We start from the raw sequence: 72,089 nt of genomic DNA on the forward strand, positions 1-72,089 counted from the left end.
TGTGCATCACTTATATAAAGTATGCCCAAAAAGTATACAAATATGATTTTCATTTTAGCCAAGTACACATCTAAACATAAATAAAGAAACCATGTGAATAGAACATAATAGTATGTTATTGAGTATATATTTTCAACAAAAAATATTTTGTTTACAAAGAAATGTAAAATTACTAGTAAAAATTAAAATGGTACTAAATAGAAATACTGAAGTCAATCCATTTGATAAATTAACAATCATAAATTTTAAAAAAGAAATATGTTATTAACCAAATATATTCAAAAATTTTACGACTAAAATATCTATAATATAAAAAGTAGAATAACTAAGTACTAAGAAAATAGATAACTTTACAGCCGTAATAGACCGGCCTAATCCATGAAATAATTACTTGATATGCATTACCTATATAAATTATGCGCAAAATCTATGCAAAATGTATGCTTTCTATTTGGCCAAGGTATGCATCCAAATATAGTAAAAAAATGGCATGCATTACCTATATAAATTGTATACAACTCTATAAAAGATATTATTTTTATTTAGCCAAGTTATGTATCCAAATCTAATAAAAAAGAGGTATGTATTATCTATGTAAATTATACGTAAAGACAATGCAAAAATGTATGCTTTAATTTTTGGCAAGGTATGCATTAAAACTTAGTAAGAAACAACACATATTATTATATACAAGACAATGCAAAATATACGTTTTAGAGAAAAATAAATAGTTCATAGTAATCATAATACTAATTACTTAAAACTACCAAAGGATTTGCCTTGTGACTTTACCGAGGAGCCATAAGATAATCAAAAATGGTGAAAAACGGTGAATAAGAGAATAAGAGAATAATTATTGATCAAGAAAGAGTTGGATACATGCATTAAAGTTTGATGCGTGACAATGGAAGAACAATGTTGATGAAGAAGAGAAAGAAGAGGAAGAATGGCTCAATGCGTGAGAGAGAAGTTGAGGTTGACAATAAGGAGAGAAAAATAAACTAAAAGAAGAAGAAGAAGGGGGTTTTGAGCAGTTAGAAATTTAATTAAATTGTTGGGTTTGGTTAGGGAAAGGATAAATTAGGTATTATGAGTCAGAAATACCTAAAAATGCAATTTGAAAATAGAGAGCCCATATCTACCTATAATGAAAACTAAGAGGCTTTTTTGATGCAAATTGCTCGAAAAAAATACTTTGATGTTGAAATTTAATTAATGAAATATCAATTTAGAATTGTTGCATAATTTGAGATTAGACGTGATCATTGGGCAGGTCGGGCTTTTCGAGCCAACCGAGCTTACATATTTGTTCATGGCTCGACCCACCAATCACTTGAGCCAGGCCGATTTTGAGCCAGGCTAAAATATTCTAGCCCATTACTGTCCACTAGCCTGTTAGATATTGAACTTGTATTGGGTATAATAGGTTAAATATAAAAATTATTATATCTTATTAGGCCAAGTTTAATGAGCTTATATGAAGAAAATTTTAGTTATCTTTCATTAGAACATATTTATATATTGATATATAGTTTACTAAATATCTAATGTGGGACTAAAAAAATTATAGGAATATGTATGTATTATGGGTTGGGCCATATATAAGAGTAGTGGATCGAGCTTTCAAGTCGGGCTGTGCAAGCAAAGGCTTAGCCCATGCCACCCACTACCATCTCGGGATTGGGTTCGAGCCGAGCCTAAATTGGGTTCCGGCCGAGCTTAGCCCGATCAAAACCGGGCAGGTTTGGGCCAGGTTTGGGAGGGTCAAGCTTAATGATCTTGTCTACTTGAGATCAAATTGAATTTTATTTACACACGAGATCAAAACAAGTACAAAATCAGCATCCCTATAGAATCAATTTGAATTGACTAGCTTTGGTTCAAACAATGATACAAGTTTTGCAAAGGAAACAAAAGAAATTTAAGCCCGGTGCAATCGGTTCGAATCAATCATGTAGAATGGCGAAAGAAAGTTCAAAAACCTATTCAAACTTGGTGTTTCCTAAGGTGATTCTCCTAATATAAATTGTAGAGGTTCCTCCATACTTATGAAAGAGATCTAAAGGGAAAACAAAGTATCCACCCAATCCAAGGATCTTTTACCTAAAAAAGCTTCATCTTCCAATCATTGTGTGAGGAGTTTCTTGAATGGTAGTCAAACACCGAATACATCTTGTAGCACTTCAGAGGAGGAAGAAGGATCTATATAGAGGGAACTCGAGGGGCTTCAAGTTTTATCACCTATGATTTTCTAGTGCTCTCATGGAACATATTTTCTACTAAGTGTGAAGATAGATACTACATATGTCGATTATTGAGCACCGAAGATGCTAAACCGACGTCGTCTACATTGACATCTATACCGACATGGGGAATTCGAGTGTTTGATCCATGTCCTCAACTAATCCTTAACTTAGTTAAGGACAATCAAATGATGATTCAATCTGCAATCATCAAGTAGTTTATCGAAGTGAGAAGTTCGAGTAAAAGAAGGACTTCAATCAAAGGCCATCTAGAATAAGAAATAAGTTATTATAAATAAATCTTGTATCTACATTTAAGTGTGAAATAATTGATCAAGAGGCTGATCCAATCCGTAGTTTTTTTCCTCTATGGGAGAGATTTTTTTCACATTAAAAAAATTGTGTCGAGAGTTTTTAGCATATTTCCTATTCTATTTTGGATAAGGTTTTTAATATTCCTTACTAAGTTTCGATTTTTTAAATTCGATTCTTATTTGGTTTCTCTTGACCTAGTAGGATTCAATTTTACTAAACAAATTAGATTTGGATTTTAACTTTTGACTTTGACTTGGGGTTGACTTTTCATATCTTCTACAACTAGTCGTTCTAGGTTTCTTATATCTCCTCCCAAACTTTCAAAAACAATCTAAGAAAATCGTTGGTTTAGAATTCACCTAAGTCCATGACTTGGAATTGTGAAATTGTATAAAGTACTTTACTCACCTAGGCATAGCCTATCAACTAAAATACAACACAATGAATCAATAGGTATATAGAATATCTCACTGATAATAAAGCAAAAATAACTTAATATATGAATATCTAATTCTTAGGCATAGGTTATTCCTAGAATAGGAATTTCTAAAGGTATAACCTATCTTGAATTCAATCAAGCATAACATTATATTATGGTAAAAAGCATGAAATCATTCATAAAAAATTAAACATTAACATAGCCATTCAAATTAGGCTTTATTTTCTCCAAGAAAGAGATTTAGACACTCATTGTCATCACAACTATAACACAAATAATATAGGATAATGACAATACCAATATTCTCATTAAAAATAATTCAAGAGTTTCTACAATGGTGCTTGAAGAAGAGAGAAAAAGAAAATAAAACTAAAATTCTTCAAAGAGAAAATCAGCCAATGATTCTTTTCAGTGGAAAACTGACCTCTTTTATAAACTTTGATTTATCCTCTCTCCTTTGGTAATAGCAATGTAAGTGCAAATTATATAATTACAAATTTGTCGATACAAAATACTTTAAAATATAATATACAATCTAGTTTCAATGTTAGGTCAAACGCATATAACTTGTGAAAGAATGTTCATGTGAAAAAGATTGAAGATGGAAACTTCAACACTTAGATGATAAACTATCTTAGGAGTTGTAAGTAATTTTTATTTCTATAAACAATATGATATAGATTAATCCAGTTCAGGCAAAGCCATAGTTTTTTTTTTCCTCTTGACACATTGAAAGGTTTTCCACGCTAAAAATATTATATCACTGGGTTTGCTATGCTTTTACTTTTTCTACTATTACTTGGCTTTCCATCTTCTATTTTTACTCAGATTTTCTCTCACCAACTTAAGTTTGGGTTTCATAGTTAAAATTGTATTCAGATTTTCATTCTACTTGATTTCAATTTTTAGGTTCATTTTTTCTCAACCTAATAGGATTCGCTTTTACTAAATCAATTCAGATTTAGTTATTGACTTTAGATTTTGATCCTCGACTTGGATTTTACTTTCCATCTCCTTTTCTCCTAGTCAATTTAGATTTCTATATCTCCATGGAAACTTCAAGCAGCAATCAAGGGCTTTAAAAGAAGGCTAATTTTGCAAAATATGTCATATTTACCTTATCTTCGAGCCTATTTCTGGCCATAGACTCCGAATACTGAAATATCTATTAGCAATCAAACTCGTACATGTGTCAATAGGATTCGAATTAGGTGCCAATTAAATCGTCAATCTCTATCCATATTAGCTCTGGTCACAATTTTATTCCATTTTCTTCGGTCATCATAGATATTTTAAAAAGGTTTCATCAAGCTCCTCTATTCTACAAAATTGAATGAAATCCCACTAAATCAATTGTTATAATTAGAATCTACTTATTTCTTTTTACATATTTATCCATGTAACCGAAATTTAATAAGGAATTGACAAATTAGATGAATAATTTATTAATTTAGCATGAAACTCTAGTATACAAAATATATGAGTTATCACTCCTTTTGGCAATTAATAACAATGAAATATAAGCTACACCTAACTTTGGCAGGAATTACGGTTATACTTAGCACGTGCAACAAGTTTTTTTAAACCCCTAGGTTACCCTAGTGGATGAGTTTAGTCTCATAAGAGTTTGCAGTGATGCTACCCACAAACATCAATGTATACACATTTGCTTTATTCAAATAAGAATACGTAGTCGAAGCAAGTAACACTCAATCAACGAATTAGTAGAATGAATCATCAAGGTATTACTCCCATTTACTAGCATAACAGAACACAAATATTTTCATAAGGTAATTAGCATCCACTTTTCATGTTTTTTCCTCAATCCTACCACAAGCTAAACCATAGTGTCACTGTCATTTATTATTATTTTGTTACTCTGCAATGTCTATCTACGAGGCTTTCTAGTTGATCCATATAGCGAGTGTTGGGCTAGTGATTCCCAAGCCAGAAGACTTTAAGGCACTAGGTGTAGAACACACCTCGAGCTTACTTACTCGAATAAAAAAAAAGGATGTAAATCAAGCCTAGACTAAGATGCAGTGCTCCTTCCAACTTTCATCATTTGATGTAAACACGCAATTAATGCTTGTTTAGGCAAAGAGGTCCAGTTATTAAGTGAAAAGTAGTAAAACGTGCTTTACTCTCTTTTTCTTCTATATTTTTTAGAATTTGTGATGAGCGGATGACACTGATAACAAGGACAAGAGAAAGTTATTTACTATAATGTACTAGTAAAATATGCTAATTAAATCAGGACTTTTTGTGTTCTAATTTTAATCTTCTATGAATTTAACTTAATGAATTTAACTTAAGGATAGATACAACAATATAGATGAAGCTCAAAATGCTATAGCACCCCTAGTAGCACACGGGAAACGAAACCTTTATGGTGAAGTTTGGATATAATATTAGATAGTGAAAGGCGCACAAACTTGTAGTAGTTCACGCTGAATTAATTTTGACGACAAATAAACGAACTTTTCAAGGAAACAAAATTAGCTCAAAATTTACCCAGATGGTCTCTCACTTGTAATGATTAATGGTGAAGTTTGGATGAAAAATAAGAAAAGTGAAATGGTGCACGAATTAATAGGAGTTCACGCTGAACACACTTCTTATAGACATGGGTAAATGTTAATAACATTTTATTTTTTTTGGGCTTAGTTCGAGCAGAAAATAAAAATTTGGCATTTACTTTTGTGAAGGTTATAATGGGGTTAGCTCTTCAGTTCTTCTGCAGCTATATTACCTTTCCTCTCTATTTACCAGTGACACAAGTAAGTTGAAAGTTTAGAGACTTCAGAATGTCAATATTATTATATCACAATCCACTAAATGCTAATGTTCTTTTGTAGATGGGATCACACATGAAGAAGGCAATGTTTGAAGAATAGACAACAAAAGCTCTTATGAAGTGGCAACAAGCAGCAAAAGAGAAGAAAAGGCTTAGAGATGCAGGGATTGACCTCACTTCGGGGTACAAAAGTGGGGAGACAACACCAAGTCGAGCGTCATCTTTTATGCATTTGCTTCACAAGTACAAATTAAACTCAGCGGATCCAGAAAGCACTTTAAGCTCGCCAAGGTCTTACAGAGGTGATAGTGACTTTCCTTACGTTGATGCCCCTAAACTTTTCAAACTCAAAGCCACTAAGGAGATAGGGAAACAAAACATCGAAACCCTTGGATGTTGATGTTGCCAATGGTGATTTTTCCTTCAGTATACAATAAAGAATAAGTACTTAGTTTATATCCATGATCTTGCTTTTGGAGCTGCAAGAAACATGTCACTTGTAAATTAAAAACACAAGTATTAGGGTTCAGTGGCAAACTTGGAACATGCAAATAACTTTGCCTTGCCAACTTAGTAAAATTACTGCCATAGGTGTCGTAGATTGGCCATTCCTACAAGGAAGATTTTGACTTGGCATCAAATCAAAATGGCATAGTAGTACCAATGGTTTGGAATGATCTAAAGCATTAAGCGCATCTCTCGTGACAATGAAGAGCAAGGAATCTTTACCTGCCATGATCTCTCCCAATCAAGTGGCATAGGTTAAGCACCAAGAGATGCCCTAATTATAGCTACACAGGCCTATACAGAGATCATCCAGTCAACAGCATCGGCTAGGCTATGACATGAAATGCAGCGTCCAACAATCTTTCTCAATTAGGATTGCATAAAGAAATGAAAATAACTATAACAGCCACCACCAAATACATATGCCCCTCGAGTGAGTGGAACTTATGTGATGTCCACGTGACCAGTTGGTCAATATTTCGACACAATAAATAAAAGGAAAACTCATATTTCTACAAAAAATACAAACAAAAATTTAAGCCTATAATACTAAAGGCCATAACAACTCCCAAATTATATATTCGAAAAAAAAGATCATAATGCCCATGCCCACAAACTATCTAGCTTACTTTTACAAGAATAAAAAAAATAAAAAGAACTAAAACTAGTCTTAGCCAGATCTTTCACGGGCTAAGAGTCATCTACCAATCTAAAAATATTTCTACTAGGAGGTGGTAAGTATAGAAGTCCAACAAGTATCTACTTTTACAGTCTACAAATAGTATAAACAAGGATGCAATAATAGGTAAATATGAATATGTGCATCATGATCAAATAAAATACATCAGTACCACATACTCATCATGCTCATCTAGTGCGCACATGCATTAGCAAACAGTAACATAACATGTGCTAATCTAGCCTAACATATTCTTAAACCCAAGCTCACACTAAGCTTCGCCCATAGGCCATGCCAACACTATACCACATGATATATCATCTCAGACTACCAAGTTTATAACTTAGGCTCAAGTAAAGCTAAACCCGTAGGCTACACCAACACTCACATTAGACCACAAAAAGCCACACGAGGGTAGATCCTAGTGGTAACTCGCTAGCGTGTCACCTGACAAACAACATGACCAATTATTTGCCATCGTAAACTAAAGACCTTAATCGCAAGCCCATTAGATAGGGTAGTATCGCACGTTGATACTACCATCTAAATTCTCGGCTTCACATCATCGTAACACTGTGTGGAAATCATAAGTCATCGCTTATATGACGCTCTCACCCTATGTTATCGAGTACAGCTAGGTCTACGTCATCCTACCCTTCTGCTACGAACTAGATCTGGAACGATCCGTCCATATGATGATCTTGAGATTTTAAGGAATAGTAACCTCAGAAGTCTCGGATCTAATGGCTTTGGAATAAAGTTAATCAGAGATTCGGTTGAAAAGTTATGATTACAGTGGAGCAAAGTTAAGTAAGGCAGAATAGTAAATAACCAACGTTACGGGGATCGTCGGAGGGTGATGGACAGCTAAAGGTGGAGGTGGACGGCCGTAAGGTAGGGTGGTTGCTAGAGGAGGAAGGTGGCTAGGGTTTAGAAGGTTGGGATGCTTATATGGCTATAATCTACTCCTAGAAAAATAAAGACAATCTAACGGCTAAAGTAAAAGATAAGGACAATCTAACGACTAAAGTAAAAATAAAGACGATAAGGAATAATTGGCTAAACTTAAATTCATTCTATGATGGTTATCAACACATGTTCACTCCTATTTATAGGAGTAAAAATCCCTAGCGAATCGGATCCACTTGCTCCGATTTATTTGAAATTTAAAATAATAAGATAAAGTTAAGTAATTAACTTGACTCGATTTAACCCATGTGGTTAGATCATAACAATCCACCATGCTTTCGACATATTATCCTCAATGTGACTAGTCTTTCACGTCCTTGTACTCGTATAACTTGCCGTGCCAATCAGTGGATTCAAGTTCGTCTTCCTCGAGTCTGCCTAGGAACATGACATAAGCTGGCTAGTGCTTGTATTTATAACCAGGGATAAATCGGTCATCATAGTAAAAATACAAGTCTTTTCTTCGACACTCTTTCAAGTCATTAGGTACAAAGTGGCATGATATCATATGTCAGTTAGGCTAAGCCGTCTCTAGTGGGTCGTGGGTTTCAAAGCCTTGACTTCTTACAAGGCCTTCATTAGGGTTTACAAGGCCTTGTCAGAAGTAGTGGGTTTCAAAGCCTTGATTTCAACCTGAATGTCAGGTCTGAGCCCACTAATGAAGGTACTCTTCGGGACTGAGTCAAATCAGTTAGTGACTCGGTTGCATACCTGCTTAAACTCCTCCCAATAAGCTCGAATTGTTGTTGATTGAAACAGCTTAGTGGTGGGGACACCACCTTTTATCACGTTTATTCTCGTAAGCACAAAAGGACTGCACCCGTGGCCCTTTGGCTTAACGAGGGTTGTGACTAGTCACCTTCTAGGGCTATTTTTTATCTTTTATCTTTTAGTCACCTTCTAGGGCTATTTTCGTCTTTTATCTTTTACTTTATTTGGCCTATATAAAGGCTTGTAATCATCTTTTATGGGTTAATGAATATTTTGAGAGCTTTTGCCTATTGAGTGTTTGTCGGTGGATTCCGACACCCCGATTGGTGGATTCCTCTGGTTTGATTATTTCTCCCTACTTTTTCTTCTCAACTCTACAATCAAGACGTTGTTCTGCATCAGCTTTGGTATCAGAGTGAATCGTTTCCTAGTTTATGGACACTCTACTGCCTGGATTCTATGCAACGCCTCATCTTTTCTTCATCACATCAATCGCTCCATGAACACCAGATCGCTACGAGATCCGTCGCCCGATAACATTAGGATCCGGATCCGAGTTACGCGAGAAGATCACTCTCAAGGAGAAAAACAATAAACCATTACCATCACAAGGAGATAATCACAAGTAAGCTTTACTCAATAGATTTTCTTTCCCCGTTTTAGATTAAAAAAAAGAGAAGAAAGAGCTCTCAAAAAAAAAAGAAGAGAAAAAAAAAAGAAAAGAAAGAAAGAACTATCTGGAAAAAAAAAATAGAGAGAAAAAAATCTGAAATTTAGTTTATTCATCTTTATCTTTAATTTTGAATTTCGAAAATTTTGAAATTAATTTCAGAAGATTTTTTTTTCTTCCTTTTTTATTTACCTTTCCTTAATTTTAGGAAATTAGTTTCTATAATTTTGGGATTAATTTCCATAATTTTGGGAATTAGTTTCCAAAATTTTTAGGGATTAGTTTCCATATTTTTTAAATATTAGTTCCCTCATTTTAGGATAAATACATATCTTATCTACTTCCCTAACTTAATCCCAACCAACCCCAAACCTAAACCCATTAACCCACTAGCCTAAACCTCTCCTCATTCCAAAACCCAAAGACCACTAACCAACTAAGCCCACCAGCCTAACCTAGCCCATCTTTTAGCCTTAGTGAATCGATAGAAACCTACCCAAAAATCGACATGTTTACCCACAACCCATTCCAAACCCATCATCATCTTCCTCCTCTTTAGCCCCAACCACCACTCACATCCATCATCCATTCTTTCTCGGTTCGCCGACGCTGCCGCCGACCTCCACGAACGACATCACCATCGATTTCCACGGCCCTTGCTCCGCCGTGCCACCATCTTCACCACCACCGCTGCCCCTGCAGCCCTTGCCGCAGCCGCCGCTACCACAGCCACCCATTGCCGCAGTTTCCAGCCGCAGTCGCCCATCCGTAGCCATCTTTGCTGCTACGACCACTGCTGCCACTTCCACCGCCCCTGCCACAGCCCATTTTCACCGCTACCGCCGCTCTACTATTGCCGTCGCTACAGCCCCTACGCGGGCCTGCCACTGCTTCGTCGCAGTCGTCACTACCATTCTTGCAGCTCGCTGCCACCGCAGCTGCCGCCGCTGTCCCTACCATAGCAGTCGTCGCCACCGTCGTTGTCGGATTCCGGCCACCGTTATCACAACCACCATCTATAGTGGACGTGCGACATTCGGTAACATCCGTCCTTTCTTTACTGTTATTTGTTAGTCTTAAAATAGCAACTGTCTTTCTGTTGGTGTGGATCATAGCCATATTGAGCCTGTTATTGCCTGCTATTGCCTATCTATTTACATTGCTTAATTCATTTGTTTTATTTCAACAAGCGCTTGAGCCTAATATTGCCCTTATTGTTTGTTGTGATCTCTTAGCTTGCATATCATCATTCATTTATTGCATTTATTTTTTTTAATGGTAGAGACACTTTATATGAACCTTCGTAGTGGTAGGAGAGTCTCTCACCCTTCATCCCAGTCTGTTATGGAACCCAATACCATGGAAGATTTTCATCGATTTTTACAAGAGTCCATTGAAACCATTACTACCAGATTGGACGACTTCAATGCTTGTCTTGAGGCTATTGAGATGGGTCATGACCAACATGAGACTAGGAGTGACATCGGTGCGTCCAACACGGGTGCCACGCATGCCGCTCCTAATGTCGAGACCCATCAACAGGCTCCATACTACCCTCACCATGAGAGAGGTCCTGAGAGAGAACCTCATAGGCAAAATTATCGTGAAGATACATTTGATATTCAAAATAACAGGGGGTTTAGAGGCAATGTTGCCTTTAGAGAATCTCAAAACCATAACAATCAAATTATAAAAAATATTAGAGTGGATGCCCCAACTTTTGACGGTCGCTTAGATCTTGTTGTATTTACTGACTGGCTCCTTGAGATGGATCATTTCTTTGAGTGGTATGATCTACTAGAAAACCGACGCGTTAGATTTGCCCAAATGAAACTAGTCTGTCGGGCCAAACTATTTTGGCAAAGTATAGAACAACTATTAGTGCGATAAAACCAACCTCCCATAATTCATTGGCATGAAATGAAAGAAAAATTAAAAGAAAAATATTTGCCACATTCTTATCTTGGTGACCTTTTGGATTAATGGAATAATTTTAAACAAGGAAATAGGTCTGTGAGCGATTATGTCTCCCAATTTGAGGAATATATGCTGAGGTGTAATGTTGTGGAGAATGAGAGGATGACACTGAGTCATTTTAGGCGTGGCCTTAATGACGACATTCGAAAAGAGTTAGTTTTTCGGGAGGTTACCTCCTTGGACCAAGCTTACACTCTTGCGTTGAACTACGAGATGGTTAATAGGCAACAATTGCCTAGGTGACCAATTGGGCGTACCCCTCCTAGTTACACACCTGCTGGCGTAAAAGCTCCACCACCATCGGTACCTACCAGAACTACCCAAACTACTGCACCTGCCCAACCTGACAAAGGGAAGGGGCCCCTCCATGAAACTGCACCTGTTAATGACCCCCGTCGATGTTACAAATGTAGACAAGTTGGTCATGTAGCCTCAAACTGTCCTCAAAAGGCCCTTTATCTTGGGGAACAGGATGACATTATCGGGGAAAATGAGCTCGATGAATAAGTTTATGAACCTGACCCTAATGATGTCCAAGATAGTGATGAAGATCGTGATTATGGAGACCATACTATTGGTGTCGTTCATTGCGCTTTGACGCAACCCCGGGAGATCGATAATTGGCAAAGAAATGCAATATTCCACACTTACATTAAATGTAGGACTAAAGATTGCAAAGTCATCATCGACAGTGGGAGTTGTATTAACGCCGTCTCTTCTAACGTTATATCTCGCCTAGCGTTAATGTCTACACCTCATTCGAATCCTTGTAAGGTATCTTGGGTAAATGATTCTTCCATTGCTATAAATGAGAGATGCCTCGTTCCTATCACTTTCCTTTCTTATAAGGAATATGTGTTGTGTGACATTGTGCCGATGGATGTAGGGCATATCATTTTAGGTCGCCCTTGGTTATTTGATCATGATGTAACTATTTTTGGGCGTTCCAACTCATGCTCTTTCAATTTTGAAGGCAAAAAGATTAAGATAAATCCTATGCGCCCTAAAATAATTAATAAAGATAACAAGAAAAATGCTCCAAGTAAAAAGGGTTTGCACATAATAAATTCTAAAGAATTTGAAAAGGAAGCAAACCAGGGCTCTATTGTGTTTGCCTTGGTGGCTCGTGAAGTTGGGAGCACTACCCTCACTCCATCATCCGACGAATCTGCTCCTATACTAAATGAGTTTCAAGATGTGTTTCCGGATGATTTGCCGGACCAATTGCCTCCTTTACGCGATATCCAACATGCAATTGACTTTGTCCCTAGAGCGTCCCTCCCAAACTTGTCACACTATCAAATGAGCCCCAAAGAACATGCTGAACTGCAACATCAGGTAAATGAACTTCTTATGAAGGGTTTCATCCGCGAGAGCCTAAGTCCTTGTGCTGTGCCTACCTTGCTCACACCAAAGAAGGATGGGTCCTAGCGTATGTGTGTCGATAGTTGGGCCATCAATAGAATAACAATCAAATATCATTTTTCCATTCCACGACTTGATGACATGCTTGATATGATGGCGGGAGCTTCAATTTTCTCTAAGATCGATCTTAAAAGTGGTTATCACCAAATCCGAATTCGCCCGGGCAATGAATGGAAAACTGCTTTTAAGATGAAAGACGGGTTGTATGAATGGTTGGTAATGCCTTTCGGTTTATCAAATGCCCCAAGCACTTTCATGCATGTTATGACACAAGTGCTTCGCCCATTCATGGGCAAATTTCTTGTGGTGTATTTTCATGACATTTTGATTTATAGTCAATCAAAAGAGCTTCATTTGGACCATTTGCGTCAAGTGCTTCGTGCTGCTCAACTCTATGGCAATAGGAAGAAATGTTCTTTTCTTGTTGATCAAGTCATCTTCTTAGGATTTGTGGTTACTTCAGAAGGAGTTCGCGCTGACCCTGAGAAGGTCAAGGCAATTGTTGATTGGCCGGAACCACGAAATATTCATGATGTGCGTAGCTTTCATGGCCTTGCTACTTTTTATCGTCGCTTCATTCGAGGGTTTAGTACTATCATGTCGCCGATCACTGCTTGCTCGAAGAAAGGAAATTTTCATTGGAGTAAGGCAGCAAATAAGGCTTTTGAAGAGATTAAGAAAAAAATGACAATAACGCCTGTAATGCGTCTTCCTGACTTTTCTAAAGCTTTCGAGGTGGAATGTGATGCCTCAGGCATCGCTTCTCTAAGATGGCCCATTTTATTCCTTGTGCTAAGACCTCTAATGTGTCACAAGTGGCCAAATTATACTTTGCCCATATCGTTAAGTTATATGGTCTTCCAAAAACTATTGTTTCCAACCGGGATGTTCGTTTTATGAGCTATTTTTGGAAAACCTTATGGCACATGGTTGGCACAAAATTAAAATTTTCTACTGCCTATCATCCTCAAACCGATGGTCAGACCAAGGTTGTTAATCATAGTCTTGGAAATCTTTTACGCTGTCTCATGGGTAATCATAACAAAAACTGGGATGCCATTCTTCCTATAGCCCAATTTGCATATAATAACTCCATAAATAGGTCTATTGGCATGAGCCCATTTGAAGTTGTTCATGGTTTTAAAGCACACAAACCTCTAGATCTGTTGCCTATGTCATCTCATTCTAGAGTCTCTGAGTCTGCTGAAACATTTGCACATCATGTTCATTCTTTGCATCAAGAGATCACTAAGCGAATTGAGGTGAGTAATCACCAATATAATATACATGTCGACTTGCACAAACGTGCCAAGGAGTTTGATGTTGGAGATTATGTTATGATTCGTCTCAGACCCGAACGATTCCCTTCGGGAGCTGTTCGGAAGTTGTATGCCCGTAGTGCAGGACCTTTCCAAGTTCTGAAACGTGTCGGTGCTAATGCTTATGTCATTGATATTCCCCCTGATTATGGCATTAGTTGTACTTTTAATATTGAGGATCTAGCAGCCTACCATCTACCTATGCACATCCCCACCGAACCCTATGCTACATCTACTACCCTTCTAGACATCCCTGCAGTGCCACCTATCACTTCTCCTTTCCCATCCACATTACAAGAAAAGATAGACGCTATTTTAGATGATCAAATAACATCTACTGCAGAAGGAGGGGTTCATCGTTTTCTCGTTCGATAGCATGGGCGACCAGAGTCTGATTGTACGTGGATCACTCGCAAGGAGTTACATCAGCTTGACCCTGACATTTTGGAGTACTATCAGAGCCACTCGATTGGGTCGAGTTTCTTCCACCCCGGGAGAGTTGGTGGGGACACCACCTTTTATCACGTTTATTGTAAGTACAAAAGGGCTGCACCCATGGCCCTTTGGCTTAACGAGGGTTGTGACTAGTCACCTTCTAGGGCTATTTTTCATCTTTTGTTTTTTAGTCACCTTCTAGGGCTATTTTTGTCTTTTATCTTTTACTTTATTTGGCCTATATAAAGGCTTGTAATAATCTTTTATGGGTTAATGAATATTTTGAGAGCTTTTGCCATTGAGTGTTTGTTGGTGGATTCCAACGTCGGTGGATTCCGACACCTCGATTGGTGGATTCCTCGGGTTTGATTATTTCTCCATACTTTTTCTTCTCAACTCTACAATCAAGACGTTGCTCTGTATCACTTAGTCCACATGGCTTGAAAGTCCACGTACTAGGTCGGACCGAACCGAGCACAAATCGCATCTGTAAAGTTCTGCCAAGACTCAAATTGTAATAACCCCAAAAAAAAAAGAAAAAAAAAGAAAAAAAAAGAATAATAATAATAATATATAAATTGAAAAAAAAATAATAATAAAAATAAATAAAAGAGACAAAAAGAAAGAAATAAAATAAAATAAAAAATATTGGCGTTGCATGGCACGAGCTCGTGCCATGCAACGTGGGCGCGTGTTGGGGGCGCCACGTGCACCCACAACCGCCGGCCCGGCCAACCGGGCCGGACCAGCTAGCTGCGGCGAGCCCCGCCGCCGCCGCAGCCGCCGCCTTTCCCCCTCCTCCACCGCCTTCCCTCTCTCTCTTTATATATCTCTCTCTCTTTCTCTCTCACATATTCTCTCTCTCTCCCTCTCTCTCTCTCTCTTTTCTCACATATTTTCTTGTCGACGCCGGTCTACCACCGCCGTCGCTGCCGTCGCCGCCGCAGCACCACCCTCACCGCCTCTCTCTCTCTCTTTTGATCTCTCTCTCTCTCTCGAACCCTCTCTTTCTCTCCTTCCCTTGCCGACGCCAGCCTACCGCCGCCGTCGCCGTCGTCGCCGCCGCACCACCTTCTCCTTCTCTAACTCCCTCATTCTCTCTCTACCCTTCTCTCTTTCTCTCTCTCTAGCACCGCTCTCTTTCTCTCCTCGCCGACGGCTTCTCGTTGTCGCCGTCGTCGCCGCCGCACCACCTTCTCTCTCTCTTACCCTCTCTCTCTCTCTCTCTCTCTCTCTCTCTCTCTTGAGCTCTCTCCCTTCTCTTATCAACGCCAGCCGCCGCTGTCGCTGTCGCCGTCGCCGTCGCCACCGCCGCAGCCTAGGTGAGCCTCCCTTCCTTCTCCTTCTCTTCTTCTTCTTCTTTCTTCTTTCTTCTTTCTTTCTTTCTCTTCTCCTTCCTCTCTTCTTCTTCTCCATTCTTGGCCTCCTCCTCCTCTTGTTGTGTAGCAGACAGTGTTGGAAGAGGACTATTATTATTATTTTTTTATATAATTACTTCCTAATGATAAGTAACATAGTCTATTTAGATAATTAATTATTTTGATAATTTATAACTAATATAATTTTACTAAGCATTTTAGTATAATAATTTATTAATTACAATTATAAATATTGCCTATAAATTTATTTAGAGTTTTAGTTATTATTTATTAGTGAATATATGTAGTCTTATATTTATATTTAACTTATATTATATATGTCTATTTTTAGTATATTAGTATTGTCTAATAGTTTGTATAAAATGGAATACTAGAATTGCAGATTATTTTTGTATAATAGGATAATGATTATTTTATGTATAATCTAGGATTACTTAAATAAGAGTAAGTATTACAAAATAACTAGTAATAATATTATTCTATAATTATTTTTTTATTAAATCATATATATAGACGTCTTGGTTATTTATAAAAAGGAGATAAATTACTATATACTTATTTTCTATAATTACCAAATTAGGATTTTATTAAATAAATATAAATAGCATATTAATATTGCCATAATTAAATTTATCCTATAAATCTAATCAATATTAAACCTAATAAAATATCATATTTTACTCGAACGAATTATAATTAGATAAACAACTAACTTTATGTTACTTAAACATTTTCAGATCCCGAACCCCTTATTTGAGACCCCGTTGTCCTTGCTAGCGAGAAGTGTCACACGGTTGATGGGCGGATGTAAGGGATACGTGGTTTATATCTTCTGATCAGTGTGAGTAGTCTTATCCCCTAGATCCCTTTCTCAAATTAGGATTTATTATATATTATGTACATGCATGTTTTGGCCTCCAGCATGATTATATGACTTTATATAGAGATGATTTCAGTCGAGCATATATTTTATCATGCATTTGATTAGACTGATCTGGGATATGAGTACATTAGTGATATATAGAGATGATTGAAGATGATTATGCTATTATGGTTTTATGTCGGGATGATCTCTATCATGAGTATGTATGTGATAGATTAGCATGAGTATGCATGTGTTAGATACATGGTTGGAGTTTGCATTTGTAACGCCCCCGCCCGGCACGGACACGTGCACGCCCACGCGCCCACACGGCACGCGCAACACATGCGACAGGTCAGGCGGGGCCCGTCACGCACAGATACACTCCTGTGCACATACAATCAAGACATCATCAAATAACACCTGCTAACATATCCATGATCACATAATCCATCACCAAATAAATCATACTCTTAACCAAATAAACCTGTTAACATATGAATATCAAAATACACAATAATACACACTAGACCGCTACATAATCTGGCAGGACCCACACAGGCCACAACAAACCATCAAGATACAACTAAACAACTGATTCAAGAGTACACTATGATTCGACCTGTATTATACAAATCATCGTCTAATACAAAAGAGTACAAATATCAAATACTGATACAACTCAATTTCTATATAAACTATCATCTATGCCATCTCGCATCTATAGCTCACCTCATCATCACTCTAAAATATCTTCTCAAGTCGCTATCACGTACCACATATCTGAGGGGTTAGAAAAGAAATAAAGAGAGTCATGAGCAAAAGGCTCAGTGAATAGACCTTACCCCGAATCAGTGATGCCAAACAGAGAGTAAATCATGTACTGGATAATATGAATCAGAAAGAGTATCATGTCATGAATGAGTATATGAATGTATCCTCAATAATATATAAATGAAAAGTAGATAACACGTCATAACTGATAAAAGTATATAATCCTCGACCATGAGTAAACAAATCTCCATGTCATCTATCATCATAACTCTCTCTCAAATATGACACATGATGCATGCCGATCATGACTATGTTATGATATCAAATGCAACCATATATGATGCATATTGACCACTCGATAATCAGGTAACCGAATGATAATGAAATCATATGCATTTCTCAACATCACGATCATCACCGACATCTCGGTATAATATCATCATACTAGACCACTGTGCACAGTCAACACCCGGTACCCGGTCTCAACATCATGCCCGAAGGCTCAGAGCATACTCTGCCATCCGCAAGGAGTATCTCAAATATAACCATACCCTGCCATCCGCTAGGGTATCAACATCCATCCAGATCGGGCACCCTTCTAGCTGATAGAAATCTCGTGAGGATAACTCGCCACATATGCCCTGGCGAACGGCATGTGTCCGAATGTCTGCTGCGCACACAGACTAACGACCTCGGACGTAAGGCCAACAGGATCGCGACCATGTCGAGCGATCAATCATCCACCAAGCGCGTCCTAACCCTCGCGCCCACTCGGGTATCCTCACGCTTTCTATCAACTATCCTATCAATCACATTTCATGCTTTCCTTTTTAAATGACAAATCATATGCATATATCCAGTACAATAACAAGTCAATGCATAACTGGAATTTAGGTGGAATAGGAATCAAGAGCAAAATGATGTAATGCAAACTCCAACCATGTATCTAACACATGCATACTCATGCTAATCTACCACATGCATACTCATGATAGAAATCATCCCGACATAAAATCATAATAGCATAATCATCTCCAATCATCTCTATATATCACCAATGTACTCATATCCCAGATTAGTCTAATTAAATGCATGATAAAATATGCTTGACTGAAATCATCTCTATATATAGTCATATAATCATGCTGGAGGCCAAAACATGCATGTACATAATATACAATATATCCTAATTTGAGAAAGGGATCTAGGGGATAAGACTACTCACCGACTGATCAGAAGATACAAACCACGCATCTCTCACGTCTGTCAGGTAACCGAGTGACACTCATCGCTAGCAAGGTCCACGGGGTCTCAAATAAGGGGGTTCGGGATCTGAAAATGTTTAAGTAACATAAAGTTAGTTGTTTATCCCATTATAATCCGTTCGAGTAAAATATGATGATTTATTAGATTTTAGAATTTCTACTTGTTTTTATGATTGGCTAGATTTTAATTATAAATAAAATATAGATAAAAATCTAATTATAATTAAATTATATCTTGATTAATTTGGGACTATGTAGTCATTATCTTATTTGTTACAAAATAATAATGTATAATAAATTATTAGAATTATTTAAAATGTATCTCATGAAAATATTGGTATATAAATTTGATAATTATAATTTACAAATCTATATATTAATCTAATAGAGATATAAATAAATAATCATGAGTATTACTTATATTTATACCTAATTAATCATTGATTATACAAATTACAATTAATACTAATCATATTGAAGAATATATTATTATTAAAATAATTAATGTCTAAATAATCTATTTGCATTAATTAAGAAGGAAAAACCTAAATAAATAACATCAAATAAATAAAGAGATAAATAATTAAGACACTGCTACAGTGCTGGGCTCGGCCCAGCACTGTGCAGAAAAAGAAAAGAAGGGTGGAAGCTGAGGAGGGAAAAGAAAAAGAAAGAAAGAAAGAAAGAAGAAGAAGAAGAAGAAGAAGAAGAAGAACAGAAGAGAAAGAGAAGAAAGGAGGTGAGGGAGGTGTGGACCCGGGCCGGCGGGGAGGGCACCGGCAGCTGGTGGCCAGCCAGCTGCCGGCCTCTCGCCGGCGGCTCGGCTGCGACGGGCCCGAGCCCAAGGTAAGAAAAAGAGAAAGAGAGAGAGAGATAGAGAGAGAGAGAGAGAGAAGAAGAGAGAAGAAGAGAGAGGAGGAGAAAGAGCTCACCGGCGCTCGTGGAGGTGGCGGCGGTGGCAATAGTCCGGCCTCGGCGAGAGAGAGAGAGAGGTTTAGAGAGAGACGAACCGGGAGAGAGAGAGAGAGATTTAAAGAGAGAGAGGGAAGGCGGTGAGAGGGGGGGCGGTTTGCGGCGGCGCCGGGGCCCGCCGCGGCCAGCTAGTCGCAGCCCATTGGCTGCGGCAACGGCAGCGGGCACGTGGCGCCCCCACCACGCAAGCTGCATGCGCAGCTTGCATGGGCACGAGGCCGGCCACAGTGTGGCCGGTCGCGTCGTGCCCATAATTTTTTTTTTTTTTTTTTTTTTTTTGAGATTGGGTTGTTACAGCATTACATCATTTTTCTCTCGGCTTCTTTACCACCTAAATTCTTGAGTTGTATGATCTGTTGTCGTACTGGATATATGCATATGATTTATCATGTATAGGAAATCATAAAAGTACATGTGTATGTGTGATGTGATGTGATGTGATGTGATGTGATGGCTGGAATGGTATCTGGTCCGGACTGGTACTGGACATACTCTTAGCATATGGCAGAGTATGGTGATGGCTGATAGTTGTACTCTTAGCGTATGACAGGGTACAACTATCATTGATATACCCTTAGCGTATGGCAGGGTATAATTACTTTCTTCAGAGATACCCTTAGCGTATGGCAGGGTATGATTTATCTACAGAGATACTCTTAGCGTATGACAGGGTATGCTCTGAGCTTGTGATATGATGTGTATCGAGTTTGGTGCCGGGTACCGTAGTCCAGCATGGTGGATGATATTCAGAGTTGAGACGGATGATTATGATAGTGAGAGATATGTGAATTATATCTGGCTCTGACATATATGATTATCTAGTAGTTGGCATGCATCATGCATCATCATTGTTGTAACTAATATCATTGGATCATAATTGTTATACATGATATGGTGTTATATTCGGTGATGTTATATAATTTCGGTTGAGGATATAATATGGTCATTCATGAGAACTGATTTCATTCATATATATGTCATTGAGGATACATATATATATGTTCATACATGACATCATACTGCTTTCTGATTCATATTATCCAGTACATGATTTACTCTCTGTTTGGCTTCACTGATTCGGGGTAAGGTCTATTCACTGAGCCTTTTGCTCATGACTCTCTTTATTTCTTTTCTAACCCCTCAGATATGTGGTACGTGATAGCGACTTGAGAAGATATTTTAGAGTGATGATGAGGTGAGCTATAGATGCGAGATGGCATAGATGATAGTTTATATAGAAATTGAGTTGTACCAGTATTTGATATTTGTACTCTTGTATCAGTTGTTTAGTTGTATCTTGATGGTTTGTTGTGGCCTGTGTGGGTCCTGCCAGATTATGTAGCGGTCTAGTGTGTATTATTGTGTATTTTGATATTCATATGTTAACAGGTTTATTTGGTTAAGAGTATGATTTATTTGGTGATGGATTATGTGATCATGGATATGTTAGCAGGTGTTATTTGATGATGTCATGATTGTATGTGCACAGGAGTGTATCTGTGCGTGACGGGCCCCGCCTGACCTGTCGCGTGCGTCGCGCGTGCCGTGTGAGCGCGTGGGCGTGCACGTGTCCGTGCCGGGCGGGGGCGTTACACAAATGGTCGAGTCTACTCAGCCAACTAATATCACCTAATCTTCATGCCCTCTAAGTGGAACGAGACTAGCTGGACCTTGTGGTGGTTAGGCATGCCATGGTAGGTGAAAAACTGCTTCGCTAGATAGATCCAATCTAGCGGGTCTTCTCTAGAAAATTTTGGAAAATAAAGCTTGACGGTCCGAGCTTGGATCCCAAAATATGGTCTGTCATTGCTGGCGAAGTGACCTCATGGTCAAGGTTGGTCACGTTGGTTTTAGGCTTACGGGTTCGTCTCATGACCCACCTGGGCTACATGCGGGTTCAGCTCAATCTGATGACGCGGGCCCACTGGGTCATTCCACCATTCATCCTCGGGCTCATACTCATGCTCGGGGTCATGTTCTTGGGTCACAAATAGGTCCATACGAGGTGGTCAAACCAGTTGGCAAAAATTTAGCCTACCTCAAAAATCGTGCACTTCATCACCTTCATTCAAATAACTAACCCTAACCCTAGGGATGAATTTGGAATTCGGCTTAGGGGCGCCGCCACAAATTGCATGGGGGTTGGCACAGCTAGGTTTGATCATGGGTCGCCGATGGTAGTCGACCCCTGATTGGTCCTCGCGATGGTGGAACGATGGTGGAAGGCCGAACTCGAGCTCGGGCTCGAGTTGGTGCAGCGGCGGCCATGGTGCATTGCCGACAGGTCCATCGGCTCCCGATGGCTATGGAAGGTACCATCGACCCCACTATAGGGGAGCGGTAGTGGCAAGAAGCCGTGGTAGAGCCACCCCAACATAGGGACAATTTCCCACGGTGGTGGCTATCAGGTTCGGCCACCCGATGATTGCCGGCGGCTGCAGCGACTACCACGGGTTAACAATCGGCTCGAGGAAGCTAGCCTGGCCGCTGGTGGTTGTGGAAGCACCGGACCAGCGACCACCAGCCGTAGGTTTGCTGCAGCATAAATCCCCATCGTTGGCAATCTTCTAGCTAGTGCCGGTGCAAATGACGGCGTGGGCTCGAGTGCAGGGGTCCCTTAGAAGAGATCAGACATGGCGGTGGGGGTTGGGATCGACCAAATGGCCGCTGACTCAAGGGCCATCTCTAGCAGTTGTTCCAACGTGGCAGTGGCGGCTATAAGGATCTACGGTGGTGGAGGGGTTGAGGCTGTTGTTTTGGCCGGTTCGTCCCCTCCCTCTTGGCTTGAGTTTTCTTGTCCTGGGTGGCCGAATTCCATCGTGGCCAATGGTGGTGGCGATGTGGCGTGACCGTGCTAGGCTAGGAGAACGGCTGTCAAGGCTTGGATTGCCTTCTCGACCCTCTCGGAGCTTTCTGTGGCTCTCTTCAATAATTCTCGCAATGAGTCCATGGACTCTACTCATGCCTTCTCCCACGTCGATGGCTCATCGTTGATGGTTGCTAGGGGTGGAGGGGTGCCAAAGATGAGTTCGGGGTCCTCTATGGTCACTCCTTCGTCGTTCCTTGGATTGTGTGATAACCATTGTCCAAAGAATGTCGGCTTTGATACCAATGTTACGAACTAGATCTAGAACAATCCGTCCTTAGGATGATCTTGAGATTTTGAGGGGTAGTAACCTCAAAAGTCTCAAATCTAATAGTTTTGGAATAAAATTAATCAGAGATCCGGATGAAAAGTTATGGTTAAAATAGTAGAGCAAGGTCAAGTAGGGCAGAACTGTAAATAACCGACATTGTGGCGGTCAACGGAGGGTGGTGGACGGCTAAGGGTGGTGGTGGACGGCCGTAAGGTAGGGGGGCTGTCGGAGGAGGAAGGTGGCTAGGATTTAGAAGGTTGGGATGCTTTTACAATAATGATCTACTCCTAGAAAGATAAAGGCACTAAGGTAAAAAATAAAAACGATAAGAAATAATTGGCTAAACTCAGATTCATTCCATGATGATTATCAACACATGTCCACTCCTATTTATAGAAGTAAAAATCCCTAGCGGATCGAATCCATTTATAGATTATTCGATTTATTTGAAATTTAAAATAATAAGATAAAGCTAAGTAACTAACTTGACTCAACTTAACCTATGTGGTCGGATTGTAACACCTTCTCTCTCTATCTTAAATACCATAAAAGGTGTGACTCTCGTCGATCGACAGTAAATCATCTATCACCCAGCGAAATAGCTGCCTGATTATCTATGATCAACAGACTGAGAACTAAGACGAAGCCCTAATATATATAAGTATAATAATATCTCCCGCCCCTAGCTGGGGAGGTATTGGGTACTGTCAAGACACAACAATCATTCTCTTTATTATCATGCACTTGTACAAGTGGCATGATATTATATAACACAACAGGTATAATGGAACACACATCATTATTATTTATTATGGTGCTAATACATATGATCACGCCCAATAAATATGTGTAAAAATTATGATACGTGAAATCTTACCGAACAACAAAATAAAATTAACATGCACGACGTGTTATAATAATAGTAAGAAAAACATATGCACATGTATGATATAAATGTGATAATGTCATAACGTAGTTATTTCATTTTCTACACTACTATATTATGAAAATTTTACTTGCCTGACATCGCTTTTCTAATACTAGGTGCAATAGTGACACCGATCATCCTCACATGTTATGGAGTCTACCTCGATAATGAAAGTAGTAAAAATTATAAGCACCATATTCCTTATAACGATTAATTTAAATACTTCTCTTGACGTTTGCTATAGGCTTACGTAGGTCCATCCACGAATTCCTATATTTATTAATTAGGTTGAGCTAGCATAGTTGTACTAGTGCCTAACACGTTATTAAAAGTAATTTTAAAATAATTTGCCTCGAATTCTCATTCCACTAATTATTATCAATTTAAAGTAAATCACGTATGCAATATTTATTAGTTCGCTTTGTTAAATAAGACAACCTGCTTAATACAAATTCCTTACAGTAATCTGTATTAACTCCGACAAGAGCAATTAATACAAATACACCTAGATCAACGACTCATTTATTAAAATTAATTTTAACCAAAATATAATCGACCACAGTAAATTCCTAAGATAGCTAATCCCCTATTATGAGTTACTTGTAACGGCACTCTCATGCCACAGTTTGGTTCATTAAAAAAATGATCTACAATACTAATATGATTAGCAAATGAAACCTATAAAATAACCAAATATATTCCCGTTGACATTAAACAAAGGATTTGAAAAAAACATTAAAATATATGAAAAACAATTAATCAATTTGGGTCAGCCCAAAGCCTAAAGAAATGGGCTGGGCTACAACCAACCAAAGACTGCCAACGTGGCCTACTAAGTTCAAACCCAAAGCGCAATCCAATAAAGTCACTTGGGCTAGGCTGTCTACTGCCCAAACCCACCACTTGGGTTGGGCCACCTGCAGCCTAAGCCCACCACCTGGGTTGGGCCACCCGCGGCCTAAGCCCACCACTTGGCTTGGGCTGCCCACAGCCCAACCGAGCCCAAGTATGGCTAGGTAGCCTATCCACAACCCACACCTCACCACCTCCTTCCTCTCAGCTGACAAAAGACCAACAAAGTGAAGGAGGTGGTTCTTGGCATGCCCCATCGTCGGTAGCCAAGACCGGTGCACCAATCAACATCCATGGCAGGTACAACACCCGAGGTGCAATAGTGGCCAATCTCACCCTCGAAAGTCGACGGGAAGACACCACTTGGTGTGGCCTCTCCTAAAGGCGAGAAGAGCCCACGAAGGGTCGCAATCATGAGAGCTTCACGAGGTGAAGCTCCTAGGACCGGCGTGATGGCTACCCAAGGTCGTCGACCGACCAATCGACAGACGAGACCAAAATCAATAAGAAGAGAAAGGAAAACGACGGCTAGGCATTTATATTAAAATTAATTAATGAGGGGGGAGGACTCACCCACAAGTCGATTAGCGACATCAACGTGCTCGGCGACGCTCCGGTGTGGCGATAAGAGACCAGGGGCAAAAGACCACTAGCGGGGAGAAGAAAGAAGAAAAAGAAAAGAAGAAAAGAGAGAAGAAAGAGTAACAGGGGGAGAAAGAAAGAGGTGCACGTGCCAAGCACGTGTCCGCCCTTTTTTTTTTCCTTTTTGATGTTACAAAATAAAAGTCTTAAAAGCTAACATCTCGAGTTAAAGGTCTTAACCAACTTACCAAGATTAATCATCGATTAGGAGGAACATTGACGACAAAACTAAATATACTAAGAACTTACTCTTATACTACAAGAGACTACAAATATACACCACATACTAAAACTCCTCAAAAAAGGACCAAAACTCAAATTTACCCCAATTAATCATTATAATATGCACCCTAGCTTAGGATACTACACCATTAATCCTTAGACTAACTTTAGATACTAGATCCAACACGAACTTTGCTAATGAAGCATACCTTATCATTGACTAAGGATAAAAATCTAAGGATCTAAGATACCAAACCAACTAAACACCATAAGGAATCGCAGTCACTCGGTATCAACCAAAACTAAAGGTTATCAAACTCATCCTAACAAGATCAAAATATCCACCTCTCCTAGATTGAAGTGATCTAATAATTTGCAAACCTTTATTTCCACTCTCTAGCTTGTTTTTATCCATCTGTCTACCAACACATTAATTTACTAACAAGTCATCAATAATTTGAATCTTTTAAATAACTATTTGCTAAACTTTCTACAAAAGGTAGATTTATATCACAACTAATGAATTAAGATAGAGTGCACACGCTAATAATCAAAAGACAAACTTACATTATGATAAGACCGACAACGAACACTTAGCTCACAGAGTCTCACTTCACCCAAGGTAAGGGCTTGCATAAATCATCCTTTGTATTATTCCTAAATTCTCATTGTTCTACCTGATAATACTCCAATAAGTTTTTTAAAATTAGCAATCTAAATGAAACGATTTTCTAATAAGATCTTCTTGTCAACTACCATAAGTCATTAGCCACACCAAAATTGTAAGGTAACTCTTTTCATCACTAACAAACTAGATATTCAGTAGCAACTACATAACTCCCGGATAACTAAACCTTTAAAAGGAAGATCACACTCCTAATATCGTTCCTTATTCACCCCATGACTAATTTTACTAATTTACACTCCTAATATCATTCCAATCATGACTAGTCATTAGTCATCCACTAATAGAGATTCGAACCTCACTAATCAATAACTTTCCTATTAATAATTATCATAACTACCGACTCAGAAATGACATTAGATAATACCCATATCACGCTACTTTAAATTATTAAATAACTCTATGATCATCAAATCCAAATGTAGACGGAAGATTAGTCCACAACGTAAGCCAAACCCCCTTTAATTAACCAAGGAGAAAGCAACAAGAAGCAATCTCCTATCCTTATTAGCTAGTAGCACAAACATAATTTTAGTTAAGAAAAGACATTAACTATAATTTTGAATTGAGCTCCCTCATAATTTATTTTGCAGAAGTTCTAACATCTCAAATATTTAAATAGAACAAATACCAACTAATGGTTGAACTACCCCTATAACCAATCAATATTTTTACTTCTATTTCATCGAAGCCTCCTAATTCCTATATTAGCAGTATAAAAGTACCCAACCTCAAGATGCAATACCTAAAAATTCACTTAAGGCAACATCAAGAGTTCAGATACTCAATAACAAGAGAGCTAATATCATCCACAAGTCTGAATTAATTGTAAGTCAACTTCCACTTATGGGTAGAATTTATGCAATCCTACTTTAATACTAGACATCTTAAGCTAACTACTCTAACATTCTTATCAGTGAACAACGACAGGTAAAAGAAACTTAATTAATGTCTAGACATTAATCATCACGTGACTAAACCTTTTGACAACTAAAGTAATGAACACACACTCATTAATGGATAGGTGACAGGTAGCCAATGCAATATCCACTAAATATTGATAACTCACTCATAGCCAACTTCTAAGCTGTTTCAGTAAGCCTGATGCACACACTTAGTCACTTGTCATAAAAGCCAATCCATGAGAATATACTATTTTTTTAAATAAAAACGAAAGGAAATAACATAAAAGCAAATAACTTTAAAAAAAAAGCATTGCCAAAACAAATATGGTGCACCATAAAATATCCGATAGGTGACAATCATGCAGGCAGTCAGTCTACCAGCTAATTTTAGCTCCGACCAACTCGTCTCACAACGGATGACATGCACAACTCAACTATTGAGATACTGACTAAACCTCCAAATTAAAGAACTAAATGCATTAAGGTATAATAAAGGTCAATTACCAATGCTGACCAGAACAATTAACATCTCTAACATCAAAACTCAAAAATTTGAGTGCTAAACTACTCATTAAACTACAATTACTTAACACGCTAACTCAAGGTAATTTAGATTTGCTTAAATATTAGAATACACTCAAAATAGAATAGGGTCTACACCCTATCGAGGAACCCTTAATAACGATAGATACGAAGTTTTGTAAATGAAACATTGTTAATTCCTTTTTTTTAACTACAATTAGATCTCAACAAGAAGTTTTACGTCATTTCCTACATGACCAAAGAGTTCAACGGTTTTAAAGTAAATCACATAAGCAACATTTAATTAATCTGCTTTGTTAAATAGACAACCTGCTTAATGCAATTTTCCTACAGTAATTTGTATTAATTCTTCGATAGAAGCAATTAATATAGATATACCTAAACTACTCCTTTGCTAAAATTAATTTTAACCAAGATGTAATTGGCCACGCTAAATCCCAACTAGAACTAATCACATATTATGACTTGTAATGACACTCTGAGGTCGCAGTCTGATTCAATTAAAAAATTACTTACAACACTGATATGACTAGCAAGCAACCTTCTAAAATAACTAAATATAATTTCCATTGATATTAAATAAAGGATTTAAAAATATATTAGAACAGATAAAAAAATAATTAATCAATTCCGGTTAGCCCAAAGCCCAAAGAAATGGGCTGGCTATCCAAAGACCACCAACTTGACCCACTAAGTTTGGACTCAAAGCCCAAATTATCCAATAAAGCCACCTAGGCCGAGCTACATCCACAACTTGGGCTAAACTACCTGTAGCCCACACACACCACTTGGGTTGGGCTGCCCACAACCCAAGCCCACCATTTGGCTTGGGCTACTCACAATCCAACCAAGCGGCTAAGCAACCCACCCATACACCACACCTTGCCACCTTCTTCTCACACAATAGATGACCAACAAGGGGAAGGAGGTGGCTGCCAACGTGCCCCATCGTTGGTAGCCAAGGCCAGTGCACTAGCTGACACCCACGACAAGTATGACACCCGAGGTGCGACTCGGTTGGAGGCCGAGCAAGGAGTCGTAAGCAAGAAGGGCTCCACAACGGGGAAAGAGGTCATCGACGATCTTGGCCACCGACACAACCACCCATAGGACCAAACTCACCCACACGAGACACACACTCCACACGAGGGGGCGCAGGGCCGAGCTAGGCAGCCAATAGTGATCAAGCCCCCACGCCATAGTCAACGGCTAGAGGGATGAGTCATCCGATGAATCCGACCATAAGAGCACCAAAGGATGGCACCGAGAGCTTCATCTCGAAAAGGAAAGCTTTCGACTAGATGAGGAGAGAACATGGCACCGATAGTGACCAATCTCACCCCCAGAAGAGGCCACTTGGTATGGCATATCCCAAAGGCAAGAAGAGCCCAGGAAGGGCCGTAATCATGATAGCTTCACAAGGTGAAGCTCCTAGGAAATACGCTATGGCGACCCAAGGTCGCCATGCGGCTAATCAACGAATGAGATTGAAATCAATAAGAAGAGAAAGTAAAATGATAGCTAGGCGCTTATATCAAAATCAATTAACAAAGGATGAGAAAGACTTGGCGACGTCAATGTGCCTCGGCAACACTCCAATGCAATGAGAAGAGAAAAGGGGCAAAAAATTACTAGCGGGGAGAAAGGAGAGTTTTGGGGGGGGGGGGGGGGGGGGGGGGAGGAGAGAAAGAAAGAGAAGAGAAAACGTGCCCCGACGCGCCCCTTTTGTTGGATGTTACAGTAACTCCCAGGGTAACGAAATAAAGAGATTTTATATGTCAATTAAAATAGAGCAAACTCTAGATGAACAACCACAAACCATCTCTAGAGATCTTGAAAAAGCACATGGAGAAGCAAAACCATGAATAAGCATCTATGTTACGATCGCCCTCAAGGAAGATGATCGTCTATCCGATTTATTAATCTAGACAAAACTTAACACGGAACTTGCGAAGGCAATGGGGATCGATCTAATTGTTGGAAAAATCTGAGATTCATATATGTGGTTCCTCTAGAAGTTAAGAATCCAAACAATCTAAATCTCGTCCATCAAGCTAGTAGATCGAAAGTTATGAGAGAAATAATAATCAAAGATCAGGAGGTGACGGGATGAACGTGGATTATGTGGATAAGGTTATGAGAGATAATGAAGGATATGGTGGATGGATTAGTGCTTTGAACAAGATGAAATAGGAGAAGAGAGCTTCCAAATATGGCTGGTCGCTAGAATTAGAGGGGAGAAGCGACAGAGGATTAACTCGAACCGTAGACGAGAGCTCGAGTTGGATCCCGAGGAGGAGGAAGGACGAGGGAGAAGTTGGCTCAAGCTTAGATACAAAATAAATTTCGGTAATCAATAATCCAAAGAGGCTGCTTTTTCACATATTTGGAGGCTAGCTAATCATCTAAAAACTATAAACAAATCCTAATACGAAACAACTTATCTAATATGCATTTGAATGCTCCTCGATTGCATTTAAACGTCTAAAAATAGGGCTTTAGATGTGCGAACACGAATCAAGCATTCCAACGATAAAAAATCGTGCTCTGTATGTGCGAACGTAAATCAGGCGTTTAAACGCCCTCCTTTACTTTTGTTCAAACACACCTGCCAAAAGGCATCTTGTCTTTCTAAAATATAAACAGAAAACTATACAATTTGAAACAGTTTAATCATGTCTAATTTGTATCTAAATCAAAAATCGCAATAATCTACTTAGAAAGAACTAAAATATACTGCCAAGCCATTCTAGAAGGGCCAAAGGCACAAGCTACTGAGAGTAAAATGTGAAAAGAATATTTAGCTTAGTTGTCCAAATAATTGCAAATAAAATATGTATATAAGCTCGTAAACTATAATTCTATATTTTTTAATTTGAAGTAAAAATACCATGTGTGAAAAAGCAACACTTCTATAGTCCCTATGCTTTTCAATTGATTGCCTTAGTAATTGAATAATTGCAATAAATGCATATAAGGATCTATAAAATAATACCTAGATGTGTTTAAATATAATATGCCCCCCTGCGTCAATTTCATGTATTGTCAAGTTGCAAATGATAATAACATAGCAAGCACAAGGTTACTCACATTAAACAACGACATGAGAAACGACCAATAGATTGTTGCTGGCCAATACCTGCACCCATTGCAATAATATTAAGGCCTTACAAATTAAGGGATCTTTCATATTGCACGCCTTGTTTTACACGTATAATTTCTCAAACAAACTATTAATATAAAATTCAGCAAACTCTTTGGAGCCCACAAAGTATGTAAGTTATTGTATATTAATCTTGCATAACTAAAAGTCAAAAACTTGAAAAGTTGCAAGAATGGCTCATGCAAATGTTTGTACAACATTGAACTTACTTGATGTCAACCGATGCACCCAAGACTATTGCTCCAAATGCATTTATGAAAGCTCCTAAAAAAGAAATAACACGATATTAGGGAAAACCTTAAGTCGTAATATGTATAGATTGGATTAAGGAAAGACCACTCCTCGACTCCTAATCCAACCGGCAAAATGCTAACAGTTGGCCCAAAGCCAAAATACAGAATCCACAACATTGCATAATAAGTTCTAATTCACAAAATGTTATTGATGTATATGAATGTATTGCTGAAAGGGCACTTACTAATTGCAAATAGAAAACCTATACTTAGAGTTAAAAAAAAAACCTGTACTACATTTCTAATACTTTACTTTTTGATAACTGATATACCAAGTGATCTAGAGACTGGAGATGCCATGTATTCTTTATGCGTTATATCTAAAACAACCGAGACTATCAAAATAAATATTATTGTTGGACCTTGACAAAATCCAACATAGATGTTACTCTTCAGCATCATTTGGTAAGATAAACATACTTGCCACTACTAAGAAGTTAGGTAGATACTTGAGACCTTGAAAGAATCGAGAAGTTAAGCAAGGCCGGTCAACTCCACTCTTTCTTACATTACCAATGTAAAATAAAAGTAAAGGCATCGAAACAAAGAGGAGTAGGGAGAGAACGACAACATATGAGATGTGGAACTCTATCGCATTCAAGACTTCCCTATTGGAAGACCCACTAGTCCTTGTCCAACAAGCATCAAGAACTGCCAAATACCAAAAAAGCAAAGGCAATGCAACAAACACGGTGGGCATTACCGAATAATGATCTTGGTCTTGTCGAAGCCAACTATATACTACAATAATGATAGGCGCTTCAAAGACCTTTATCAAAAGCTAATTTAGATACTAAAATGACCTCCAAGATGTGAAATTTCCTTTGAATGAAGCGATGATGTGGGAATTGGTTACTAGAAGAAGACGAAAGGTTTGAGCTGGGTGGGTAACGAGACTTGACGAATAGATGTCTCTTGCAACCATATAACCTGCGGCGAGGATTAGAATGCAAAGCGAATGCAGCGCCATAGCCTTGGAGGCATTGATCTAGGTAGTCCCTATTGCGTCGATCAAGAAGGAAGAGGAGACATGTGCGAGACTTTACTCAAAATTTAGAAAACTTCACATGTAACAACCAGCATGTAGCGTTTATTATCATTTTGATCCTTCATCTAGAAATACCACTTTAACGGGTTGAATCGTTGAAGTAACTATAATCGGTAATTACACGACAAAAAGGTAATTATTTCGGTGGCATTTGGTTCCAATACTTATTTATGAATTTGGACATTATTAAATAAGTTTTATAGGCAACCACTTATTTATATATATTTTAGTCAAACCTTATATAAAATAAATCAGCAATAAGTTATTTATAAAATTTTATAGAGGATGTGATAAAGTTATGCAACTTTTTTATATCACTAGAATATTGTACAACATCCTTAGGTGTGTGAGACACTTTGGAGATTTGCACCATTTCACCAACACGGTAATTACCATATTCACTTCTTAAAATTCTTTAGTTTGGGTTAGAAGTGTGGGTCATATATTGATATTAGGATTGGCTTGAGCTTGTGACGGAAATTTATCTTGCTCGTGAACCTTCAAAGAGTTTATCAAAGTACATAAGTGGCTCTCCAAGTCATTTTGTCTCTCTGCAACTTGTTTAATCACTAATTTTAGTAATTGGTTTGTCTTTCTATGTCTTGATAAATGACAGCAAAGTATCTTCCAAATAATTCCTTGAAGAAAGTCATGGTTGATAGGGTACAGGATAAGGTTGATATTGTTGCGATAGTGGAGGTATAGGTTACTGCTAGAGCTGGTTGCTTTGATCTGCTCATTCATCTAATAAAGTTGGGGTGGTTCTCCTAACCATGATTATAAGTATTTGAGTCAGAGGAGTATGGTTTCTTGTAAACCTCAAATGCATTACAATGTTCTTCGTACGTGCTCCTAAGGGTGAAAATGGGCGGATTAAGTCTGACCCAACCAGTGACACGATCCCAATTGGATTGGATACAACTAAAAAAATTCGATTCAGATCCGGTACAAATACGGTTAGTCTATTAGTAAAATATTTAGATCCAGATTTGAATACGGATAGTCTTTTAGAAAACATCCGGATCCGGTATAACTAATGTTATCGGATTCGAGTCCGGATAATAGATATCCGTGCAACCCACCGATTCACTCTAACCGCACCCTCTCCCTTTCTTTCCCAAGCTGTAGCCGCCTCCACCAAAACTGAGAAATCTCTCCTCGCCACCACCGTCTTCAACTCCTCCGTCGCCATCACCTCTCCGGCATCTCCGCCGCCATCGACACTCCGTCGTGGTGACACCACTCCGTAGCGGTGTCACCAAGCTCCGCCTCCTCCTGTCCTCCCTCCTCGAGCTTGAGAGGCAAGAGAGTGAAAGCTTGAGAGAGAGAGAGAGAGAGAGAGAAGAGAGAGATGGCGACGGCTCCGACGACGTATTAGCCCTCGCAGAAATTGGAGTGGAGGAGAAGCAGTGTCGACCCGCATGTCAGTCCCTCTTCTTTAAAAACCAGTGCATTTAAGCCGTTCGACGTTTTGCGTGTTATAAGTGTGTTTTAGTTCTTCTCTCTCTATTGGAGGAGAAAGTTTGGATTTTTACTGCTTTATGGACCGCTGTTTGCAGTCATTCAGTTTACTTATTCCGCCGGAGACTTTGATTTCCTCTCCCCACATCTGTATATTGGTATTATTGTCAAAACATAAAATTCTAAAATTAGAAGCAATATAGCAATTCCAGATTAACTCTAGAATGATTCAAAGATTTTGGCACAGTTCAAATTCTGAAACAGTTGTAATCATAAGAACTAGAGTTCGAGGCTATTGTTTGTCAATCTAATGTAAACTGAAAAGCACATGGTGCTGCATTTGTAACTCGGGAAAAGCATGATGCTTTTCATGTTGTCTTGCAGTTCTCTGGACCAATACAGTGAATTCTACCAAAGGATCTGCTTACACCGAGTTCCTTACCGAGTTTGGAGCAACAAAGGTCATTGTATCAGTGTGAGTATGATAACCCTTTATGCTTTGAGTTAATAAAGGAATCTTTTTTCTTAATAATATTAGTTTGGTGAATCCGTATAATTTTCTTGGTTTATGAGTATCAGTATATACTTTCAGCAGTTAATTTTGTATCGAGCAGTTGAGCTTTATTGAATTATTGTTATCACTCCAGTTGTCCAGCAGTTTAATTTCAATCTGTTTGTATGTTCATGCTTAATTGAAGTGATTTCTTGTTTCTTGTGTGGTGTAATTTTGTTAATAATGTTATATTATATAGATTGTGTTTTTTTTTATTGTTATGTTATTTGTAGAGATTAATTTTGCTAACTTTATATATTTGACGTGCAAGAAATTATTTTTGTGAAACTCTTAGTTTTTATGTTAATTGTGTCTAAAAAGAAAGGTCATAATCCATTTAAAATTTGATATGTATCCGAAAACTATCCGATCCGTATTTGAAAATTATTCGATTCGTATCCGAAAATTATCCGATCCATATTTGAAAATTATCCATATCCGTTTAGCTAGGATGTGATTTTAAATTTTACTATCTGTCAAATGTTTGTATTTGAATTTGTATTTAGAATAAAAATATGGATCTGGAAATAAGTTGAGCACTATCCGATCCGTATCCAATCCGTTTTCACGCCTATGTGCTCGTCGTCTCGGGAAGAAATAGACAATTCTTAGCTGGGTGGTCTACCTCTTGACAAACAAAACAAATGACGATGCACTTTCGTGTGGGGAATAGCACAAGTGGCCATCAAACCTTTCATTTTGAGGGCCTCTAATTCCTTTGCTAAACTCTCAACCTTAGCTCGAAGGTGATACCTTCATCCACTTGAAGGAGTGGAGGTGAGTCTGCTAGTGTTTTTAGTAGCACTTAGGGTCGTCTAAGTGTGGGCGTTTTTAGCAAAATCATTTAAGTATTCTATGTGTAGGAATTTGCCATTACACATTATTTTGATGAATTGATGCCCTTGAGACGTAAGACCCTCATAAAAATAGCTTACAAGTCGCTAATTCCCATACTCGTGGTGGGGGCACAAGTTGAGCAACTCTTTAAACCTCTCTCAAATTTGATATAAGGTCTCACTTTCTTTTTGAGCCAAGGTGGAGGTTTGACATTTAAGCACGTTGGCCTTATGATTTGGGGAGTATTTGTGAAAAAATACTGAAGTCATCTTCCGCCAAGTGCCTATGAATGTGAATGGAGAGAGTAGAGCCAACTCTTAACTTGATCTTTCAAAGAGTCCGGAAGGAACCTAAGCCTTATAGCATCAGTTAGCCTGTGCTAATTATGAAAGGTGGCCACTACCGAACTCTCTAGTATGTAAATATGGGTTTTCATTTTCTAGGCCATGAAAATTATAGAGAAATTGAATCCTGGTTTGAGATCAATGTTCAGTATCTAGTGGGCTCATTATGCAAGATGGAGTAGAAGCATGGTAAGGTGAATATACTCTTGAAGAGTCTTCCCTAGTAATTCATCGTGTTCACTCATGATAGGGAGTCTTCTTTTATATTGGGCTAAGGTTGTGTTTCTAATGGTTTTGTTTCAGACCCTCTACCGAATCTACCTAACTCGTCCCTATGCCTTTTGCATAAACCCATAAATATCTCTATTTCCTTTTTCTTTTGAATAACGAAGCTTAAAAAAAGGAAACACAGAAAAACAACAAAGAGTGAATGAAGTTACTGTTTTTGCTATGGCAATTTTTTAAGCTTGTCTCTTTTAGCACTCCTCTTGAACCGTCTCCTCAGCAATGGCACCAAAATTTAGGTGTGCCCAAAAACTACCCGCAAGTATAACGGTTGATTGTAGAACAGTTTGGGGTTGTCGAGTCCATATGGAGATGGTGGCAAATAATACACTACACACAAATTTAATAAATAACGAGTAGATTACTGCTGTATAAGAGTTAATAAAATAGTAAACAAGTACGAAAATATAATTTGGGAAGAGAGAGACTAGGCATCAAAATCTCTCACTTTATACTTGGATTGCTCTGAACTGTTTGTAGAATTGACTTTGTATTTGTACTTAGGGGTCAGTTCACAAAAATGACCCACTTCATTGCATGTGAAAAGACCTTTGATGCACTCATACATCAGATTTTGTTTTGGAAGTTGTTTATCTACGACATTCCAAAATCATTCATGTCAAATAGGGACACTAAATTTCAACGTCATGTTTGGACAGCATTAAGTTAAAATTAGATCAAATTGCAATTTGGTAATGCATATCATCCTTAGGTAGATGGTCAAAACAAAGTTGTGAATTGATCATTAGACAATCTATTAAGTTGTCTAGTTGGAGAAAGACTGTCTGAGTGGGACTTGATCTGACACACAAGCTAAATTTGCCTATTAGAGATCCATAAATAGATCCTTAGAAAATCAACTTTGAATTACTATATAGCAACTATTCCACAGTTCCTTAATTATGGTTCATCTCTTATCTTATCTTGAAGAAATATGGAAGCAATTTTTCATAGAACTTCCACCAGACATACCAAGTTTGCCAATTGTTAATTTTGTTGATCTGTTTGAAATTCATGGAGAGCCACCACTGCCAATCAATACTGTAGTACATTATTTTGATATGAGGATGTCTTGACACTCGTGACCAGCCAAAAGACCCCTCGATGTACCTTGACTTGTTTGTACTAAGACAATCATTATGTTAGCCTAATGTGTGGGCCCCCATTTTGTGACGCAAGTTGCGACAACTGATAGGCCGTTGGACATTATTATATTACGTAGTCAATTTGAACTAGTTTAGTGGGCTGGCAAAATTTATTATGCCTAAAACCTTTTTGATTCCCCAAAAACAATTAGACTTTTCTTTAAACCTTGGACTTCCCAAAATAAACCCTTAATTCCCTTCGGTCTCACTTCCTCTTAATAAACTATTGTGGAGTCCCTAGAGAGATCTTCTTTGAAGCTATCAAGTTTTCATCCTTTATCTTCTCATTTTCTCTACGATCCTTGTGGGTCTTTTGTAAGGATTATCGTGCTGGTTGGCGTGCGCCATGCCAATGGGGGTATGACATCTAGCACGGGGTACTCAAATTGCACATCCCTGTGTCGAGGCGTGCTAATCAACATGGGGTAGTGCTGACCGGCACAAGTGCATGTCGAGCTGCACACCCCAGTGCCAATCAGCACAAGTGCATGCTGAGTCGACAAAGCAAGTTTGTCATGATGAATCAAATGATGTTTTGGAGCCTCCAATAAGCTAATGGCTCATTAAGGGTTAGTGGTGATGCTCTAAAGCCTCCAATAAATCAACAACCTATTAAGGGAAAGGGTTAGTGATGATGCTCTAATAAATGAATAACCTATTATAGTCTTTTTGTCTCATTCTTTGTCACTTAGGCAGCCCACACTTTACTGAATTTGGGATGGAAGTGCTAGAATGTGAGAGAATGTGAAAGAGAGGAGGAAATTAATAAATCCTATCAAAAGGTAAGGATGTTTCTTTCATTCTCTTAAGTTTTTTTTTTGTTCTTTTGTTTTACACTTCATAAACTAATTTGTGGTGGAAAAATACTAGATCTAGCTCTGTTTTGCTATATCTTTCATTTGTAAGTCTTTTTACATAGATTTAGCATTTTGGTGCTAAATCTATGAAAAATATCTTTAAAATAGGAATATGGAAAACATTAGATTTTCTCTATAATTTTTCCCAAAATTTAAGAATTTGAAAATAATATATCAAATTCATTCAAATTGAATTAAAATTGGTATATGAACATGTTAGATTAATTTTTAATAAAAAGGATTTTAGTCTATAGGAAGCAGGATATCAGAGGATGCGAGCTCACTATATTTTATGAGTTCTTTATCATTGCCATCATATCTACCAAAGTCAGAAAACCCTTGTTAATTCATTATTCACAACCTATATATATATTTATATTATGCTTGCGTAGGTCGTTCCCGTGCATATTCAATATTCATACCATATCATATTAGTATTGTAAAATTCAAATTTTTATGAAAATTATATGAGATGTTACAACAAGTAATATTACCAATGGATAACTTTTGATGATTATCAATAATATTTGATACAACATTCTCGTGTTATTTTTGTGTAGGTAAATGAAGTTTTTAATCCTCGTCATTTTACGTACAACTAGGTACTAATTTTTATTTATTGAATTATTGTTAATTACTAAATGTGTTCAATCATATTATGTATTGAATAATATTTACTTAACTATTGCTATACCCTTAATAAAATAGGCCATTTTACAAAATTAATCATTAGAGACTAATGTAGGCTCTTAACCAAGGTTCCCAGTATTGGGATCGCGATCAGTATCGGCCGTATCGACCATTTGTATCGGATCGAACTATTTTTTAATTATATAAAATTCTAAATATTATTTAAAAATGCAGAAAAATTTAGAAAAAATGACAGAAAAGTAAGAAAACAAAAATTACTTGCATATGAAGTCTATAAACTTAAAATATATATTAACTTACTAAAAAATTTAAAACTTTGATGAATACCGAGCTGGTTCTCGTAAATTTCTATAATCTTCATCATTATAATCACCATAAGTTTGTAAATATTGATGTCTGGGATCTGATGCTACAAAAAGTGATTTCATTATACTAGTCATATTGTATGGATCTTGTTGTGTAACTTGCGTCTGAGGAGGATAGTAACCAGCATTTGGATTGTGTCTGAGAATATTGAGATAATAACTAGCATATGGATTTTGTAATGGCTTCAAACAATAAATATTCAATGTACCATAATCATAGGAAGCAACATTCTCATGACGACGTTGCTGATATGTATATACATTCTCAGTTTCTTTATCTTCAATCCTTACATCTTCTTGACTTTCCTTAATAAATATAGATGGGACGATCTCACTGTCATATGTATCATCAGAACTATATAGTAGGTATACTATCTCTTGCTGCTGAACGACTCGTACCAGCCTTTGCCCTCATCGTGGTGTCCCTCAATATCTCATCTAACCATGATTATCTGTGTCATCTAATAACCTGTCCTCTATTTCTTTGATCCATGGAGTCAAGGAGTTCTCTTTATCAAAAACATGATTTAAATCAATCAGTTAGTTCATTTTCTGTCTTTCTTCTTAAATTTCTCTCCCTCATTTTCATATTATAATGACAAAAAAGTAACTTTTCCAATCTTTCTATTGTCAATCGGTTGCGTATTTTTGTCTGGATTAAGGAGAAAATAATCCAATTTATTTCACACTATGATGAAGACACAGTATGATTTAAAATTTTTTTTTGCTATTGGCATCAAATTTGGTGTTTCCTCCTATCCATAGATAGACCACTATTTAGCTAGAGTGTTATGAGATATAGCTACAGCAACTTTAACAGTACTGAATTGCCTAACTCTCAATCTATATCTCTTCATCTGAAATCAGAAATATATTATTGCATATTGATTATATTGAAAGTTAAAACTTAAAACAAATAATAATAAAATTATTTAATTGAATCATAACTCATTTTTTTTTCGCAAAAGATTTGTATATAAATATCGAGCTTAAGTCTGCTGATTATCTTTCTAACTCCCAACAAGACTTCACTATTATTATTGACATTTGTAGAGAGTTAAAATTTTGGATTAAGAAAATACCCTATAGAAATTTTAAATTTGTAAGCATTCAAGTTTTTAAATATTTATAAATAAAAGTAAATTAGTAAATTAAAACTTAAAACTTAAAAGCATGCCTACCAGCCGTATGTATTTCTCTATTTAGTTGTTTGTTTCATCTACCATTTCGTATAACTTTGGCCCACATCTTTTTTATTGATTTTTTTGCTATGTCCATTGTCTCATATAGGAAACCCATCTCAGACTTCTCATCATTGTCTATAAGTCTTAATACTTTGACAAGAGGCTTAAATATTGCGGTGACAATTGTAATATTAACTCAAAATGTATTTCCAAGAGCCATATTTTTTAAAATTTCACCTAAAGTTTATCTTTAGGTTTCATATTCTAAATCTTTATAAACCACTCTTGTGATGTAAACATCCGTATAATATTATTCTTGTAGCGCATGATGCTCTCCGGGGCTAAAAAATGAGTAGCAAATCTAGTGACGTCGGGTCTAATGATCTCTCTACCATCAGTCATCTGTTTGAGTAAATTAAGAACCCAACCTCTGACTTCATATATGATTTTAGGCTCTTTTGCAATATCCTCTAACATTAGATCAATATAATGTGTAGCACATGCGTCCAATATAAATAAGGTTTTTTATCATAAGTAAATTTTCAGTAGTTTTATAATTGGCCCTATTATTAGTAACCACTTGGACTACCCTTTTTTCATCGATTTCTTATACCACCTCATTCATCAACTAACAAATATAATCTACATTTTTGAAATGAGTAGTAGCATCCACAAACTTCAAAAACCATACTAGAGTAACTAAGAAATTAATTATATTTCTTTTGTTTTGTGTACTTCATGCATCATGCATCAATGTATAACCAAATTCATCCCAATACCATTTAAATATCTCAATGTAAGTATGAAGTTTATCTACCTTTGAGTTAAGATATTTAATAGCAATATTATTTGAATAAGGAGGCGGAACACCAGGCCTTACTGATTGTATAGCATCCACCATAGTGTGATAATAAGGACTATCAGTTACATTGAAAAGAATATGGTTGTAGAAGAAAAATTTAGAGATAGCTCTACTAATGTGTTTCTTTGTATTTTTAATTCCTTTGAGAACTGTCTTGATGGAAGTCCGTGTATGACTCTTTTTTTTCTGAAGATATGTATCCATTAGTCCAATATTTTTAAACTCTGTTGTAACACCAGGAGTCCTATCGGTAGAATTGCTACCCCCATCTTCTCTCTCTCCTATATTAACTGATCTAGATCTCTGAAAGTTACTACCGGTGTTTCTTCTCATCTCTTCCTCTCCTCTATACATATTTCTGCTCTATTTCATTACCCTCCTCATCTGTCTCTCCTCCTTATCCTTCCCACTCTGTTCACTGCTATCATTATCAATGTGTGCAAGATTATACATCAATTCTTCATGAACAATTGACTCTTTTTGTTGTGTAGATTATTTATCCTTCTTTTTGCTAATTAAATGAGCCAACATCTGCTTTCTAACTTCCAAGGACACTTGAGTGCAAGCTGCTACATTTCTTTGTCTTTCAGCTAAATATTTTTTCAAACGGCTAACATCACCACTCATTTCCTTTCTATACTAGTTGCATTTAACACGTCTTTTATCTTGATCAATAGTGCTGTAATATTGCCACCAATATCGGTATGATATGACTTCTCATTTAGAGTCATTGATATTTTAACTCTGTAACTAAAAAATATAAACAAAAATTAAAATAAAATATAAAATAATTTAAAATTTATGAAAATAAAACCCTCTTAATTTTTTTTTCTTTACTTCTTTCTAATTTTCAGTTTCCACTTCTCTCAGCCTCTCAACTCTCAAGTTCTTAGAAGCAGCAAGGTGCTGCTGCTTGCTGCGCACCTGTAGTAGTAGCACACTTGAAAGGAATTAGAAATTGAAAAAAAAACTCACCCGAGGTTGTTGGATCTTCGTTGGAGAACGTCGCCGGAAGTTAAAGTCATCGGAGATCTACTCAATCGTTGGTGAGAAAAAGACCCGTAAGAAAGAGAGAAAGAAAAGAGAGAAAGAGAGAGAAAAAAAGAGAGAGAGAGAAAAGGGAGAAAGAGAGGCAGGTGGGTTATTGATGTCCCCGAATTTCCACCCGTTTTGGTCAAAACAATCGAAACCCTAGCCAAGGCTGGTTTCAGCTGGGATCGGGATCGGCTGGCCAATCTTGATCCATTTCGGCTGATCCCGAGTGGAATCAACCGAAACTAGGAACCCTACTCTTAACACATATATTCAAATAAAAAATATCAATAAATACCCTAAAAAATATATTAGAGATGTATTAAAGGCATGCCACTTGCATGTCCAGGCCTTTGATACGTTGGGGCGTGCCTTTAGTACGATAATCTTTGGTTTCTTGTCCATCTACTTAATGAGGAAATGGCATTGAGCACCCAAAAGCACTCAAAGAGAGACTCTGGAGAAGTTGACATCTGTAGGCAGCCTTTTTTCATCTTTCATTTTCTTCCATTTATATTGTACCTCTAGTAATACAAGTTGGATCCTCTATCACTGTATCATTAGCTTTTATGTAAAGAATAGCTACTGTTTGGTATACCCCTTGCAACAGCATAGTTATCCTTGAGACTTGACATGCAAACTTATAGGCATCTTGTTTTAATTGATGCTTGAATCCAAATAGGATTATGAAAAAGGTTTCCTACTTATGTGGGTTTGCTACAGTTGGAACAAATCCTATTCTAGAGTTGGAATTCTTGTGTGTTTATCTCCTAATACAGTAGGACTTAGAGGTTAATACCCAATAGGACTTGGAATAAGAGCACTATCATGACTAGGCAATAGCATATCTTCACACCTATAAAAGGTGTGTGCACTCTTGAGTCAGACAAGTTGAGGAGAGAATTAGGGGTGTAAACGAGCTGAGCTTGATTGAGCCGGCTTTAGCTTAGGCTCGGCTCGAAATTAGTTTTGAGCCTTAGTTTAATGTTTAGGCTAGGCTCAACTCAACCCAACGCAAGCTCGAGCCGAACCAAACCAAGCTCGAGTCGAGCCCAAGATGAGCCCGAGCTTGATTAGAGGAGGAAGCAACGACGATAGGGAAGGGGATGATGGCTTATCGAAGGAGAAGGTGGTTAAAGGAAGAGAAGGTGGCGACAACTTGTTAATGGAGGAGTAACCCGATGGAGGAGGTGGCGACGGCGGCTGCTTGTTAATGGAGGAGGAGGCGGCGGCGTCTTGCGATAGAGGAGGAGGCCGACGGAGGAGGAAGAGGACCCGATCACTCCTCACAAAGAGGAAGAACTAGTGGAGATTTTGCTTTTGCTTTTTTTGCTTTTAATTGTTGGTTACTTGGTTATTTGAAGAGAATAATGGAGTAATTGATAGAAGAGGATTAAGTGATGTGGGAATTTGTGATTGATGGAAAAGAAAAGAGTGATGAAGTAGGTATGTCGGTCATATTAATAGGAGTAATGGTGGTTCCTATGAGTCTATCTCAGTATTTAAGAGGGTCCATGTGTAAGACAGAAGGTCAAAGGAGCTAAGATATTAATATATATATATATATAATTTTGAGCCTCAAATTTAGGCTCAGGCTCAACACAACTCAAATTGAGCTGAGCCGAGCTCAAGCCACTCGTTTCTTTTGATACTCCTAGAGAGAATTTAGATAGAGGTGCATCGGCTATGTAGTGCTTAGTAATTTTATAGATTGTGTGCAGAAGCTGAGGGATCAAGATATGGAACAAGGTGATTTTGTTTTTACTCTTGGGTTTTCTTATTTACTAGAGTAGGGAATTATTCAGAGGGTGTACAAGGGATTTTGGCTCAGGTTTTGAGCAGAGTTTTCACTTGAGATTTTTAGAGTAGATTTATCTGTACGGATTTCTCATTTTTCATAGTGAAAAAGAAAACAGTTGCACACCCTGTCGACGTAGGCCCAGAGCCGAATCACGTAAATCTTAGTATCTCTTTTGCTTGGATTATTTTTATCTTTTCTAGTATTGCATGTGTGTTTTCTTTGTTGATCGTTTCTGCAGGTTCAACACATCTTTTGGCAATAAACTTTCTTAATTTATCTACTTGTACCAAACTAGAGTTCTTTGATTTCCAAGAATATGGGTTATTTATCTCTAATTTGATTGAATACTTGGATTGTCTTCATGTTCTTTGCAGGAAATTGTCCTACCCAGTCCTCTCACTTTTGTTCTCATGATTGTGCTAGGTATTCTTGAATTCCTTGCAGAGGTATTCTACATTTTCGTAGACCTCTTAACTTGATTCTTCTAAGGTTATATTTTTCAGACATCCTTTGTTAGGTTTGCATACCCTTCTGAGATTCACTTTTTAACTTCTGATATTCACCTTTTCTGTTTTATGTCATTTAAAATGCAGACATGCTATTTTGACAGATGTTAGCAGCATGTGGACTTCAGCTTGAGAGAATTAGTAAAATCACAAACATTTTATACTTAAAGGTAAGTTATCTGGTAAGTATAATTATGGTCACCTATGTAGTTGTGCACAACAGAGGACAAAGTAAAAAAACTGAGGTTGTAATAACGATAATGAGCAAAATCTAGATTCAGAAGTAATTTAAGAATCATAAAGCCCAAAATATTTAGCAAGATTGGTAGTGATGTTCAAAATTTCAGTCCAAAAAGATAATGAAATTTCAGAGATTTGGTATATTTTGGCCGTTTCACCTCTGTTTGAGAGGTTCAAGTTCTCATCATTTCTGAACATATACAAATCAAAATGAATTTAGAAAAATAAAAGAATAAAAAATAGCATAAAAATATGAAAATGGAAGAAATTTTGAAATCTACATCACTTGGCATAATAAAATATTCCTTGTTTACGAACAAACTTTGAGGGGATCATGAAAATATTAGAAGTAATACCTGTTGCATGCAAGGCTGGCACAACTCCCCAAGAGAGAAAAAAGACAGTAGAAACCTTTTCTTTTTCTTGGATTGATCAAGAGCAACCATATGGTTTTAGGCTTGATTGGCCCTTCTCAATATATAAATTGGACAATTGGGCTAACCCTCCCAAGAAACAGGCTATAACAAGCTCAAATCATGTGTATATAATGTTCTAATAAAAAATTCACTAAATATTAATCTCAATTTTCATAAAGGGAATTGAACCAATGACCTCTATCAAGGGTTGGTTCAATCACTGAGCTTAAATAGAAATCTTTAGAAGCATCATAGATAAACAACATTTTTTCAATTTTTGCTCAATTTGTACTTTTTCCTACACAAATGTTGGCCTTTTATAGAGATTTCCTATTTATATCTAACTTCAGCTATATGGGAATGGAAACAAGTCACTGTTGGCATCAGTGAATGGTCCATTCGGTTAGCATATGGTTGCGATTGTCGTTATGTTTTTCTGACAACAAGATCTAGTTGCACTTCACAGATTGAATGTAGATTATAGGTGGGAGGAAAGGGAGCCAATAATTGGCTTTCCAGCTCAAATTTCGTCTAGATTAGGGTAGAGAAAACCCCAAATCCATTGTAATAACCTAACTTTGTACTTAAAATCATCTGTTTGGTTACTTTTGATAGATTTTGGCCGAAACTGTGAAAACCATTGAAACCGGCAATTAAAATTTTAAAACACCAAAATGCGTAATGGTTTCTTGACATTCTGATAGGGTAGGTGAAAAATTGTGTATCTTTAATACCAATTGAAATTTCAAGGATTTTGTTGTTTGGTTGTAAGACGTAATGATTACCTTAAGTAAGTTTATGCTAGAATTTGTGTTTGATTACTAACTACAAATAAGTACGTTAATTGTACTAACAATCTTGCTTAAAAAACGCGCATAACTTTATCACACCCTTTATCTGTGATAAAACTTTATGGATAACTTATAGCGTTGCTTATCTTATACAAGGTTGGACCAAAATATGTATAAATGAGTGTTTGGTTGCAAAACGTATTTAATGATGTGCAGACTTTGTGGATCAAATAGTTGTTCATGTATCTTTATCTTTGAAAGCTCAAGTGGAGGCCCGTTTACTTATGTTTTGTCATATTAATCTCTTGTCTTCAGCTATTGGTGATTCCATTTCTGTACCAACCCAAGATATGCTTATCGGACTCTATGTATTAACGAAATGGAATCGTCAAGTATTGGTGCAAATAGGTATAATCCGTATAATTGCCGAAACTATCAAAATAAAACAGTTGACACTAATAACTATAGGTATACGAAAGAAAAAGAACCATATTTTTGTGGTTCCTAATTCATAAATAAGTATCCGAACCAAATGCCACTGAAATAATTACTTTTTTGCTGTCTAATTACCAATTGTAGTTACTTCAACGGTTCAACTTGTTAGAGTGGTGTTTCTAGAGAAGGATCTAAATGATAATAAATGCAACATGCAGGTTGTTACATGTAAAGTTTTCTAAATTTTGAGTAAAATCTCGCACCTGTCTCCTCTTCATTCTTGATCGACGCAATGGGGACTACCCAAATCAGTGCCTCCAAGGCCATGGCGCTACATTCGCTTTGCATTTTGAGCCTCACCGCAGGGTATCTGGTTGCAAGAGACGTCTATTCGTTAAGTCTTGTTACCCACCCAGCTCAAACCCTTCGTCTTCTTCTGGTAACCAACTCCCACATCATTGCTTCATTCAAAGAAAATTTCGTGTCTTGGAGGTCTTTTTAGTACTAAATTAGCTTTTGATATAGGTCTTTGAAGCGCCTATTGTTATTGGAGTATATAGTTGGCTTCGTCGAGACCAAGACCATTGTTCGGTAATGCCTGCCATCTGTTTGTTACATTGCCTTTGCTTTTTATCCTTTGGTGTTCATTTGGCTTCAGTTTGGGTTAAATATGGGTATTTGGCAGTTCTTGATGGCCGTTGGACGAGGACTGGTGGGTCTTCCAATTGGTAAGTCTTGAATGTGATAGAGTTTGATCTCTCATATGTTGTTCTCTCTCTACTTCTCTTTGTTTTAATGCCTTTACTTTTATTTTATATTGGTAATGTAAGAAAGAGTGGAGTTGACTGACCCTGCTTGACTTCTCGATTATTTCAAGGTCTCAAGTATCTAACTAACTTCTTAGTAGTGGAAAGTATGTTTATACTGCATAAGATGCTGAAGAGTAACATCTATGTGGGATTTTGTAAAGGTCCAACAACAGTATTTATTTATTTTGATAGTCTCGACTATTTTAGATACAATGCACAAAGAATACATGACATCTCTAGTCTCTAAATCACTTGGCATATCAATTATCAAAAAAGTAAAGTATTAGAAACCTATTATAGGTTTTTTGTTTGCAATGAGTAAGTACCCTTTAGCAATACATCCATATACATCCATAACATTTTGTGAATTAGTACTTTTTGTGCAATGTAGTGGATTCTGTGTTTTGGTTTTGGGCCAACTTTTTGCATTTGGCTGGTTGGGTTAGAAGTTGAGGAGTGATCTTTCCTTAGTCCAATCTATATATGTTACGACTTAAGGTTTTTCCTAATATTGTGTTATTTCTTCTTTAGGTGCTTTCATAAATGCATTTGGAGCAATAGTTTTGGGTGCACCGGTTGGCATCGAGTAAGTTCAATGTTGTACCAACATTTGCATGAACCATTCTTAGAACTTTTCAGGTTTCTGACTTTCAGTTACGCAAGATTGATATACAATAACTTACATACTTTGTGGTCTCCAGAGAGCTTGCTGAATTTGACATTAGTAGTTTGTTCGAGAAAATATACTGTGTAAAACAATGCATGCAACATGAAAGATCCCCTAATTTCTGAGGCCTTAATGTTATTGCAATGGATGCAGGTATTGGCCAGCAACAACCTATTGGTCATTTCTTATGTCACTGTTTACTGTGAGTAACCTTGTGCTTGCTATGTTATTATCATTTGCAACTTGACAATATATGAAATTGAGGGAGGAAGGGGCTATATTATATTTAAGCACATCTAGGTATTCTTTCATAGATCCTTATATGCATTTATTGCAATTATTCACTTACTAAGGCAATCAATTGAAAAGCATAGGGTGTATAGAAGAGTTGTTTTTTCACACATGGTATTTTTACTTCAAATTAAAAAACATAGAATTATAGTTTACGTGCTTATATATGTATTTTATTTGTAATTAGTTGGACGATTAATCTAAATATTCTTTTCACAGTTTACTCCCGCAGCTTGTGCCTTTGGCCCTTCTAGGATGGATTGGCAGCATATTCTAGGTTTTTCCAAGTAGGTGCTTATTGATGGTTTTGCTTCTCCATGTGCTGTTTCAAGATTTCTAGAGATGGTTTGTGGTTGTTCATCTGGAGTCTTCTTTTTGTTAATTGACATACAAAATATTTTAATTTCATTATTCTGGGGGCTACTTTCATATCTTTATGCAATCCTAATTGGGAAAGATTGTTGGACGCTGCATTTCTTGTCACAGCCTAGCCAATGCTGTTGACTGGATGATCTCTGTATCAGCCCGCGGAGCTATAATTGGGGCATGGCTTGGTGCTTGGCCAATGCCACTTGATTGGGAGAGACCATGGCAGGTAAAGATTCTTTGCTCTTGATTGTCACGAGAGATGTGCGCGATGCTTTAGATCATTCCAAACCATTGGTACTATGCCATTTTGATTGGATGCTAACTAAAATCTTTCTTGTAGGAATGGCCAATCTGTGTCACCTATGGTGCAATTACGGGACATTTTGTTGGGATGGCTGCATCGTGGGTGCTTATATTATTGCTCAGAAGACAAGTTCATCCCAAAGCTGATTAACTTTTAGGTGATGAGGGCTTTTCTATCATAGGCGGCCAACATTGACAATTTTGTTTATCAACATGGACCATTTTAGTACGTGGCATCAAGTTTGGGCTACAAAACACTTTATTTTGTTGAAATTATCAACGATTTGTCACTATCTACTTTTGCATAAAGCTGTCTCCTATTTCCATGCTTCTATATCGATCTGATGATAAGTTTTAAGGATTACATGTATCATGAACTACTTTTCATCTCATAAAAATCAACTTAAATATCAAATTAAAAGGCTAATGTGGATCAAACTCTTTCTTTCAGATTTCCTCAACTATTATGATAGCTCTCTCAACAAAGTTCTGAAAATTTTCTCAACTATTATGATAGAAAGTACCTAGATTTTCTCAACACTGTTCTGGCGTCCAGTTGTTCTTTTCTCCGAAATTTATGAATGCATAAATTGGTAAAGATGGAAAAAGTCTTACTATCCATCTAATTCCAGGGGTACTAGAAAGTCCCACATGTCTCTTTACAAATGAAGCTTGGTGGGTGAATCTGAGACGCAACGGATCTGCAATAACCATCAACTTAATATTATGAAAATATGTATATGCTAAATATACACCTTCCTAGAAATAAACTATCATTTTACCATTGGAAAATTGATATTCCAACGAGGTGGTCTCCAACTCCCATGCTTTCCATTTTTTTAATGTACGAATATAAATAATTATCAAAAGTAGTTTTTTTGAATTAAGAGGGAGCATTTGAATCATAGATAAATCAGAATGCTGATTACTAGTAAAGCATTTAACAATCAAGCAATCATATATAGTTCGTTATTGATCATTAACGAAGATACGATGGCATCATCACGACTACTGCTTAAATACGTGAAGCTCTCACATTAAGTACACTGATCGTTGACTAGTGTATCATAAGCAAGAACTTTATCTATTCAGAAATTTACTTTGCTTGTCCTAAAGCCATAGTGAGGACACTATAGAGAACATAAAAAATTGCAAGCACAAAGATAAATATATGTAATTGGTGAATTCCATATTGCGAAATCAATGGCACTTTGTCCTGCATAATCAAAGTCATGACAGAAATTAGTGATGACTTGATGAATGAAAAAAAGGAGGAAAAGTGGTCTTCATATAAAACAAAAATATATTAACAACCACTCAGAAGAAAGTTGATCCCTCACTAATAAATCATCTATTTGTCCAACTCTAAAGAACAAGCAGAACTTAGATGACTTGTAGAAGTGTAGAATGCTTCTCAACAAGGAAGATATCACCCTTAAAGCCATGAGCGGTGATTCAGGAGCGAAAGAAGCGACGGGCAAGGTTGATGTCGTGGGGGACGAGGTGGTCGAGGACCGAGTTGAGGACGTGGATGGAAGGGTTTGGGAAGTAGCCGAGGACGATGAAGGTGGAGTTGGGGTTGGGGAGGCAGCGGAGGAGAGAGACAAAGGTGGAGCCATCGCGAAGGGAGGTGTTCAGCTAGTAAAGATGCACTCCAAAATATAGGAGATCGTTCAAGTAGTATTCTTAGAGAATCCAAGGTCAAATCCATAAGGAGAGGAAGTTTGCAATCAAATTTGTAGAAAATAAAAGTAAAACTAAAGACAAAAGATGTGATATGTAAAGTGTTATCGATTAAGATAAAATAAACAAAAGATCAATGTGAAAAGTGACTTCATTTCGAGGAATCATCTAAACCATAGCAAACATGATCTAGTGGATTTGATCCAAAGATATTATAGATGCTATGCTATTCAAAGCATAGAATATAACATGATTACCAAAATTCTAATCCAAAGTATCATTCATGTTTTTTTGTTCGACTACGATAGAGTAAAGAAAAAAGCAATTCTAGTATCGAATTAATAAACTATCTAAGAAAACATCTCTGAAAAAGTATTAAAATCTAGAATATAAAGAATAGAAAATGCAAGAGATAAACAAGATTACAAAGGTATAGAATCAACCTTTCACCGAAGCCCAACAATAAAATTAGCTCTCCATAGCTAATTTTTCTCCTCTCTTCTATCTTTTGTGATTTCAAAATAGCCCATAAAAAGTGCCCCCAAGCCTAATTTTCAGATGGCTTTATATAGGGGCTGCAAAAGGGTTAAAACTAGAAACCCTAAAAAAAGAAAAAATATTTATGAAGATAGTCGAACAATTTTGGGATAGTTTCCCAAACTTCAGAAATTCCAGCTATCTCAAATTGGTATGCAGCAATAATTTAAGAATTCCAGCCAAAGAAATTTGAATTGTAGACCCAAGTTGCGAGATTTCCTAATTGGATTTGGCAAGCTTGAATCTATGAGTTGGATTTAAGTTGTGCTCCTCAGTCCAGTCACTCCATGTTCTACTTTGTGCTATCTGGTTTGAATTAAACTAGTTTTCTTAGCATGAAATAATGGCCTTAGTAAGAATATGCAATTAAATCCATAAAATAATTATTATAAGATGGGAAATAGACTAACATTCAAGGTCTTTAAATGTACTTTTATGCTCTTATCACACCCCTCCAATTAGCTATTGCTAGTCTCTATCAATGAAGGCTTATATAATGAAGATGAGAGTGGAAAACAATGCTAAGCCCTTGTGTAGCTTATTCAAAAACTGAAAAAAAAAAAAAAAAAGAAACTGAACCACCATGCTAAAATATGCTCATTCTAACCCACTTTCGTAGGGAATCACGATTGTACTTAGCATGTACAACAAGCTATTAAACCCCTAGATTATCCTATTGTACGAGTTTTATCGTGAAGGATTTCAGCGATGTTACCCACAAACATCTTATGAGTGCAATGAAAATGCAGAACATATAGGATGCAACAAATTCTAATATCCTTTTTTTAGTTTGTATAAACGTGATGCAGTTCTAAGTAGTACACAAAAATCGATACTTTTAGTTTGTATAAAATCTGCACACTTTGTCTAATACTTCTTACTTTGTGTGAAGTGATTGCCATAATAGGGATAACAAGTTTGTGCTAAAGAAATGCTATATGCATACATAATTTTCGTTCTCTCTCAAGTAAACACACTAATCCTACCTAAAACTTGATTACAAAAGATTTAAAATTTGAAGCTCTATGTTGCACCTCTTCCTTTGTTTGTTTTTCTTTTCTTACTTTTAGTTGTGACTATGGTTTGTTCAACTCCACTAAGCATTGGACCAATGACTCCCGATCCAAATGGCTTAGGGCATTAGGTGTAGAAACACCCTTACAGGTTTAATAACTCAAATCAGTCTACACTATGAAGTCGAACTAGCCATTTTGATTTTAAAAATCTGACTCTCTTAAGTACTAGTTCGATCCTTTAGCGAGCGTTGGACCAACGACTCCCAATCTAGATGGCTTAGGGCATTAGATGTAGAAACACCTTTACATGTTTAATAACTCAGATCGACTGAATTACAGAGTCAGATTTATCATTATAAGCACTTCAGTTATTTCATTGTAAAATTTTACAAAAGATGTGGATAAGAATGAATTTTCTAGTTGAGTTTTCAAAAAGGATTTGGTATGTTCACTTTCAAGTAGATGTAGCTCTGTATGCATTGATGCGAATCGGATCAGATCACATAACATCAAGGGGAGATTGGGCTCGGTGGATTGAGTTTAGTTATCTTATCTGCATATTTACTTTAATTAGAGTCTTATTAGTTTAGAATTTATTAGTTAACTAATTCAGCTATGTGCAGTTTTGGGAAAATATTCAAAGGATATACCACAGATGACCGAATATTATGAAACTGCTTGGAGAAGATCAAAGACTTCCTAATCTACACTTCCGTATTCAAGGTTTCTCTAGATTCGGACTCTATCTGTGGCAGAATGAAGAATCAATCCGAGAAGGATAAGGAAGGCTGATTTAGTTAAGTCATGTTTATCTCTAGGTCATATTTATATCTTATGCAAGCACTTAACGCAAGTCTAGTTAAGTTATGTAAGCTACTAAGACAAGTTTAATTAAGTCATGTAAGCATTTAAGGCAAGTCCTAGTTTGAGTCGTATAAGCTTTTAGGGTTAGCCTAAGGCAAGTCCTAATTCGAGTTATATAAGCCTTTAAAGCTTATACATGGGCTAGTCGTATAAGTCCTAGCCCGAGTAGGACTCATTATACCCAACCTCTATATATAAAGGGGCTAAGCTTCTTTGTTTAGGCATGGAATTGAATGGAAGAAATATTGAGTTAAGTTAAGTTAAGTTTACTTACCTTGCATTACTTATCGTCTTTATCTTTTACCCTAGCCGTTAGATTGTTGTTATTTCTAGGAGTAGATCTAAGTTAGAAACCCTAATTCTACCTTTAACCCATAGCCACCATCACCTATCTCTAGCAGCCACCCTATCCTACGGCCGTTCACCACCACTCTTGGCCGTCCGCCACCCCCCCGACGACCGTCTCAACATCGGATATTTATTATTGTCCTGTTCTAACCTTGTTCTACTATTTTAATTATATCTTTCCATCTCGATATTTGATTGACGTGAAACCAAATCCATTAGAACCCTATCTCATGCGGCTACTAGCACTTAAGTTTTCATAATCAGTCTACGGACGGATCATTCTAGATCTAGTCCGTAACATGCATACATTGTGTAAAGGTGTGTGTCATTTAGCTATTCCACATGCGGGCAACTACCCATCACTCTAATTAGAAATTTTAATCAAAATGTGGTGACTCCTTTGTAAGCTTGAAATTGTATGATCCCATACACTTCTTAAGCAAAACATCAAGTTCACACCAACTTTAAATTAAAATGTTTTTTTTTCTTAAATTTTGTGTTGGGAAATATATGAAATTAGTAGCAATGACATTCACAGAGAATAACGCAAAATAATATGGAAGTTAGTAATCTGAAGAAAAAAAGAAAAGAAGAAGAGCAATGTTTTGAAAGGCGACAGCAGATGGTGGTTGATCACCCCACCGCCTAGTGCCAAGGCGGAAGGCAGGTGACAAGGTAGTTTAGCATTTTTATATTAATTATGTATAGTATATTTATAATTTTTAATACTAATTATATATATATAATTTGTAATGATGCACTACGCCACAATATCAAATAACATAATCACAATTCACAATTCATAACTATAACAAGTTCACAAATATCACAACTAAATATCCAAAACAAATAATATGATCAAAGATTAAAAATTTTCAAATTCATAATAAGTTCCCAAGAATCACAACCAAATATCCAAAATAAATAACATGATCAAAGATTCAAAATTATCAAATTCACAATCGTCACACCCAAATATCTAACAAGTTCACAATAATTATAAGAATCACATTCATAACAAGTTCACAATCATCACAAAAATCACATTCATAATAAGTTCACATTCAAAATTAGAATTCTAGTCTTCTTCATAATTTTCGTGTGGAGCTTTATTTGCCAATAAATTATAAACTGAATCATCATCAAGCTCTAGCTCAACATCATCATCATCCTCTATTTCCTCATCTAACTGGATCAATTGCTAATCTAGAGAAGTGGAAGGAGTGCTACTAGTAGTAGCTTGGGCAACTCTAACAATCCTCCTTGATGATAAAAATTCTTTTGCACCTGATGCTTCTGTCACTATCTCTCAAGTTAACCCTTCACCTGGAAAGATCTCTTGATCTTGAGGATCATTATCAAACCAATAAATTGCATTATTTCTTTCTTTTGAAGCTACATGATCCTTCTCTTTTGCTATCTTTCGATCTTTCGTTCTTGCATTAAATTGTGCATAAACTAGATCATTCAATCTCTTCACTTCCAGCTATTTCTCTTATTTGAATGAATTTGAAAACAAAGACCAAATTGATAGAAGTCAATTATAATTTAGAATTGACAACTTAATCAATACAATGATACATTACCGATTCAAATGAGCTCCAATTTCTTTCACGCCCGGACGAGCTACATGTCAAATTAAGAATCTTAATTGCCATGTTTTTCATGTGAGGGGTACCAGCTCCATATACACTCCACTAATGAGCTAATAACCAAACAAATTAGAAAGTAACTTAGCAACATATTAATATACATAAGTGATAAGACTAAAAGACATATATTTTATTACATATGTTAAACTATTAAATATACCTGAGTTGAATTTCTTATTATTAACTTCTCTTGCCAATCTTGCTAGTTGTCTCCCAAAAATTCCACTAGTATCCTTATATGCTTTCTTATATAGATCTAGATAGAAGTTTTCAACACAACTAAGAACGCTATCCATTACATTGAATCACTTTTAATTTCATTACAATCTTTATAAAAATAGTATGGCTTTAAATAATATGTAGTAGTATGGAGATGTGTATCAAGCTTTTCATTTATGTAATGGTCAATTGCATCAAGGAAAGGTTTGGAAGACGTCTCATTATTACAGAAAATATTCTTAATTTCGTTCTTAACATCCTTCAACCCACCATATATAAATCCCTTTGGTGGCTTTCTTTCACCATCAACAACTTGAAGTAACTTTACCAAGGGAGTGAAAATTTTAACTACTAATGCCACTTGCCTCCAAAATTGATTATTGAGAATAGTAGAGTAAGCTCTCTTTCCCTTAGCAGTTTTTGACCATTTGCATGTTGAAAATTCATTAGAAGTAAACATAACCTTTAATTTTTTTTCCTTCTCCAAAAGACTTTGTAATGTGAGAAAAGATGGCAAATCTTATAATTCTGGGTCTCACGATCTTCTTATTTTTGTGTGAATTGACGATTTGATATGCTTAGTTAGGATCTTTTCTTATTGCATTAGGTGTTTATTTTCATTAAAATAAAATTCTTGTAGGTCGCATTCAAACGCAGGTGGAGTTGCGTTCGAACGCCCTTGTGAACGCTTGCATCAGGTTCGTAAATATAGAGAATGCATATTGTGCGTTCAAATGCGATCAGGCAAGTTCGAATGCCCGCGTTCAAATGCCTGTGTCGTGTTTGCAAATCCAGAGAAGGGGCTTTTTGAGTGCGTTTGAATGCAATCGGGCGCGTTCGAACGCGATCGACGGGAATCATCTAGAATTAGGGTTTCATATTATTTTAGGATTTGTTAGCTAGCCTCTATAAATATATGGAAGGCAGCCAACTTCATTATGCTATTGGATTCTTGATTTCTTGCCTCCTATCTTCTCTTTAGACTCCTCCCTCCTCCCTCTTCACCATCCTTCCACAGTTGCACGGACTGCTTCCTACAATAAATTCAGATCTTAAGAAATTATTCCATAGCCGATCTTTTGGTTCCAGATCCTATCAAATTGGTATTAGAGTAGACGAACCTCAGACCTCCATTAATGGTTGAGACAAGAAAGATGACATCAACAAGGAGACCTATAGAAAGCACACCGACAAGGGAGGACTCAATGCACGATGATCCTAATCGTAAGGCCGATTCCTTTGGAGCGACCACGGCAAGACCAAATCAAACAACGTCCATGGCTTCGAATATGGATGAACTAAGGGGCATGTTCCAAACATTATTGCATAGAGTTAACAACGTGCAAAAGGATCATAATGAATTCAAGGAATATGTCGTGAATCAATTGGGTTCGTTATCTACTCGACGGCGAATGGAGTTTCAAGAAGGACCACGGTGGGACCCCATAGAATCGATACCCCACAGGTCCAGGTGCATCATATGAGTGTCAATGATCCCCTCCTACCTATGCCTTCACATTATCCCCTACCTCCATTACAAAACCTAAGACTGGCAGTGGTGGAACCCGAGAGGCGTGCGACATCGGTGTGCTTCAACGATAAAGAAGATTGGCATTTTGAAGATGAGGTTGATCCCTATGGAGATGGTGATGGACGTGCTCGAGGATCTAGAGAAGGTGATCAACATGCACAAAGGTTTAGACCTGAACTAAGGATCTTTCACGAACCTGACAACGTTATTCGGGGGAGAACCGCACGTTTGGACTTTCCAAAATTCCAAGGCGGTGATCCAACGGATTGGGTATTTTAAGTTGAACAATATTTTAATTGTCAAGGTACAGTGAAAGATGCAAAAGTCCAGATGGCAAGCTTTTACCTCCAAGGAACGGCATTGCATTGGTATAGATCGATAATTCGTGGTGGTGGATTTATCGGATGGGCTGATTTTTGTAAGAGGATTATACACAGATTTGGGATAGCGGCATATGAAGATTTTACTGCTACATTAAGCAAGATGGTTCAAAGGACTATCGTATTGGAGTACCAAGCTTTGAAAGAGTTAGTAGTTGTTGTGAGCCATCGTGGCCCGAATGTACATTAATGAGTACATTTATTTCAAGACTGCGAGAGGAGATACAAGTGGATGTTCGTGCTCTATGCCCTACTACTCTTGAGGAGGAATTTGAGAAGGCCGTGAGGATGGAACAAAAGCATAGGGCTCTAAAGATGGCAGCAAAAACCAATTGGGGCAACCTAGATGGGCGGTTTGCACCTAGAATGCTAGTTGGAAATTCTACGGTTTCAAAAATAGCAGCTACGACTACTAGACCATGACCACCATTCAGACCTTTTTTCGACGTTAGAGGAGGCACTAGATCCCTCATTAGAACTCTCACACCTGCCCCAGGTGGAGGAGTGAAGAGCGAAGGGTTTTTGCTTTCGATGTGATGAGCATTTCACCCCAAGTCATTGGTGTTCTAGACCGATCAGGAGTGTGATGCTTATCGATGGTCCTAAGGAGGATGATGAGGTTGTTGATGATGGAGAGTGTCAAGAGGAGACCCATGAGGAGACCGTTGAGGAGGGCGTGGAGGAAGATATCCAAGCTGAAATATCGATGCATGCATATTCGGATATTTTCGCGCTAAGGACATTACGAGTAGACGAACTCGTTAGAAAGCATTGTATGCACATCCTCGTCGATTCGGGAAGTACACACAATTTTTTAGACGAGAGGCTAGTGAGGAGATTGGGTTTAGATGTCGAACCAACTACGGGGTTTAACGTTGCTATTGGAGATAGCACGAAGTTTAGGGTAGAGAGCTTGTGTCACCGAGTCAGTATACGGGTGCAAGGACACGACATCATTGTGGACTTGTATCCGTTGGCGCTGTGAGAAGCGGATATTGTCCTTGGTGCTCAGTGGTTATAGAGTTTGGAACCCGTCACATTTAATTTCCGGAGCATGTGGATGAAATATAAACAAGGAAATAAAAATGTGCGGCTTGATGTTGTTCCGTCTTCGCCGATTCCTGCGATGCAGCCTATGGTGGGGCTGCCTTATGCGTATGATTTAGCATATCTTCTTTAGTTAGGACCAGCAGGAGATGAGCCTCAAACAAGTTTAGGTATTACTATTGAATTGTCTAATTTATTAGATAACTTTTCTGGACTGTTTGAGAAGCTGCAGGAGTTGCCATCGAGGAGAGCGACGGACCATCGCATAGAAATTGTACCCGGGGCTCCACCGGCGAATATGAGGCCATATCAGTATCCACATATGCAAAAAGAAGTTATCTCAAATATGATAGCCGAGATGTTGGAGCAAGACCTTATACAACCAAGTCATACTTCATACTCATCCCCCGTGCTATTAGTGTAAAAAAAACACGGAACATGACATTTTTGTGTCAACTATTGAGCACTAGACGCTATTATCGTTAAGGACCAGTATACCATTCCGGTTATTGAGGAGTTGCTGGACGAGCTTACAGAGGTGACTATATTTAGTAAGCTTAACTTGAGGGCCGGGTATCATCAAATTAGAATTTACTTGGCGGATGTGCACAAAACTGTATTTCGGACTCTGAACGAGCATTACGAGTTCCGAGTGATGACTTTTGGTCTCACCAATACTCTAGCTACCTTTCAAAGCCTCATGAATGATATATTTCAGCCTCTCTTGCGAAGATATGTCTTGGTATTTTTTGATGATATTTTGGTGTATAGCAGGATTGAATTGGAGCATTGACGGCATTTGGAGGACGTGCTGAATTTGTTAGAGCAAAACCAATTTAAGATCAAGAAGTCCAAGTGCCTATGGGGAATACCAAAGATGGAGTATTTAGGCCACATCATTTCAGTGGATGGTGTAGCAGCGGATCCTCAAAAGGTTGCATGTATGATTGCTTGGCCTATTCCTACTACTACCACCGGATTGCGGCAGAAATTATTGGAACACTTTCACCAAACTCCAGAGGCTAGTCATGAGGGTGTCTTGAGGACTTATAGGAGGATATCTCAGAGTTCCACATGGCCAGGATTGAGACGAGATGTGAGGAGTTTTGTCCATGCTTGCGAAGTTTGTCAAAAGGCTAAAGTAACCACCTTGAAACTGGCCAGATTACTACAGCCTTTACCTATACCGGACCGTGTTTGGGAGGATATTTCTATATACTTCATAGAGGGTCTTTCGCTAGTACGTGATTATTCTGTTATCTTTATGGTGGTTGATAGATTGAGTAAGTATGCGCACTTTTCAGCATTGTCATATCCGTTTTCAGCCAAGTCGATGGCTAAAATTTTTGTTAGAGATATTGCTCGATTACATGGCATGCCACGCACGATTGTCTCGGATTGTGATCGTGTATTTATGAGTGACTTTTGGACTGAGTTTTTTAGATTGTAGGGGACTCGATTAAACTTCAGTTCGACCTACTATCCATAGATGGATGACCAAACCGAGGTGGTTAATTGTGGCATTGAGCAGTATTTGAGGTGCTTTGTTGGAGAGATGCCGAGACAATGGTTGGAGTTCTTATTGTGGGCGGAGTGGTCTTATAACACCGCCTATCATAGCAGCATTGGCATGACTCCATTTGAGGTGGTGTATAGATGCACGGCTCCGACGTTACGCACTTATGATCTAGTGGCATCTGCAGATCGGACGGAGGTGGACTTAGCACTGATGGATAGATACGCCACATTGAGGAGGTTGTGTACTCATCTTAAACTTGCTCAAAACCGCATGAAACAAGTTTATGATCGTAGCCATAGGGAGCAGGAGTTTGACATCAGTAGTTGGGTGTTTGTAAGGGTGCAACCGTATCGACAAGTGACCTTACGTCCGATGCGAAACCAAAAGTTAGCACATCGCTACTTTGGTCCGTTTCGGGTGTTGGAGCGTATTGGTACGGTTGCATATCATTTGAAGCTGCCGGAGGGGTCGGGAGTGCACCCTATCTATCATGTTTCATTGTTGAGAGAGCGCATTGGAGATCATGAGATTATTAGATCGGTTCTACCGGGGTCATTGGAGGAGATAGAGATCGTAGAGCCAGTTCAAGTACTTGCTAGACGCCGACCTCGAGTTGTGTATCAGAGATGGGGGATGATGTATAGGAATAGGTAAAAGAGGCTCATTGATATTAACATATCGTACTTGGACCTATGGGGCATTGGTTCGGTGTGGTTCCACTGCTGGTCCTTCTTGAGGCACCGATCTTCGTCGAGGAGATGACAAAGCTGATCAATTCATCACATATTCCTTTAATGTATTATGATCATTCTGCATTGCGTCCACCCTATGCAGCAATATTTGGAACATGCCCCTAAGTTCATCCACCAAGCCCATGTTCACACCCATGGACGTTGGTTGACTCGGTCCTACTACCATGGCCGCCCTAAAGGAATCGGTCTCTCGGTTAGGATTTTCATGGGTTGAGTCTTCCCTTGTTGGTGTGCTCTCCATTGATCTCCTTGATGATGCCTTTCTTCTTGTCTCCATCATTAATGGAGGTCCGAGGTTCGCTGGGCTCTAATACCAATGATAAGTTACGGAACGTCCTTTCTGGTACCTAGATTGATTGTAAGGAAGCAATCTCTGCAATCGAGGTAAAATATTCACCATATTCATCCGTAGTCAAAAAATTATGAAACTAAGGGTGGTCGATCTGTAACTTCCTAATCTATATTTTTGGTATTTATGCCCTTCATAGATTCAGACTGCAGCTAGGACGAAAATACACTGGAGTAGGGGTGATGGTGGTGGTGACTGGTGGAGAGGATGATAGGGTTATGGATGATAATGGAGATGAGGGCGGATGGTTGATATAGTTTCAGGGATAAGAATGAAGGGGGAGAAGTGGCCGAGATCCCAAGGAGGAGGGATGACTCGACACTCGAGGGAAATTAAAAGATAGATGAGACCTTGCCAACGGTAGAGGTGGTAGTTGGTGAAAAGGGAGGAGGGAGATTTGGGTAGAGAGACTAGAGAGAGGATAGCGGAAGATAGAAATCAATATTCATTCATCATCATGATTTTGGCTGCAATCCACACCTTTATAGAGGCTAGCGAATAAGCCAAAATAACAATTATTAACCCTAATACTAGTGGACTCTCGCCGATTGCATTCGAACGCACAAAAGATGTTCTCTATGGATGCGAACTGATGCAGGCATTCGCACATGGGCGTTCGAACACACATTTTGTGTTCTCTGTTTTTGCGAACTGATGTAGGCATTCAAATGCGCCCCTTCCGCGTTTGAACGCGACCTACAGAAAGTTTATTTTTTTAAAAATAAATAATTAATGCAATAAGAAAAGACTCTAGCATGGTGTATCACATGTCCCGCCATAGGAGTGTCGTGGAAGTGGCAAATCAAAGCAATCTGCAGCTCGGGTTTGGTTGGTACTCACACTCGCCCTTAGTTTAGTAGTAGGCTGTCATTCACCTCCAACTCCGGGTAGCTTGCTGGCTCTTTTGCCACTTTCTTGATGAGTTCCCTCACCTCTAGTTCTTCTAAACATGTAGCTCTAATCTCTAAAAGATAGGAAAAAACTAGGACCGAAATCGTTGTCAATTCGGCCAGTTCAAGTTGCTGCGATAGCGCATTAATGACCCGATTCAAGATTCTCTTCTTGTACACCAATTTGTAGTCCTAGCCCAGCAACTTTGCCATCCAACTTTGCTATGTCGGAGTGTGAATCTGCTGCCCAAGAAAATACGGAAGACTCCGTTAGTTAGTACACATCACAAAGTGCCGTCCAATGAGATACGGTCTCCATTTGGTGACGACGTGAATAATAGCAAGCATCTCTTGCTTGTGGTAGGCATCATCTAGTTCTTCATTGAGAATCCTTTGCTTATGTATGCCATGGGCCTCCCTTCTTGCATCTAAACAACCTCAATTCTAGCTTCGGATGGGTCGCATTGCACCACAAAAGTCTTGGTGAAATCGGGTAGCGCCAAGACCCGCGCCGTCATCATTGCCGTATTCAATTCTTTAAATGCCCTTTTCTCAAGGTTAGTGATATTAAGGGGGTGGCAATCTTGCCATAGTTTGCAACAAACTGATAGTAATAACCTGTCAATCCAAGGAAGCCCCGCAATTCCTTCAGTGTCTTTAGAACCTGCCATTGCACCATGTTTCGCACATTGGAGGGATCAGCTTCCACTTCCACCGCCAATATGATGTGGCCGAGATACTCCACTCTCGGCTGGCCCCATAGACATTTAGACTCATTCACCTTCACCCCATTTGTCTTTCAAAATCTACAACACATCGCAGAGGTGGACGAGATGCTTCTTCCATCGCAGAGGTGGACGAGATGCTTCTTCCATGATTGAGTGCATGCTCCTTTTGCATAAATGGGTACTAGTAGGGTCATAAATTAGTTGGCTCAGCTTTGAAAATGATCTCAATGCGATGGTTTTGTGGTCGAGCTAGCGGCATACCGCTTGGTTCTTCAAACACCTCACTGAACTCCTTCAGCAAGTTGGTCAGGTTAGCGAGGACTCCTTCCTCCATTTTGTGGTCCACTTGGCTCTGGACTAGTTGCGTTGCAAGGCCATGACAACCAGCCCTTGGCAGCCCCACCATCGGTTGAAGTTGGGCTCTAAGTCACGATCAGATTTCGTCTAACTACACTAGCTTGCCATTTCACTTGAAATCCATCTATATATCTGAAAAGTCGAAGGTCACCAGACCCATACTTTGCAACCATTGGATCCCCAACATAATGTCAGGCCCTCGTAAAGCCAAGGTGTGAAGGTTCAAAGTAAAGGAATTGCCTTAAATCTTTAAAAGAACCCCTTAGCATTGCCTTCTGCTCGGAGTGTTGTGCCGTCTCCAAGTGCTACATCAAACCCAGAGGTAGCCTCTATAGCCATGCCTATCATCTTCATCACACACTCGCCCATGAAGTTGTGGATGCTCTCGGTGTCAATGAGGATCTGCACGGTTTGGTTCTTCATGGTATAGTCAACCCTAAATGTCCTTGGCACATTAGCACTGGTGTAGGCATGCATGGAGATCTCGGAATGTCCTTGCTGATCTTCAAAGGGTCTTGGTCTTCAATAAGATCCCCTGGTTCATCCTCCGCTGGTTCACCTTCTTCCACGTCCTTGGTTTCGTGCAATACCATCACCATGGCCGCCGATCGAACACACTTATGCTCAGGGGTGAATTTCTCATCACAATAGAAGCACAACCCTTTTTCTTTTCTTTCCTCAACCTAGGCTTGTGTTAGTCTTCTCATAGGGGCCCGGGGAGGCCCCCTCACCTCTGGTTGTGACCATGGAAACGGTTTTGCACCTATTGCCCTTGGCAGACTTGCCAGCATATTGTGTGTAGTTGTAGTTTGCTGAGGTACTCCTTTGGCCTCCATGGTGCTCCAATGCCCTTTTGTAGCCATTCAAAGCTCCCTAAGCTTCTCTTCCATCACTTGAGCTATGGCGAAAGCCTCAAGCAAGGCAGCTGCCTGAGCGGCTTTTACTTCAGCCTGTATGTCCCACCGAAGACCGCTAATAAACGTGCTCTTGAGTTGGGAATTCGTCTAGCCTCGAACTTAATTACTAACATGTTAGAACTCCTCTTGATATGCCCTCACCGTAGTCCTTTGGGTCAGCTTGAAAATCTTCATAACTAGAGGGCCTATCGAATGCAAATAGTGTTAGTGAACTCCTCCCACGGTAGATAGGGCTGAGCTCAGTACGTGGCTTGGTACCAACGGATGGTGGTGTCTTCAAGGTGGAAGGATGCTAACAATACATTTTGTGCAACAAGGGGCTGGTACCGGATTGTTACGCCTTTCTTGTGGCATTTGCAACAACGGGCCTCTGGCTTGGCCACCCATGAATCCCTCATAATCTTCTTCTAGTCTAGCATGGAGTGGTAGTGCAAGCGAAGTCCACTGGCAAAGGGGTGGTTCCATCGGTGGTGCAATCGAGGTGTGAGCGAGAATCTCGATTGCTGTCGTGTTTGTTGGTGTGCCCATGAGGACTTGAGTCATCATCTCCATTGATGCCTGCATAGCTCGCTACATCTCCATCATGTCAGTGAACATCTTGATCAGATTTGAGTTCACGGAGGGGAAGTCCCCACAGGTGTGCTATGGTTCGGTCACGGTGGCAAGGGTGGAGTAGGTGTCGTCCTCGCTTCCATGGTTTTCATGGCTCTGGTCATGGTCATGGTGTCCGAGGAATGGTGGCTTTGATACAACTTGTTATGACTTGATCTCAGCTATTTGAGTTCATATGCAGGAAGGCAGTCCGTGTAGTTAGTGGAGAATATTTGCCACATATTCTCTCATAGCCAAAAAGTTATGAAACTAGATGAGTTCATTTTGTATCTTCCTGATCTATGTTTTTGATATGCCCTTTGTAGATTTGGACCATAGCTATGGCAAAAATAGGCATAATTATGGTGGAGATATTGATGATGGGTGGTGGAGATGGAGGTGGAGATGGAGTGGGTGTGAGTTTTAAGTAGCATTTGCGCATGGTGCAGTAGAGTGAAGGAAGAGAGGGGAGAAAATAGTCGATGCCCAAGGAGGAGGAGAGGTCTGACAGTCAAAATAGGCTAGAAGTAGTCAGCGGCAAGAAGGCGCACTACTAGGGATTAAGCAAGGAGGGAGAAAATAGGTTAAACTGATAATTCATTCCATAATTCCTAATGAGGCTTCCTTCCACATATTTAGAGGCTAACCTAACAACCCAAACAACTAAAAAAGATAGCCCTAATACAATCATTCTTGTCGCAGCGCATTCGAATGCCTAGCGACGCATTCAAACGACCAAAACAGGGTCTCGAACTTTGCAAACATTATGTAGGCATTGGAACGGGCCTTCCTGGCGAATACCCAGCTAGAAATCTTACTCATCAAAGAAATAAGAAATTGAAACAAGATTTTGAGAATCAATCTCGTATTAGTGCACGAGGTGACTCAATCCAGCCCAAATCACATCATAATGAGTATCTTCAAATTGGACCATTTTAGAGGCTTAAAATTCAGTTACGTCAGTTACTTACGTAAGTCAACTGATAGGCTCTGATACCAATTTGATAGGATCTAGAACCAAAAGATCGGCTACGGAACAATTCCTTAAGATCTAAATTTATTGTAGGAAGCAGTCCGCGCAACCGTGGGAAAATATTCATCAGATATTTTTGGTAGTCAGAAAATTACGAAACCAATTGGTTTGGATCCGTAACTTCCTAATCTATAATTTTAGTATTTACGTCCTTCACAAATTCGAACTGTAGTGGGGACAAAAATACGAAATAACGTGTGTGATGATGGTGGTGACGAGTGGAGTGGATGTTAAGGTTATGGATGGGTATGGAGATGAGGGTGGACTGTGGAAGTGATTAACGGAAGTAGACGAAGGGAACGAAGTGGTCGAGATCTCAAAGAAGATGAGTGACTCGATAGACGAGTGAGATTAGAAGCGAGGAGAAATCTTGCCATCGGTAGATGTGGAAGGATGGTGAAGAGGGAGGAGGGAGGAGTCTAGAGAGAAGATAGGAGGCAAAAAATCAAGAATCCAATTGCACAGTGAAGTTGGTTGCCATATATATATTTATAGAGGCTAACCAACAAGTCCTAAAACAATATGAAATCCTAATTCTAGAGGATTTCCGTCGATCATGTTCGAACGCACCCGATCGCGTTCGAACGCACTCAAAAAACCCCTTCTTTGGATTTGTGAACACGACATAGGCATTCACAAGGCGTTCACAAACGTAGGTGTTTACAAGGGCATTCGAACGCGACTCCACCTACGTTTGAACGCGACCTACATGAATTTTATTTTAAGAAAAATAAATACCTAATGCAATAAGAAAAGATCCTAACTAAGTGTATTAGCCCACCACGCTTCCCCCACCTTGCCCTCAAGGTGAAAGTCAAGGAAATGCTCCAAGATATTAGTCTCCAACTCCCATGTCGCCTCATCAGATGGCTTGCCTAGCCACTCAACTAGAATGTTCATCTCTAATCTGGTACCATGTCGTCGTCGGCGTCTAGCAAGTACTCGAATTGGCTCTACGATCTCTATCTCCTCCAATGGCTCCAGTAGAACTGATCCAACAATCTCATAATCTCTAATGCGCTCCCTCAGCAATAAAACATGGAAGATAGGATGCACTCTCGACCTCTTTGGCAGCTCCAAACGATATGCAACCAGACCAATACGCTCCAACACCTGAATGCATCTGCGGTCCAGCAGCAAACCGTCTCGATTCTCCAACTCTGGATGGTGCTCCGGATCATCCATCACTGTTACGATCCTTCCTCGGCTATAGGCTCTGATACCAGATTGATACGAACCCTCTTTTGGTGCTATGGCTCTGATTCAAGATTTATACGATCTTGCACGGAACTTTGAGATCAGATCCCGAAATATCCTACCGTTGGATCGCTGTGAAATTTTGATATGATGTAGGCCCGGAAAAGAGCTTTCCAACGGATCTAGTTTCAGGCGAATCGGAGTTGGGGATCTCGAGATATCGTTCGTTTAGTGGACGAACGTCAGGATACTCTGTTTTTGGATTCCGTGGATGAAGGCACGAAATCCTGGGTAATGGTGGATTGTGGAGGGCCGGTGTTGATGGGGTGGCACCGGTGTAAAAGTGATGGTGGAAGGGTTATGGATGATGGAAAGGTTAGGGATAGCGATGGATAAATTGGAAGAAGGGGAAGAAGAGGGCCACTCCTAAGGGACTAGGGTGATTGGCCAGTCGAGGGAGATTAGAAGCGGCGTCGCCGGGGAGATTGAGGGAACGGGAGCGAAGAAGATGAAGGAGGCAAGGCAAACTCAATTCTCAATATTCAATAATAATTTTGGTTGCCCTACACATACTTTTATAGGCTAACCAACAACTCAATCTTATCCTAAAACACAATCTTATCCTAAAACTCAATCTTATCCTAAAACTCAATCTTATCCTAAAACTCAATCTTATCCTAAAACTCAATCTTATCCTAAGGTAAATCCAAACTCGAGACGATGTCGGTGAAGTCCGAATTGTATCAATCACCTCCTGCAACAATCTCAAAATATCTAGGTCAGATGTACATGCATACCTCAATTCGTCAAGGAAGGGAAAGGTAGGAGATGAATTGGCTGCAAGCTCGGCGTATTAGGTCGGCGCAATAGTGCATTCGCCGCTCTATTTTCCGTTCCCTTGTATTGAATTTTATAATCATACCCTAGCAATTTTGTGACCCATTGCTGCTGTGCCGGAGTGTGTATGCGTTGTCCCCTAAAGTAGGGAAGACTCCTTTGATCGGTTCTTATAATAAATCATCTACCGATCAAATAAAGCCTCCACTTTGTCATCGCATGCAGAATTGCTAACATCTCTTTCTCATAAGTCGATAATTGCTAAGATTTTTGCAATAAAGTCTTGCTAAGATAGGCAATAAGATGTCCTTCTTGTATTAGTACTGCTCCTATGCCAAATCTCGATGCATCACATTCAACAATGAGTTCTTTGGTGAAGTCCGATAACGCTAGAATGAGTGCCGTCGTCATTGTTGTTTTCAATTTTTCAAATGTTAAAGTGGCTTCGTCCGTCCATTTAAAAGACTCTTTCAACAAAAAAGTAAGAGGAGCAACGATCTTGCCATATCTGGCGATGAATCGAGGATAATAACCAGTCAGCCCCAAAAATCTTCTCAATCCGGTGGTAGTAGTAGGAATAGGCCAAGCAATCATACATGCAACCTTTTGAGGATCCGCCTCTACACTATCCGCTGAAATGATGTGGCCTAAATACTCCACATTTGGTACTCTCCATAGGCACTTAGACTTCTTGATCTTCAATTGGTTTTGCTCCAATAAATTCAGCACGTCTTCCAAATGCTGCCAATGCTCCAATTCAATCCTACTATACACCAATATATCGTCAAAAAATATCAAGACATATCTTCACAAGAGAGGCCAAAATATATCATTCATGAGGCCTTGAAAGGTAGCTGGAGCATTGGTGAGACCAAAAGGCATCACTCGGAACTCGTAATGCCCATCCGGAGTTCGAAATGTAGTTTTATACACATCCGCCGGGTGAACTCTAATTTGATGATACCCGGCCCTCAAGTCAAGCTTACTAAATATAGTCGCCCCTACAAGCTTGTCTAGCAACTCCTCGATAACCGGAATAGGATACTGGTCCTTGATGGTAATAGCGTTTAGTGCTCGATAGTCGACCCAAAAATGCTGTCCCTTCCTTTTTTCGTACCAAAAGCACGGAGGAAGAGTATGAGCTATGACTTAGTTGTATGAGGCATTGCTCCAACATCTCGGCTACCATCTTTGAGATTACTTCTTTTTGTACATATGGATACCGATATGACCTCACGTTCGCCGGTGCAGCCCTAGGTACAATCTCTATACGATGGTCCGCCGCTCTCCTCGGTGACAACTCCTATGGCTCCTCAAACAGTCCAAAAAAGTTATCTAATAAATTAGACAATTCAATGATAATACCTAAACTCGTTTGAGGCTTATCTCCTATTGGTCCTAATTGAAGAAGATAGGCCAAATCATACGCACAAGGCAGCCCCACCATAGGCTGCATCGCAAGAATCGGCGAACTCTGAACACCATCAAGCCGCACATCTTTGTTTCCTTGCTTATATTTCATCCACATGCCCCGAAAATCAAATGTGATGGGTCCCAAACTCTATAACCACTGAGTACCAAGGATAATATCCACTCCTCGCAGTGCCAACGGATACAAGTCCACAATAATGTCGTGTCCTTGCACCTGTATACCGACTCAGCGACACAAGCTCTCCGCCCTAAGCTTCGTGCCGTCTTCAATAGCAACGTCAAACCTCGTAGTCGGTTCGGCATTCAAATCCAATCTCCTCACTAGCCTCTCATCTAGAAAGTTGTGTGTATTCCCCGAAACGATGAGGATATGCACACAATGCTTTCTAACGAGTCCGTCTACTCGTAACGTCCTCGGCGCAGAAGTACCCGAATATGCATACATCGATATTTCAGCTTGGATATCTTCCTCCACGCCCTCCTCAACGGTCTCCTCATGGGTCTCCTCTAGACACTCTCCATCATCAAGTACCTCATCATTCTCCTCAGGACCATCGATAAGTACCACACTCCCTATCGGTTTAGAACACCGATGACCGGGGGTGAAACGCTCATCATATTGAAAGCAAAGGCTCTTCGCTCTTCGCTCCTCCATCTGGGCAGGTGTGAGAGTTCGAACAGGAGGTCTAGTGCCTCCTCTAATGTCGGAAGAAGGTCTCAAAGGTGGTCGTGGTCTAGTAGTCGCAGCCGCTGTTTTTGAAACCGCAGAATTTCCAACCGGCGTTTTAGGTGCAAACCGCCCATCTCGATTGCCCCAATTGGTTTTTTCTGCCATCTTTAGAGCCTTATGTTTTTGTTCCATCCTCATGGCCTTCTCAAAGGCCTCCCCAAGAGTAGTAGGACATAGAGCACGAACATCTGCTTGTATCTCTTCTCGCAGCCCTGAAATAAATGTACTCATCAATGTACGTCCAGGCCACGGTGGCTCACAACGACTACTAACTCTTTCAAACTCAGCTTGGTACTCCAATACGGTAGTCCTTTGAACCATCTTCCTTAATGTGGCAACAAAATCTTCATATGCCGCTGTCCCAAATCTATGTGTAATACTCCTACAAAAATTAGCCCATCCGGTAAATCCACCACCGTGAATAATCGATCTATACCAATGCAATGCCGTTCCTTGGAGGTGAAAGCTTGCCATCTAAACTTTTGCATCTTCCGCTGTACCTTGACAATCAAAATATTGTTCAACTTGAAATACCTAATCCGTTGGATCACCGCCTTGGAATTTTGGAAAGTCCAAACGTACGGTTCTCCCCCGAATAGCATTGTCAGGTTTGCGAAAGATCCTTGGTTCAGGTCTAAACTTTTGTGCATGTTGATCACCTTCTATAAATCCTCGAGCACGTCCATCACCATCTCCATAGGGATCAAGCTCATCCTCATAATGCCAATCCTCCTCATCGACGTAGCGTACCGGTGCCTCACGCCTCTCGGGTTCCACCACCGCCGGTCTTAGGTTTTGTAACGGAGATGGGGGGTGATGTGAAGGCATAGGTAGGAGGGGATCATTGACACTCATATGATGCACCTGGACCTGTGGGGTATCGGTTTGATGGAGTCTCACCGCTGGTCCTTCTTGAAACTCCGTTCGTCGTCGAGGAGATGACGAACCCAATCAATTCACGACATATTCTTTGAATTCATTATGATCCTTTTGTATGTTGTCAACTCTTTGCAACAATGTTTGGAACATGCCCCTTAGTTCATCCATATTCGAACCCATAGACGTTGGTTGACTTGGTCCTACCATGGTCGCTCCAAGGGAATTGGCCTCACGGTTAGGATCATCGTGCATTGAGTCCTCCCTTGTCGGTGTGCTCTCCATAGGTCTTCTTGTTGATGTCATCTTCCTTGTTTCAACCATTAATGGAGGTCTGAGGTTCTACCAATTGATAGACTCTGATGCCAATTTGTTAAAGCTCAGATACCAAATTGATGGGATCTAGAACCAAAAGATCGGCTATGGAATAATTTCTTAAGATTTGAATTTATTGTAGGAAGTAGTCCGTGCAACCGTGGAAAAATATTTGTCAGATATTTTTCGATAGTTAGAAAATTACAAAACTAATTGGGTTGGATCCGTATCTTCCTAATCTACAACTTTTGTATTTACTCCCTTCGTAGATTCGAACTGTAGTAGGGACGAAAATACAGAATAACGTGGGTGATGGTGGTGGTGACGGGTGGAGTGGATGTTAGGGTTATGGATGGGTATGGAGATGAGAGTGGATTGTGGAAGTGATTAAGGGAAGTAGATAAAGGAAACAAAGTGGTCGAGATCCTAAAGAAGGGGGGTGGCTCAATAGTCAAGGGAGATTAGAAGCGAGGAGAAACCTTGCCAATGGTAAAGAGGGAGAAAGGAGGAGTCTAGAGAGAAGATAGGAGGCAAGAAATCAAGAATCCAATAGCAATATGAAGTTGGTTGCCATTCACATATTTATAGAGGTTAGCCAACAAGTCCTAAAACAATATGAAACCCTAATTATAGAGGATTCCCGTCGATCACATTCGAATGCGCCTGATCGCGTTTGAACGCACTCAAAAAGCCCCTTCTCTGGATTTGCGAACGCGACACAGGCGTTCACAAGCCGTTCGAACGCGGGCGTTCACAAACGTATTCATAAGACGTTCACAAGGGTTCACAAGCGTTCGAACGCGACTCCACCTGCGTTCGAACGCGACCTACAGGAATTTTATTTTAATGAAAATAAACACCTAATGCAATAAGAAAAGATCCTAACTAAGTGTATTAGCATGTTGATCACCTTCTCTAAATCCTCGAGCACATCCATCACTGTCTCAATAGGGATCAACCTCATCCTCATAGTGCCAATCCTCCTCATCGACGAAGCGCACCGATGCCGCACGTCTCTTAGGTTCCACCACCGTCGGTCTTGGGTTTTGTAACAAAGGTGGGGGATGATGTGAAAGCATAAGTAGGAGGGGATCATTGACACTCATATGACGCACCTGGACTTATGGGATTTTGGTTTGATGGGGTCCCACTGCTGGTCCTTCTTAAAACTCCATTCGTCGTCAAGAAGATGATGAACCCAATCGATTCACGACATATTTCTTAAATTCATTGTGATCCTTTTGCATGTTGTCAACTCTATGTAACAATGTTTGGAACATGCCCTTAAGTTCATCCATATTCGAACCCATAGATGTTAGTTGACTCAGCCCTGCCGTGGTTGGTCCAAAGGAATCGACCTCACGATTAGGATCATCATGCATTGAGTCTTCCCTTGTTGGTGTGCTCTCCATAGGTCTTCTTATTGATGTCATCTTCCTTGTTTCAATCACTAATAGAGGTCTGAGGTTAACCTGGCTCTGATATCAATTGTTAGGGCTCTAATACCAAATGATAGGATCTAGAACCAAAAGATCGGCTACAAAATAATTCCTTAAGATCTGAATTTATTATATGAAGTAGTTCACGCAACCGTGGGAAAATATTCGCCAGATATTCTCCGGTAGTTAGAAAATTATAAAACTAATTAGGTTGGATCCATAACTTTCTATCTACAACTTTGGTATTTACGCCCTTCACAAATTCGAACTATAGCAGGGACAAAAATGCGGAATAACTTGAGTGATGGTGGTGGTGACAAGTGGAGTGGATGTTAGGGTTATGGATGGGTATAGAGATGAGGGTGGATTATGGAAGTGATTAAGGAAAGTAGACGAAGGGAACGAAGTGGTCGAAATCCTAAAGAAAAGGGGTGACTCAACAGACAAGGGAGATTAGAAGTGAGGAGAAACCTTGCCAACGGTAGATGTGG

At 38.8% G+C, this 72,089-nt stretch overlaps 1 protein-coding gene, 1 non-coding gene and 1 pseudogene across 10 annotated transcripts; all 3 read left to right on the forward strand.

Annotated features, from left to right (window-relative positions):
- Window positions 1-10,689: 10,689 nt before the first annotated feature.
- Window positions 10,690-14,426, forward strand: LOC140766886 (uncharacterized; annotated as a pseudogene).
- Window positions 14,427-33,241: 18,815 nt separating this feature from the next.
- On the forward strand, window positions 33,242-48,692 carry LOC140767578 (uncharacterized). 9 transcript variants are annotated; one of them, XM_073107550.1, is made up of 13 exons: window positions 33,242-33,579; window positions 34,002-34,092; window positions 38,199-38,240; window positions 43,908-43,979; window positions 44,127-44,209; window positions 46,140-46,360; window positions 46,447-46,512; window positions 46,607-46,649; window positions 47,262-47,316; window positions 47,551-47,599; window positions 47,908-47,975; window positions 48,175-48,283; window positions 48,398-48,692. In XM_073107550.1, the coding sequence occupies exons 6-13, from the start codon at window positions 46,214-46,216 to the stop codon at window positions 48,509-48,511; spliced, it is 651 nt and encodes a 216-aa protein (XP_072963651.1). In that variant the 5' UTR covers window positions 33,242-33,579; window positions 34,002-34,092; window positions 38,199-38,240; window positions 43,908-43,979; window positions 44,127-44,209; window positions 46,140-46,213; the 3' UTR covers window positions 48,512-48,692. The 9 variants fall into 9 exon arrangements, with proteins under 9 accessions (XP_072963651.1, XP_072963649.1, XP_072963646.1 ...); XM_073107548.1 differs by lacking the exon at window positions 38,199-38,240 and adding an exon at window positions 45,802-45,894 and having other exon boundaries at window positions 43,908-44,022; XM_073107545.1 differs by lacking the exon at window positions 38,199-38,240 and adding an exon at window positions 45,802-45,894.
- LOC140767912 (small nucleolar RNA R71) lies at window positions 35,122-35,227 on the forward strand. Its single transcript, XR_012105638.1, has one exon. It is a non-coding gene; the product is annotated as a small nucleolar RNA R71 (small nucleolar RNA).
- Window positions 48,693-72,089: the final 23,397 nt, after the last annotated feature.

The sequence above is a fragment of the Typha angustifolia genome, chromosome 9 (assembly GCF_048772165.1).
Source record: "Typha angustifolia cultivar Huaian chromosome 9, ASM4877216v1, whole genome shotgun sequence".
Lineage (NCBI taxonomy): Eukaryota > Viridiplantae > Streptophyta > Magnoliopsida > Poales > Typhaceae > Typha > Typha angustifolia.

Excerpts from the sequence above, each read along its gene's own strand:
- LOC140767578 (XM_073107550.1), top strand. The coding sequence starts at position 46,214 with ATGGGGACTACCCAAATCAGTGCCTCCAAGGCCATGGCGCTACATTCG. Across the intron at positions 46,361-46,446 it reads AAACCCTTCGTCTTCTTCTG|GTCTTTGAAGCGCCTATTGT; the intron begins GTAACCAACTCC and ends CTTTTGATATAG. Across the intron at positions 47,600-47,907 it reads TTCTTATGTCACTGTTTACT|TTTACTCCCGCAGCTTGTGC; the intron begins GTGAGTAACCTT and ends TTCTTTTCACAG.